Source organism: Vicia villosa, linkage group LG2, assembly GCF_029867415.1.
Source record: "Vicia villosa cultivar HV-30 ecotype Madison, WI linkage group LG2, Vvil1.0, whole genome shotgun sequence".
NCBI classification, from domain to species: domain Eukaryota; kingdom Viridiplantae; phylum Streptophyta; class Magnoliopsida; order Fabales; family Fabaceae; genus Vicia; species Vicia villosa.
Window position 1 is genome coordinate 205,307,071 of NC_081181.1, and position 63,797 is coordinate 205,370,867.

Below are 63,797 nucleotides of genomic sequence, written 5' to 3' on the forward strand. Positions count from 1 at the left end.
AACAAAGAGATAAACAATAAACCGATTTTGTCGATCCTTTGAATCTTCTTCCCCCTTAATCTTGAGCCAGATCAAGGTCTTCCAAGAGCTTCACTTTGATCCCTTTCTGCAGTGTCTTGAATTGCTTGAACCCTTATTCTTCAATCTTCACACTCAGCTGGATCCTTGATGAATCCTCTTGATAAAAACCCCCAAAATTCACCAATCTTGGAGGACAGAACCCGCAGATTTTATTCACCAAGAACCCCACAAATCTTCACCCACTAGGAATCTTCAATTCCGTTCCATGGACGTTATCGATCTTGAACGCTAACCCTCAACGCAAAAATGATTGTGTGTAGTTGTGTTGGAGTCGTGTCGATGATCGAAGATGAGAAGCCTTTGTGTATCTTTCAGTTGTTGGTGTTGGAAACTTCAATAATGAATATTAGATAATATATATGAGAGCTGGTCAGTTGGAGCATAGCAGATCAGCAATTTTGGCCTTTTTGATCAAATAGGTCGACCTCTTGTAGTGCTTAGGTCGACCTAACAGAACTGGATTTAATTTGGATGAAACTCTTTCCAGTTAGGTCGACCTGTTGAAGGTTTAGGTCGACCAGAATTCTGTTGAAACACGTTCTGAAGACTTATCTTCAGTTTAGGTCGACCTAGTTGTTATGTGAGTCGACCTAACAGTGAGGTGTGTAAATTTCATCATTTTAGGTCGACCTGGAGTGTGAGTAGGTCGACCTATCTGTGGCATTTCTGAATCTTCCTTGTTTTCCTTGTTTTGAGTCGACCTAGATGCAGAGCAGGTCGACTTGCTTTGTCTTGAATAGCCAAACTTGCTTTTCCTTGAGTTCTTTTGCTTGTGCCTTGTTGCTTGTTTTCTTATGAAATTTGCCATGGATCAAAAACTCCTTTGTGAGTGTGGGCTTGTATTCACACAAACAATTCTGAAGATCTTGAAGCTCGTTCACACCAACTCCAATCACCATCTGACCAATGTCCTTTGTCACCTACTGTAACTAGTTTGGCCTGCACACAACTCAACAATAAAGGAAATTACAAGCTCAAAGGAGCAGCTCCTATCCAGTTATGCTTCCAAAAATCAATGATTGAGCCATCTCTCAATTTGCATAATACATTGTTTCCGAACCAATTGTTGTCTTTACCCCCAAGAACCTATGTGTCATACCCTAATTTTTGCCTCTAAGATCTCATCCATAACATCATTTGCATTTCCTCATACATCATTCATTCATTTGAGTTCCTAAGACATGAGATCAATAGCTTTCTTGTAATTTTGGTTTTCCCTATTCAAAGGTGGATTCATTTGGTTCCTAAGAAGAGGTTTTAAATTCACATCATCATAAGCATAGCTAGCTGTCAAGGATCATCAAGTTACAATGTTACCTTCATCAAGGTTTCTCAAGGATCAAGTGCATAAACTGCTTATCATGATTTTCAATTGAGCAGGCGTTGGATTAGGGTTTTTGTCCTCTTCAACTTCTCAAGTCATTTCTTCATCAATGTGCATCTAAAAATTATGGTTAGGGATATCTTCCTATACTTCAAGTTTCATCTTCATCCAAGGATTCTTCAAGGCATTATTTTTTATTAAAGTTATCAATTAAAGAAAGACTTTGTCAAGACAAAGGACTTATGGATTGAATTGCAAAGACATGAACCATGGCATAAGATGTTGAACTTAAGGATTCATTGTGTTTAAGGCATCATCATTCTTTCAATTGCTTGTTGCTTATCATACAAGTTTGGTTTGGATTGATGAATTAAGTTGAGCTAGGGTTTCCTTGAATTAAAGAATGGTACAAGTAATTACATGGTTAAAAATTAGATTAAAATATCAAAGGGAGTTAGTTGGATCAAATGTAGTAAACATGCAAAGTTGAAAGATTTTTTTAGGTGGATTTCTTGGCAAGCAAGTTACTTAAGTTTAAGGCATTCATTTTGGTTTCAAGTCCATCAATTCATCATCATTTTGATTCAATTTTCAACTGTCCAAGTTACAAATATCATCACCATTCATCAGTTTCAAATGTTCATTTTTACAAAGTCATGTCCATAAGTCCTAAGTTCTACATGCTATCAAATAACTCCATTTTTATCCAAAATCCATATGCCAAATACTTATTTCAAGATCCACCAAGTCTGTCTAAAACCTATCCACATCTTGATTAAAAAAAAATCATCAAAATCATGTTCAAAATTGATACAAATTATGTCCAAACATAAGCCCAAAACTAGTGCAAAACTTGAATTGAAGGCAACCCAAACATATCCAAATCAATGCTCATAATCCCTTGTACAACTTATCTTACCCGATCAAATCAATTCCAAAATTTTCCCAAAATGGACAAACACACGCACCTACTACCATGACTAAAAGCTTGTTATTACCAAAAACAGAAGAAAAAAAAGGAATTTGATATGCAAACTAACTCAACACGATTCATCAATGCCATCTTATTTTTCATATATCAACAAACTTAAACCAAGCAAAAAATACAAGCCTGCAACCAGACCTGATATGTTAATGCAAATGGAGTTGTAACAGATTCCAAACCAAGACATAACTAACTCTTTGCCTAATCATTGGTCCAGACCTTATTCCAAGCCAGAGAATGCTCCAAACCTACTTGCTATATAAGCTGATTCACTCCATTTTCATCATTCACCTTCAATTTGCAGAAAATTTCTCAAACTTTCTCTCTCAAATTTTACATTCGAATCTCAAATTCTCTTGAATTTATATAAGATTTTTCTCCATAATCTTCATCTACACTTCATTGCTAAGCTTATGTATGCATTAATAAAGCTTTAACACTCTCATTTTACTCTGTTCAAGTTTGAATTATTCATGATGCATATGGACTTGTTTGGAAAGATATATAAGGTTTCAAGCTAAAGTGATCATATATTCTTATTCCTGACACTTCCGGGAAGCTTAATCCATTGTTTTCTTATCTTAATTGCTGCTTAAAAGAGGCATCGAACCTACTTCGATAGGTGCAGTTTCAGGCCCTTCGAACTTTACCATTTTATCATCAATTTACATGTTTCTTGATATGAATCAATTGTTGGTGATGAATGGAGCTGAAGTCTTAAGAAATTAGGCATTGATTGATGATATATGTGATTTAATTTCAATTTGAAATTCCTAGGGTTTTTTGTGATTTACATGATTACTTGAGTTTGAGTGAGAATCTGGAAAAATTAATTAGATATTTGAGATCAACATGAAAAATTGAGTTGATTGATGTTCTTGTTTTTGATTTCTGGAAATGAAGCCACTCTCGCTGCTGCGACATGGCGATTGGCGCGGTGGTTGTTCATTTGAGAAGATGAAGATGGATTTGGCGCCTTTTTTTTTAATGTTGTTTGAAAATATGAGGTGTCACCTTTTCATTGCTTGATTCATTTGTTTTTTATTTTAATAATAATAATAATAATTGGATAATTGAAATTAATCAGAAAAATGTGAAATGGTTTGGTTTTATTTAGGCTTTGCCGCGGTACGACCCTCCGAGGCCCAATGCACCACTTTTTTTTTTGCCTATGCATGTTATTTGATATTTTGTTTTTGCCTATTTTTTGTTTTAATTTTTTTTCTTTTAATAAATGTTTGGTTTTAATTTTCTTTTTGATTTTTTTTTGGTTTAGCACCACCGGTATAGTCCGGTTCGGGGGTCAGTTCTAGCATCAAGTGGTTTCATCACCCTCCCGATCGTAGCTGCGGGGGATCGAACCGTGATCATCTCTACCAAGTTCAGCACCTATTATCATTGAACCAACTAACGATTGATTATTTTCTTTTTGATTTTATTAATTGAAAATGGATTAAAAATATGGAAATTTGCATGATTTTGATTTCCTTATTTTGTTTCAATTTCTTCTTTCTTTAAATAGCTGTTTGATTTTTAATTTTTTTATTGTTTTTTTATTATTTGAAAAAATGATAAACATAGAATGGCGTGATATATTTGAGTACTTTTATTTTAAAATTTAATTGTCTTTTTGTTGATTTAATTGATTCATGTTATGTTGAACTTTGATCCATATTTTTGCCATGTTCTTGATAAAATTTCTTGATGACTTGTGATGATGTTTGTGATGCTTGAGATATTTGTTGCTTGCTTGTATATTTCACATGCTTCCTTAGGATCTATTAATTTAAATCAATCTTTGATTAAATTGAATTAAGGTAGACATTAAGGTTTCTAATCCAAGCATGATATCATAGCTAAGGTTTTCCATCAATCTTGAAACCATCAATGCATGACAACAACTAGGGTTTGAAGTTCCCTCTTGCTTTTGTTTCCTTTACATTGCATTTCTTTTCTTTGATAAAACTAAAATCTGTTCTTAATCAAATACAAAAACATTTAATAATTAAGATGTGAATCGTACGTCATTGAGCCTTAAGTAATGGAAAAGGATGTGGCGTTGTATTCCTAACATTGTTCTCTTTTCATTCATATACTTTAGTGCGATTCAATTCACAAACAATTTTAAAATCCAAGGTGGAGCAATAGATAAATGCACTGCATTGGAAGTCATTTACTATTATCCCCAACAAAATACTTCAACACATTCAAACCTTTTGTGCGCTTTTGTTGAAGCGGCAAGCAACAAAAGTTTTGGAAGTATTTATCCGGGAATTTATCGTCTCCACAGGGATTAGTGCTACTGAATTGTCGTTTGACCGATTCTTAGTTCTTGAGTTCAGGTTAAATGAGTTTTAAGTAAAAACGGAAAATATAACATATGAACATAAAATGAATACATTCTTGATAGAGAATAACTTATATGGTTTGAATCTAAACTACTCCTCACAAACTTAGATTTATCACTCCGCCGCACTCAATCTACAATACTCATCAGAATCACCACATACCTCTCACATCAATGTTCATTTCTGCAACACCGACGAGAGTTCAATCATATTGCTCTTTCGACGATGTCTCAACCGAACGAACAACACAAAGGCATTAAACTTCAATATTATATGGATATTAACCCCAAACCCTATGTCTAGAATCTAAACTAACAGGTATTCTCCTAATCAAGATTCATGAAGCATATTTCTATAACAACATAAATCTGAAGCGATTAAGCAAAAAGATCAGAAAAAAACTAATTAAGATTTGTAAAACAAACTTTATACAACTAGTAGAAAGAGTAACAAACATCCATGGGTTTAGAGTAATTTACATACAAACTCAACAAAAGAGAAATACAAAGAGAAGAGAAGAAGTTGAACCAGACATTTCTGGGTTTGTCAACACTAATTGATGAGAAATTCAACCTCCGATCATCAAGATGTAACCCCAATTGATGTTTCTAAGCCCTCCCTACTCAAAAATGGTTGTCATGAATTCGGAAACAAATACCCCAAAGCATCACTAAAAAATATGATTTCTCAGTCTGTGCGTCGCGCGCTAAGCCTGCTTAGCGCGCTACACTAGAACTTGAAATCTTATTTTGGGCATAACTTGAGAACAGTAACTCCGATTTGCGTCCGGTTCGAAGCGTTGGAAAGCTTATTCAATTTCCTATCTAATAATGAATAAATATCAACAAAATTGATGGATTTTCTCATAATTGTTTTGAGCCTTATCCGTTGACGAGCTGCTAAAAAATGCGCGTTTGAAGCCGTGTCTTCGACACTTTCTTGCTCGTGCTCCAAATACGCATCAATAGCTACAAAAAGACACAAAAACTATCATACAGTATAAAATTATATGAAAACACAACTATTCACAAAGTATACGGATTTACAAACAAAACAGAGAATTATTCAAATGGTATTAACAAAAAATATCGATAAGTGTAACAAATTATATACACAAAATAACGATATTTTTGCACTTATCAAACTCTCCCTAACTTAAACCTGTTTGTCCTCAAACAAGGCCAAACACTCAAAGAATCAAAAGTAAAAATCCAAAGAATCAAGAATCAACAAAGTTTGGAAAAACGAAAAATTGCACGATTCAAACAAAAACGCACAAACAAAGTAAAAACTTACCACAATCCTACAACGACACATGAAAATGAAATGAATCCTAAGTACAAAAATCATACAAAACATTCTAAACAAAACATGCTCAATCATGAATCACGTCTAGCAAAAACTCATCGGTAGATGAAAAACACCAAAAGGTGAGGACTTTGAATTACACCCAACAATCTTGCAAACAATAGACAAAATTATGCGTTCATCCAAAAATAGTATTGAAAATGCAACAACACGAATCACAAGGGCTTTCAAGGTTGTAATGTGGCTTGGTTAACAAACAAGAGATAAGTCCTAAATCTAATCGAAATAAAAACTTGCCTAAACCTAAGGGAGTGATCAATCCACAAGGTTTCACGCACCAAAATCTCGATCAAACTTCTTCTTTATCACAAATTGTCAAACCAAGACATACTACTTATTAGCACAATTATTACATACTCTTTTTGTTTTTCAAAACTTTTTCTCTATTTTCTTTCTTTTTCACATTTTTTCTTTCTTTTTCTTTTATTTCCACAACCTCATACCAATCACAACATAAGTAGGTAAACATCATCTCCCCAACTTGAATACAACCATCATCATAATATGAATACTTCCTAATTTCTAAGGCAAGGCAAAAATTAAAACTATAAATCATAGTTGAGGGTTCAAGAAAACAAAGAATCAAACATCCATACACAATTGAGAACTAAACGCTCATAGACAAGCATTAAGAAAAAATAATATGGATGTTGACAAAAAGGCTCAAAAGGGGTTACTAATGGTCACACACTCACAAGGTGAATTGATATTTGGCTATGGTAGTTGTGCTCAAAATCAAACAAGCGTCTTGATCACTTTCGTGCATTCACAAAATCAATACAAACGAAAGATTAAACATAATAACATCCAGTTAAAACAAGAAATGTCGGTCTCTCACATATATACACTATGGAAAGCCACCTCACATTTATGGTAAAACGGGAAACTAATTGTGATTCAAGTCATGAGCAAGTTATGCAAAAAGAATGAGTAATATGAAATTTGTACAAATGAAAAGTCTCATATACATGTTATGCTATAGAAAGCAATAAACGAGTACCTTGCTACGTACAAATTTGAACAATCATTACCGCACAACCGGCATGTTGAATCTATCACAATCGAAGAATTACCAATTGGGACTCCAAGTAATCGGGCCAAAATTTGAGTCTAAACAAAAACAAAAGAATTAAAAAATAAAACTATAAAATACTATACTATAAATCCTTGGTGTAAGTGGGAAAAAGGCGAGCCGAGTGAACCATTAAAAAGAGTTCACTGGCCAAAAGTTACGGGGTGCGCTATACCAGTTGGAAAAAAACCAGTATAGCAGCAATGCAGTCCCAACCACTCTCCACTCCTCACCCACACAACTTATTTACAGAAAAATTAAACAGAAAAATACAACCGTTGGGGTGCCTCCCAACAAGCGCTTGTTTTACGTCGTTAACTCGACGCCTTTATTGTGCACGAGTAGTAACTTCCTCCATGGCACGCCAACGCTTTCGCTCCAACGTGGACCTAAAGAAAGTGTCCTAACCACACACAAACAAACATTACGAAACAAGAGAATATACAACAATACGTAAATAACATGTATTAACAAACACGTAACGATAAGAAAAAACACGATTTTTACAAAAGTTTGGTGAAATTAACTAAACAAGTTGAAAAGTGAAGATTTGAAACTAAAGAACTATCTGAGTTCAACTTGTTTAATAAGTCCACCAGACAAAATTAAAACATGTATCTATACAATTCACTATACAAAAGTATACAAGTATTAGGGAATTCACAAATATACGATATTCATAAAACTCAAAAACAAAGAAACTATCACAATGCGAATTCAATAAAAACACCAATCTCCGGCAACGACGCCATTTTGTTGAAGCGGTAAAGCGGCAAGCAACAAAAGTTTTGGAAGTATTTATCTGGGAATTTATCGTCTCCACAGGGACTAGTGCTACTAAATTGTCGTTCGACGGATTCTTAGTTCTTGAGTTCGGGTTAAATGGGTTTTAAGTAAAAACGAAAAAATATAACATATGAACATAAAAAGAATACATTCTTGATAGAGAATAACTTATATGGTTTGAATCTAAACTACTCCTCACAAACTTAGATTTATCACTCCGCCGCACTCAATCTACAATACTCATCAGAATCACCACATACATCTCACATCAATGTCCATTTCTAAAACACCGACGAGAGTTCAATCATATTGCTCTTTCGACGGTGTCTCAATCGATCGAACAACACAATGGCATTAAACTTCGATATTATGTGGATGTTAACCCTAAACCCCATGTCTAAAATCTAGAACTAACAGGTATTCTCCTAATCAAAATTCACGAAGCATATTTCTATAACAACATAAATCTGAAGCGATTAAGCAAAAAGTTCAGAAAAACACCGGTTAAGATTTGTAAAGCAAACTTTATACAACTAGTAGAAAGAGTAACAAATATCCATAGATTTAGAGTATTTTACATACAAACTCAACAAAAGATAAATACAAAGAGAACTGAAGAAGAGGAACCAAACATTCCTTGGTTTGTCAACACCACTTGATGAAAAATTCGACCTTCGATCCTCAAGATGCAACCCCAATTGATGTTTCTAAGCCCTCCCTACTCAAAAATGATTGTGACGACTTTGGGAACAAATACCCCAAAGCATCACTAAAAAAATCAGATTTTTTCCTATTTAATGACTTTTCAAACCGCCTAGGCCGCGCGTCGCGCGCTAAGGCAACTTAGCGAGCTACACTAGAACTTGAAATCTTATTTTAGGCATAACTTGAGAACCGTAACTCCGATTTGCGCCCGGTTCGAAGCGTTGGAAACCTTATTCAATTTCCTATATAATAATGAATAAATATCAATAAAATTGATGAATTTTATCATAAATGTTTTGAGCCTTATCCGTTGACGAGCTGCTCAAAATAGCTATTTTGCTTGGTGGAAAATATCGTGTTGAAAAGACGTTCTTCAACTCTTCCCATGTGGTGACAAAGTTCAATGGCAAGGATTACAACCAAGCCCAATCTCTACCTCTCAATGGGAAAGGGAAAAGACGTAGTCTCATCGCATCAGGACCGACACCATTTGCTTTTACCGTGTTTGCATACTGCGCAAACTTTGGCAAATGTTCATTAGGGTCATCCGTAGGATTACCGGAAAATTTATTTTGTTGTACGGATGACAACAATGAAGGTTTCAACTTGAAATCGTTTCGGTTGATAGCAGGGGCAACAATGTTATTATGTAGTTCTTGTTGTGACGGGGTAGCATAGAACTTAAGAGGAAGATTACGTGGTCCTTCGGCCATGTCTGATCCTGGTTCAGGTTCTGATTTAGTTCAAGTTCTGATTAAGGAAAAGGAATATCATGTTTTAGACAATATTCTTTGATTCGTCGTCTTACGGTAAGAAGACAGTCAGGTTCGTCTGTTGGTTGTTCTAGGTTTTCTCTTTTTTAGCGAGTGCTTGGCATATAACTGGAAATTAAGAAGTAAGATTGTTTCCTTAGTCTATACCGCGCAACAAAGGATTCACAATATTGACTAAATTAGTCCTCGACAACGGCGCCAAAAACTTGATCGCGACTTTAACGTCTATCTGATTCACTGACTACAATTGCACAACCTATCACGTAGTTTTAAAAGATATTGAACCCATAAGGACTAATAATCAAACTAATGCTATCGGTTTGTTACTATGTTTAGCTAAGGCGATTGATTTCTAACAAAGAGAGAAAATAAGCTTTTTAAAGAAATAAGGTTAAGAAATTAAGAAATTAAGAAATTAAGAAGAGATCGGAGCTTGATTTTCGTACGTCTCTGGGAATCCGTAACTTCCTGACTTGTCTGGACTCATAAGATATTTTGTAGGAAATAACAGTCTAAAGGCCAAATCTCTCACTCTCGTGGTCTTAAATAAGGCCAAGTTCCCTAACCATGAGATTTTGCTCTCGCTCGCCCATTCTAATTAAGGATCGCATTTTGAAAACTAATTAAGACCTAATCGATACCTAAAGCACTCTCGCTCTCTTTAGGATCGATGCCTAGTTTTTACTATCTAGTTCGACCCCCACGCTCTCGCAGTGCCGGTTCAAACCTTTATGGATTTCCCACTCTCGTGACGAGATCGTGGTAGGTAACATCTCACTCTCATGACTAGGTTACCTAAATTTGAATTAAAAACTAAAATCAAAAACAAAATTTAAAATGACAATTAAAAAGTCAACATAATTACCGAGTCCCATCGAAACGACAGTCCTCACATACCAGACTCTAACATATTTAGTGGTACATGGTTTAAATTAAACTGATTTTAAAAATGATTGAAGTTAAAGAAGAATTCATGGGAGTAGAGATGAAGAGCATACAATAATATAATTAAAGAACATGCGATTAAAGAAATCTGAATTAAAAACTTGAGTTGATGTAAAGGTTTGATCTTGGTGTACAAATTTTGCCTCTATAATTCGCCAGAGCTTCGCTAATACGTTCAAAGATAATTCTAATTAAAAACCTAGTCCTATTTATAGTGTTATAGTGCAAAGCCAGTACAAAATCGTGTGCAACTGCCAAGAGAAAAATCAGGGAAGTGGGGGAGAATTGGTCTACTTCTAAAACATAAGCGTTTCTTTCAATTTCTGGTCTCGAAGTAAATGGCGACCGCCATTAGGCCAACGACGACCTCCACCTCAGTCTGGTGTGTATTTTATGCTTTTTTTTTCTTTGCTCTTTCTGCTCCTTTCTGCTTCTGATGCATTTTTCTTCACGATCTTACAAAGTGACTCAAACATAAAAGAAACATCAATAAAAGGTGATAAATATGAGAAAATAAAGTACAATAGCATGTAAATCGAGTCGCAAAATGTGATACGTTTTCAAGTTATCAGAAAGAAAGAAGGAGATCAAGTCGTCTCCATTATTACATGCAAGGTTTGGAAGTATAATTGAAAAGAGGTTTAAGTCAAGATGTAAACTTCAAATTTCAACATTCATCATCTTCTTCCCAATTGAAATCATAATTCATCACTTTGAGGTGAGTTTCATTAGTTAGAAACTTGGGTAGAGATTAACGGGAATAAGAAAATGCATGCTATCGGATTAGGGATTATCAATTTGAATGCATGTGTAGTTGAATTTATAGGTTATGTGATTCCTTTTTTAACATGTTGGTACATGAATATGATGATGCTCTGTTTGGATGAATGATGCATGTCTAATTTTGCTGAAGTTTGGAATTCACATGAATTCTTTCAATTGTCAAAATGAAGAATGCTTGTAAATCCTTGAATATAATGCATTTGATGTCTTTAAAAAATTTGTGATCATGGTTTTTTAATCTTGGGATGAACTTGTTGTGATGAGAACACAAATATATGAATGTTTATAGAATACCATTGTTTGAATATTGCTGGGATAATGATATGGGGTGTTCTAGCATGTTAGGTTTGGGTTTTCAGGAGGAAAATAAAGATTCTCAGCTTTGCAAAAAATTATTCGGGTCATGGTTTTAGCTTGATTCAGATCAAGGTAAAATTTTAGTAGAAATCGCCTTTTTCCAGGCATGATTCGGATAAAGGTAAAATTTTAGTAGAAACCGCCTTTTTCCAAGCATGATTCGAATCAAGAATATAATAAGATTCGAATCCCGCAAGGCAGATTTGTCTAAGACCTTGTTTTCTTCATAACTCGAGTCCCGTTACTCGAAATGATACGCATTTAAAAGCTTTGAATGAATGAATATCATGGTTGTGTGATAGTTTGTGATAGGTGATAAGCCCATGTTTGATTGCATGATTGGGAGGTTAAGATTGAAGTGCCTTGATAATATGTCAATGATATCACACATTGATGTTAGGATGATGCCATGGTAGTTCGCCTTGTTGTATAAATGATCCTTGCCTTATAAAATTATATGTTCTCCCAAAATGAGTGCAATTGGTGTATAACTAATTTCTACATTCCTTAGTAGAAAGCCCTAATTGAAAGGAGCAAGTCAAGTACTGCTTGAATATTTAGGTTTAATGACTAGAAAGACTCAATAACTCAAAGGGTAAGTATAAAATATTTCAATAGTTAGTTAATCATCCTAGGACATAAAGAAACCTCAGTGTTTAGCAAGAATGTTAGTCATTTCATTAATTCTCTCGGTTTTGTAAATCTCGATCAAATAAGTCCTAAAAGGGGGATTAAGAGTGAATATTATTCTTGATCATGGAAGAGAGTGACAATGCATCATAGTCCGCGTGATCAAAGAGTTTCATAGTCCCTCCTGAGAGTGGTTATCCCTGGAAGGAAGGGAGCTGATTCACAGGAGTACAAGTCCTCATAGTCTACATGATTAGGGAGTTCCATAGTCCTCCTGAGAGTGATAGTCTTAAAAGGAGGGGAGCTGATTCCCATAGTACTTATTCCTTGAGGGCATTGCATGGTGTTTTACTTAAGCATGTTGCAAGTATGAAACTTGGAGTTTCCATCGTTAGGTTTACTAAGGGTAAGTGGTGGTCCAACAATTACATTAAGGGGATGGTCCACGTGGACGGTCCAAATACTTAGGGCTTGGGAGATGGTCCAAGGGCACGGTCCAAGTATGTAGTTGGTTGAATACCCACTTGCAGTGAAGCTGTCAGGTTTCGGAATCCCGGTCTTCTATAAGACATTGGGGAACTAGAATATTAGACATAGTGGCCCTGTAGCCAAGTTAAGCCATAAGATAGGGGAACTCACTCAGATTTAGTAATCTCATCCCATGTTCTTAATTATTTTACAGGTTTGCAGTAGATGTTAGAGGATTCGTAAGAAGACTTAGACTATAAACTTTTGTGATCAAATGGCGTGAAGACCGTGCCTAATTTCCTTTCCGCAATGCATTTTCTTGTAGACATATATATTGTATAAACTTTTAAATGTAGTTTTTGTAATGTATACAATTTATAATATCATTATCAGCTTTTGTGTTTACTCAGTGTCAAAATTTAAAATCTTACTAACATGATTCGGGATACATATTAGTGGGATATTACAATATATATATATATATATATATATATATATATATATATATATATATATATATATATAATATTTAATTTTATTGCATGCTTTATTTATTTATTAATTTTTCATTTTCATGTATGAATAATAATTTATGATATAATTAATTTTATGAGAATGCTAACATGTGTCAGGTGTTAACAAACATATAAATAGAAAGTTTGTGTTGAAAAAAAATAATAAAAAGCAGTGCATAATTTTAAAAAAAAATTCTACATTTATTTTTTAATATACACTTAAGGAGAGATAATACATAATCCAATACCATCCAAAATACGTCTATTAAAAAACAACGAAACACTGATTATTAAAATACTTCATAACCTTCCATTACGACGGGTAGCTCTGAGTTTATTTCAATTATTAATTCTATTAAGTCATTACTATTAGATTTCCCCAACTTTGAGGTTAAGTTTATCAAGCGTCAAGCGAATATGACGGCTCATACCTTAACGAAGGCAGCCAATTTTTAATCCCGACGTTGTATATTTGATGTAATTTCTCCTTATACTACTTTTTATCTGATTAATTTTAAATTTGTTATTGTAAAAAAAATACTTCCTAACCTCCTCCCTCACCTCATTACCCTCTAATTTTATTATTTCTTCAATTTATGTGTGAATGCAGTATCAAATAAAATGAATATTTTTTAGCCATATATAGAATAAAAGATAAAGTATTTGAGGTGAATCTTCGAGATGTCAAAAAGTTGATATAGCCATATATAGAATAAAAGTTCATATGGCTCCACATTGAACCATTATTACTGACATTTCTTTCTCATCGGTCCAAGAGTTATGCTTATATGGCTCCACACTATTCCATTATTACTGACATTTCTATCTAGTGCTTCCTTGGATGCAAGCGTTTGTTTGTTTTATTTTAAAGATTGATTTGTGATCTTGCAGTCAATTAATTCAACATAAAAATTATTTATATCTACGAGACTCACAGATTCTAAAATTTTGAGAACAACACACTTTCAAGTTTCAAAATTAAACTCTTTACTAACAAATCAAATTTTTTTTTTAAATTTGAGTATTGCGCATGTGTAAATTAGACCAACGGTATTTCTAGTAAAAGAAACTGCATTCATGCATTTAAGTATATTTAGTCGTTAATGTTATGATTTAAAACTAATAATTTTAGAATGTGTAAAATTTTGTATTAATTAATTACATTCTCTTCCTCATAAAAATGATCTCATTCATATTTTTTTTTTCTGTTTTAAAATAAAATTTTCTTTACCATACTAATATAATATCTATTGTTTTCTCTACTGCTATAATTTATTTATTAACTTTTATTCTACTCAACTACTCTCCGTTAATTATAATTAATAAAAATATTTTGATAAAACATGGTGTTACTTGACATTATAAAGTGAATTTGATGAGGGAGATATGTCGATGTCGAATATCCCACAAGAAAGATTGGGAGACAATTTCTATGATTAACACAATATATTAAGATGACAAACTGTGTCATAAAATGCAAGCCAAAAACCCGATCAAACATTATCCCTACGTTACTCTTGATAAGAGACCTGGCCATTTTGAACAAGAGGAAATTAAAGTTGTCCGAACCTAGAATCTTATTACAATTTTTGTGGGCCACCACCTAATCAATCTTCATAAGAATAAACATAGAAGATAATACCTTCTATAGGATATTCATATCCGAAATATTTTACTATTTTATTTTCAAATTTTTTTGAATATGCATATCCGAATTAATCAATATTCTAATTTTTTTTAGTTTTATTTTAAAAAATATTTATTTATGCTATAGTTATACTATAATTAAAGTAAATTATTATTAATAATTAATAACCTAAATATAAATTGTTAAATAAAAATTAAAGAATAATTTAAAAAAATTAATATCATTTAAAATTAAGAGTAACTTATTTTATTTAAAGGAACAATTACATTTTTTTAAACATTTTGTGTTCTTTTTCTTAATATTAGTTTAAGAAAAATAAGCTATATATTAATTAGTATAGCGATAATTTTTCTAATTTCATGTACCTAAAATTAAAGAGGATTTTTTAATCTCATGTACCTAAAATTAAAGAGGTTGAATATATATACATGAAATTAATTTTATAGTATAATATATGTTTTTTTATATACAAAATTATGTTTGAAAATTAAGGGAAAATTCTAAAGAATTTTTTTTAATTAATAAAAATATTGAAATTTTTTTCTTAAATCACTTTTCTCTTGAAATACAATAATATAATCCATCCATTTTTCAAACTTTAGAAATATTTTATTTAAAGAAACAATTGCTTAAAAATTTTGCAGTTTCTTTTTTTAAAAACATTTCTTTCAATTTTAAAAATGGATTAATTAGTGACAAATAAATTTATGAGTAATAAATTATTACAAAATTAAAATTTAAAATAAAACTTAGAAAAATATTAATTTTTAATAAACATTAATTTTGAATAATATTATAAATTAAAATTTTATTTTGAAAATATTTTTCCTTACTATAATATATCTTTGACAAATAAATAAAGAATAGATTAAAAAAACATTAATTTTAAATGAAAAATTTAAAGAATAACTTAAATACCAATAGTTATAAATTGTTATATAATATACCATTAGTTATACTATTAATATAATTGATTCATCTTAATTTTAATTTTTTAATAAATATTGATTTATTTTGGAAATTCATCTCCGAAAAATTCCAACACCAAATATTGAGTTATTTTAAAAATGCGTATTCGAAATCACTAAAAACACCAAAAATTATAAATTTGTTGTGTTCAAAGATGCATCTCCGAATTCTAGAGGCAAAAAAGAAATTTCGTCAAAATTTATAAAAAAAATATATCGGTGTCTAAAGAGATTCTCAACTTAAAATATATCCCAAACTTGTCTAAGGAAGTGATAGTACATATGCAGCAGTGGGAGTTGGCAGTTATGAGTCGGAAGATGTGTCAACATTCTTTTTCACAGAATTTGATGATAAGTGGAAGGCCAAGGATATATTTGAGGTGTTTAAGAAGATGGACGACATAGATGAAGTCTATATACCAAATAAAAAAGATAAGAAAGGAAGGAGATGTGGATTTGTGAGATTTTTTAACGTCAATGATGTGAGGTTATTAGCTACAAAACTTGATAATGTGTTTCTGGAAGGCAGAAAAATCTTTGCTAATATACCTAGATTTCAAAGGAAAGGTAATAAAGAGGTTAGGGGAGGTGACCAACATCTTTTTAAAAATAGCAGGGATAGATATAAGGTGGTTAGCAAAGTACAAAGGAGTTTGGGGGCTGAAAGAAGAAATGGATTCTCTTTCGCTGACGCAACGATGAACAGGAATGGGGGTGGACCGAATCCTGTGAATAGAAACCTTGGAACGAATCGGATTCATCTGAGTTTTAAGGTGGAGGAAGAATCCTTGAAATTATGCGAGAAGTCTTTTGTTGGGATTGTCAAGGAAGCGGGTATGGCGTATAATATGAAGAAAATCTTTCATGAGGAAGATATTTTCTCTATTAGAATCACTACTCTTGGTGCTAATATGTGTGTTCTTGAGGACTTAATAGAAGGTGAGGTGGCTAGATTCTTAGAGGAGAGGAAGGGGTGGTGGGATGTCTGGTTTGAAGTGATTAGGCCGTGGGAGTCTAAAGATGTTGATATGGAGAGAATAGCATGGATAAAATGCTCATGGATTCCTTGTCATGCCTGGAGTAATAGTTTCTTTGAGACTCTGGCTTCTACGATGGGATCTTTTATTCATTGCGATGATAAAACCTTTTATAAACTGAGTATGGATGCTGCAAGGATCAGAATCAGAACTAAATGCCCAGCTGTTATCAATGAAGTTATCCCGGTTTTGATCAACGACTTGTCTTTTAGAATTGTAGTGGTTGAAGAAGTGTCTGAACAGTTGGTTCCTTCAATTTTCTTGAAGAAGGTGGCGCCTGAGGTAGAGTCTAGTGATTACTATGGAGAGTTAAGCTCCGACAGGGAGGACGGAGGTGAAAGTGTTAAGGGTCTCGAGGGAGGTGACCTTCCCGATAAAGTGCAATACATTAATGAATTGGTGCTAGCTGAGGCCTATGAAGGAGAAAGGTCCAATCTTAAGTTTCCTAGTCTTGAGGAAAAGCAGGTTGAAGCTATTTCTAGGGGAAAGGTATGTCTGGCAAGAAAAAGGCTATTTCAGCTTTACCTGTAGGATCTTCTCCTATTTTGATGAAAAGGAAGGCTAAAAACAATCTAAGCCTTGAACGATGTGAAGGGGAGTCGTCTGATGGTAGTGTTGTAGGGGAAACGAATGCTGATATTTTTTATTCTGGGTCTGCTAGCGGGGTAAGGAGAAAGACCAATTCTAGTGGGCCTTCAAGTGAATCTTCTTCTCACTTTAAATTTATTGGGCCTAATTTAGGCAAGGCTTTGGAGAAAGGCCCAATATCTTTTGACGAAGAATGCGCTAACGTTAGGAAAAAATTGACTAAGAGTAAAAAATCGAAAGAAGTTAGGAATCTAGGGATTGGGGTTAACATTGCACCTTCTTACTATGCATGCTTAATTCCTAACAAATTAGCGGAGCCTGAGGCCCAAGTCAGAGAGACAGTAGTCGGTAGTGAAGACATCTCTAGCGGTTCTTTCTCTAATCTCAACTGCATGACAGATTCGGAAATAATTCGCTGCAATGCTAGGATCAAGAGGAACGAGTTTTCTGAGGTGGGAAAGAAGATTTGGGGTTCAATTTCTCAGTTGGGGGTGAGAAGTAGAGTCGATAAGGGAGTTCTTATTAAGGAAGTGGAAGTTTTGGAGAGCTGTGATAAAGAGAGAAGAAGATCAAAGCAGGCGGAAACTATAGTGTCTTGATGAATATCTTATCTTTCAATATTAGGGGAGGAGAGAGCTCTTTGAAGAGGAGAAGGGTTAGTCACTTGATTAATTCAAGGAGTTTCGATATCTGTTTTTTGCAGGAGACTAAGATGGGAGCTTTTAATGACGCGATTGCTCATTCGTTTTGGGGTAATAAAGATGTTGAATGGTCTGCTTCTAATTCTCAGGGTGCTTCTGGAGGAATGGCTATTCTTTGGAGGAAAAACATTGATTCTATGTCTCTTAACTACAACTTTTCTGGTATTGGTTATATTGGTATTAATATAAGTTGGAAAGGAGGTTCATATAATCTGGTTAATGTTTATGCATCTTGCAATGCATCGATAAGACGTACATTATGGAACAATTTGTTGTTGAGGAAGCAAAGCCTTGATCGAGGGGAATGGTGCCTTGGTGGGGACTTCAACATAGTCAGTAACAGGGAGGAACATATTGGTGTGAGGGACAGTAGCAGCTTTAGAAACATGGTTGAATTCAGAAATTTCATTGCGAATATGGAGCTCGAAGATATCCAGTGTGTCGGAGGTAGGTTCACATGGTTCAAAGGTAACGGTTCGGCCATGAGTCGTCTTGACAGGTTCTTAATATCAAATAGGATGATTGAAGATTGGTGTATTTTGGACCAAAGAGTGGGAGAGAGTGATATTTCTGACCACTGTCACATTTGGCTCAACGTGGGTAAGATCGATTGGGGGCCAAAGCCATTTCGCTTTAACAATGCTTGGTTCCACAACGCTTCATTTATCCCGTTTCTGAAGGAGGAGTGGGAGAAAATTAAAGTTGAAGGGAGAGGTGATTATGTTCTCTACGAGAAGCTGAAAATTCTGAAACTTAAAATCAGGAAGTGGAATCGTGATGTGTTCGGCTGGATAGACCTTCGAGTGAGCGACAAAGTTGACAGTCTGAATGTGCTCGATAGAATGATAGTTGATCAACAAGGTGAAGATATTTCGGCTTTGGTTGAAGACAAATACAAAATAACAGAGGAATTTTGGGATACTTTAAAGATGAAGGAAAGCATGCTTAGACTCAAATCTAGACAGTTGTGGCTTAAAGACGGAGATAAAAACTCTAGCTTTTTCCATAACCATATGAAGAGTAGGAGAAGGAGCAATTCAATTACAGCATTGAGGGGTCGTGGTGGTTTGATTGAAGGGGTGGATTCTGTGAAGGAAGAGGTCAAGAGCCATTATGAGTATTTCTTTAGAGAAAAAAAATAGTAATAGGCCAGTTCCTGAGGAATTGCTCTTCAACCGATTAAGTGTGGAGGAGAGTTGTAGGTTGGATAGTCCGTTCACGGAGGCCGAAATCAAGGAGACAGTGTGGGCGTGCGACGGGAATAAAATTTCAGGGCCTGATGGATTCTCTCTAGCCTTCTTGAAGAACTGCTGGGAGTTTATCAAATATGACATTTTCAAGTTTGTTGCTGATTTCTACAAAGATGCTAGGCTCTTAAAGGCTGTTACCTCATCTTTTTTAACACTGGTTCCTAAGGTTTGTCATCCTCAAAACCTCCTGGATTTTAGACCTATCTGTTTAGTTGGAAGCTTGTATAAAATTCTGTCCAAGATGCTTGCAGCCAGATTAAAATGTGTGATAGGAAAGCTTGTTTCGTCCAACCAATCTGCCTTTATTCCTGGAAGATCTATGTTGGATAGTGTGTTGATAGTTAATGAAGTTCTGGACTTAGCGAAACGAAAAAAAAGAGAGTATATTGCTTTGAAGGTTGACTTCGAAAAAACCTACGACTGTGTCAACTGGGACTTTCTGCGATTTGTTTTAAATAGAATGGGTTATGGCTCTAATTGGCTCAAGTGGATGGAAAGCTGCGTCTTCACGAGTTATACATCCATTCTAATCAATGGTAGCTCTACTAAGGACTTTAAATTGGAAAAGGGCCTTAGGCAGGGAGATCCGATATCTCCAGTCCTTTTCGTGTTGGTTACGGAAGCGTTAGCAGGTTTGATGAGAAAGGCAGTGGAGCAAGGCATTTATAGAGGGTTTATGTGTAATGGTGTTGATGAAGTGAACTTAGTGCAATTTGCGGACGATACTATCTTAATAGCAGATGGTAACAGCGACAATTTCTGGGCGATGAAGATAATTTTGAGGGGTTTCGAACTCATGACCGGTTTAAAGATCAATTTTCTAAAGAGCAAGCTATATGGTTCTAATGTGAGTGATTGGCTTATGGAGGCAGGTTCAGATTTCTTGAATTGCGACAGAGATCAGTTTCCGTTCAAATACCTTGGCGTTAAGGTTGGAGATAGTCCTCGTAAAGTATCTATGTGAAGGGATTTAATTGTGCAAATAAAAAATAGGCTGGCTACTTGGAGAGGCAAGCACTTGAATATGGCGGGTCGGGTAACGATGATTAATGCTGTCTTGAATGCTATTCCTATCTTCTTGTTATCTTTCTATAGAGCTCCGGATAAAGTGATTAATGAAATACTGAAAATCCAAAGTAATTTTCTATGGCATAACTGTAAAGGCAGTCGATCAATCCATTGGGTTAGCTGGAAATCAGAGTGCAATCCGATTGTCAAAGGAGGTCTCGGTATCAAGGATATTAGGATTCTTAATACGGCTTTGCTGCAAAAGTGGAAGTGGCGTATCGTGAAGGAGAAGGATGCATGGTGGTGTAGAATGCTAAAAGGGAGATATGGAGAGACTGTTCTAAAAGTTCTTATAGGGAACAAATCGGTGTTAAGAAATAACGATTCTGTGTGGTGGCGTGACTTGGTTCTATCGGCTTCATCAAATGTGTCTAACCTTAATTTATTTTCAAGAGCTGTGTCTTCTAGAGTTTTCAATGGTTGTGATACTTCGTTTTGGCATTCAAAGTGGATGGGTAACCAAGCCATCTTGGAGGTTTATCCGGAAGCCTTCGATGCTGCCTCAAACCAGAATTGCAGCGTTGCAGATGTAGCTGGCTGGAACGGGCAGAACCATATTTGGAACTTGGAGGTTTGTTTGGAAGTTGCTGACCCTTGCTTCCAGTTGCTGTCAGCAGATATTAAGGATTGGTCAGAGGCTAGCGCTTTGCGTAGCGGTGAGGAGGACATCCATGATTGGATGTTATTGAAAGAAGGTAATTTTAGCGTTAAATCTTGTTATGACATGATGCTTAGAGGGTCTATGAGGGCTCCTACTTGTCAAGGGGATACGGCTAGAGCTGTGGCGTCTTTATGGAAGGCCGAAGCACCACCAAAATTGAAATTTTTTGGGTGGAGATTCTTGATCAACAGAATAGCTGCTAAGGACAACCTTATCAAGCGTAACATTAACGATGTAAGTAATGACCCTTCTTGTATTTTCAGTCAAACACCCGTTGAAAATCTCGACCATCTTTTCGGTTCTTGCCTCTTTGCGGATAGCATTTGGAATAAAATTTCAGTATGGCTGGATGTTACAGAGTTTATCTCAGTTGAGGAGCTTAAGCGTCTTTTCCTTTATACAGATAAGATCAAGAACAGGATGAAGAGGAAAATTGTAGAAGTAGTTTGGTTAGAGACTATTTGGAGTATTTGGTTAATTGGAACGATTTCATTTTTAACCAAGTTAATCCTTCTTTTGTTGAATGTATGTCCGCTATTGTTTTTAGATCGTGGATTTGGCTATCGTCTTGTAGTACGATTAGTCCGGGTTGTAACTTTGCTACTAGGAATACTCACCCTACTCTTTGTTTTGGGAGTTGAGGTTTTCCATCTTGTAATGTCGGCTGTGTAGCCCTTTTCTCTTTTAATATAAATCTTGCCTATTAAAAAAAAAAAACATAACTCAATACCATCCAAAGTAGGTCTATTAAAGAACAATAACCTCCTCCCTCACCTCATTAACTCTATCAACCAACTCATCTCCAACACAAAAGAACGACATTGTATTTATTCCCTTTTTCGTATTCTTAGGTTATGTTTAGGCTATGTTTGATAGTTTGGAGGGGAGTAGAGGAGAATGTTTTCGAAAACAAAATTTTAAAAAAATATATAAATTATTTGACATTTTTTTGAAAAAAATGATTTTATATAAAATGATAAAAGAGTGTATATCATTACTATATTTTTAATATTTTAAATATTATAACAACATAAAAGATATTTTAAAAATTACATAAGCCCTCCAAAATCTTTCAAAGTCCTTATTCGATATAAATTTTGAATTTTTCATATTAAAGAATTTTTAGTGTTACAAATAAAACCAAACCCTCTGAACCTCTCCTAACTAAAATCATTCAATCCTTCTATTTTTTTAAAGTCCTTTCCACTCTTCTCCTCTGTACTCCTAAACATAGCTAAAAGAATATGCGGGAATAACTTGCATTAGGGCCTTCTTCATTTAGCCATTAGCTTGGATGATCCGGTAATATCTAGACAGAAGAAGGGACCAAAGCTTCACCAAACTCGATATCTAAGGATGGCGTTTTCCCTCTGAATGACATCTTTCTTTGCCTCTTAACATCTTCTACTCGAGCCATATTTTCTAGCAGATAATAATTAAATCTAAAAGGGTTGTGACTTTAAATTTGGTCCTAATAAAAAAACACAAGGAGATAGCTAGCAAGATATTTCTTGGAAGTCTAATATGAAATTAATCTAAAGGTAGACTTTATTTTTTTAATAAATTTTAATAAAATATTTATTTATTTATTTATAAATACCAACAATTTATTTACATTATTAATAAATGTTGATGTAATGATTAAATTCTGGATCAATAGAATAAACTCATTAACCTAAAAAGTAAAGTATTATATTTATTTTAAAATAAATAGTAAATATTCATCTTCAAATCATTTTTAAGAGGTCCATATTAAATTGTCTTTGTTACCAATTTTATTTCTAAACTATTAAAATCAAATAAAATAACATTATTGTGTGTTTGGTTATGTGGTAGTTAAAATTTATTTTAAAATATTGATATGGTTAAAAGTAAAGTTATTTATATTTGGATGCAATTTAAGTAAAATTAAATTAATAGTAAATTTAAATGTAAAATTATATTTAAACTTAAAAGTTATAAATTTTAACTTATAAAATATTTTATATTAAAATATTATTTAATGATTATATTTTAATAATTAATATGTTGACATATATATTTCTGTTAACTATATTAGTTATCAAATTAAAAGATTTTGATTAAATAAAGTTAAAAAGATCAATTAAATTTTTATTTAATAATTAATTAGTTGGATATGAGTTCTAATATGAATAGATGTCAGCATAATCCATTTTAAAATAATGGGAACCCCAAAGTCATCAATCTATATATAGACTATGGTTCCAATATGCCATATTACAAATAAATTATCTATTCTCTCTATCATAAGAGTATTATTCAATGCATAAAGAGTACTGGTTGAAGAAGATCCACAAACTAATAAATATTAGTCACTTGTCTCTACACTTTTGCCTTTTGCCTTTTAGGATTATCACCGTCATTGTTAGTATGAGTTTTAACCATGAATCCAAATATTTATATAATCCTTTATAAACCAGTGTGTCGTAGATCATAAAATTATGTGTATGCATACCTTTATGTTTGTTTTGCTTATGCCTTAAATTATGATTATAGTTTTAATGTTTATATTGAACATGCTTTATATAATTAATTATTAAATTAATTATAATACTAACATCAAGGAGAATCAATTTTAAAGAAAAATGAATTTTATTTTAGAGCAACCAAACATATTAATTTTTTTTGAAAGACATATTAAAATCAATTCTAGACCTTCAGTCTGTTGATCAAAAATTGTCTAAAACATTTTATTTAGTATTTTAAGGACCTAATTGATAGAAAAAGCAAAAACTTATGGTCTATATTTAGTGATTGGAAATGGGGTACGGCGTCCCGTTTAAGTCTGACATGCAAAATTTATAAAAAAAATTAGTGGATCGGGCTGGATAAAATTGATGGTGCATGCCTAAAACTTTGTCTCATCATTCAAAAAAATTAGGGTAGGGGCAAAGATGTGGTCATTGCACTCCTAAAGACTAGAAGTTTCTAAAAATTCTTAATGCTAGTACCCACAAAAGTTCAAAAGAAAGATAAAAGATTAGATAGTCATATTAAAGGGTGCGACACTGAAATCTTTATCCGTTACCCAGAAAATGCGAGTAAAATAGCCATCGTTAGTCTCGATATTGATTTTGGTTGTATATTCTATTAAATTGAGTCTTATTTATATTATGAATGAAGTATTATTCAAAAAAGGATAAAATATAATTAACCCTAATATCTAATAAACCAATTAGTGGTTACTCGGTCCTCACTGGCCTATATATAAGTCATCCAACCCATAGTTTAAGTCTCACACATCTTTCTTTACTTTCCCTGCTTGACTGCAAGAATGAAACTTCAACACCTAATCATTTTCATCTCAGCTCTGTCTGTATGTTTTTAGTGCTCTAAAACTTTTTCATTTTAATGCCTCTAGTCATCACATAAAAACTTCCCGGTCTTTACTTTTCTGACCCATGTTTAATTAAGTTCTCTAGACCTAAAATCAACAACCTAAAATATGCCAATAAAATAATTACTATTAATTTGGTTAATAATATGATTACACATGTTGAGGAGGTTTAAATTAAATCTCCTTATTTATATATGTAGCTATTCATATATATAATAGTTATTAATGTTGTTGTGATATGCAGCTTGCACTAGCTGGAGAAAGCCATGCATCAGTGGTTCCTGAAGAAGAATATTGGGAAGCTGTTTGGCCTAACACTCCCATTCCCAATTCTCTCAGAGATCTTCTAAAGCCTGGCCCTCAGGGTGGTTGCAACAACTTTATATATTTTTAGTAAAAGAATTAAATGTTTTTATTTTTTTAAAAATTTTGAATAAATTAATTAATTATTTTAAACCGATTTATTATGGCACAGGTAATGAAATTGATGACCTCCCCATGGATATTGATGATACCCAATACCCAATGACATTTTTCTATGAACATGAATTTTATCCAGGAAAAACTATGAAAGTGCAATTCAGCAAAAGCCCATTTGCACAACCTTACGGTATTTTGTTTTACCTGGGTGACATTGTAAAGGAGAGATATACTTTTAATGATGTATGTGTAAAGAGTGGACCGATCACAGGAGAACAAAAGTTTTGTGCAAAATCCTTAGCAACATTAATAGGATTTGCAATTTCAAAACTTGGGAAAAACATTCAACCACTTTCAAGTTCCTTCATAACAAGCATGAACAATACACAATAGAGTCAATACAAAATCTTGGAGAGAAAGCAGTGATGTGTCACAGATTGAATTTCCAAAAGGTTGTATTTTATTGTCATGAAATTCATGGAACTAGGACTTTTATGGTTCCATTGGTTGCTAGTGATGGAACCAAAACTCAGGCACTAGCTGTTTGCCATAGTAATACTTCAGGCATGAATCATGAAATGCTGACCAAGATTATGAAAGGTGATCCTGGTAATAAGCCTGTGTGTCATTTCCTTGGAAATAAGGCTATTATGTGGGTGCCTAATTTAGTTGTGGACAATGCCTACAGTGGCCAATAATGTTGTTTAGATCTATCCATCATGGCCACTGTACGGGATTGTGTTACCTAAATAATTTGTCATGCACGTACCTTTTCTGGTTATAGAATGGGACGTGGGCTATCTATGTCTGTGTGTGTTTTATCCTAATGTCATTATTTGTTGTTTATGTAACTACTATGTTATGTTGTCATTTTCCAATAAAAAGTGGATGGTGAAGTCTTTTGTTAGAATATGGCGGTATTTATTTCTCATTGTTTATGTTTATGTTTATAGGTTAAATGACTTTCACCCCCTCCAATAGTAGCGAGATTTGATTTACCCCTTTTAAAAAAAAAAATTGGATTACCCCTGTAATATTTGGGCACCCCTAAGCGTGTAAAAACCAAGGGGAAAAATCAAAAAAATATATTTTACTGGGGATAATTTTTCCTCTTAGGAGGCAAAAGAATTACAATTTTAATATTATAGGGGATAATCTAATTTTTTTTTAAAAGGGGGTAAATCAAATCTCGCTACTTTTACAGGGGTGAAAGCCATTTAACCTTTGTTTATATTAACAATACACAGGTTAGCAAAATCTATCTACTTAATATAAATCCAAGGTTGTCATGATAACAACCTTGGACACTCCCCTAACCCTAATTCTTACATGGCATCATATTAGAATCTTAATGCTAATGTGGCATCATATTAAAATTTATAATTTTTATCTTATTTTAATTCTTCACACCAACTATTAATAATTAATAATGATATATTAATATTAAACCATCACTATTAATAATAATAAAATAATATCTAATTAATAATAATAGTAAAATAGTAATAATAATAATAATAATAATATAATAATCGGCCACCATAATTATAAATAATAATAATAATATATTTAATTAACACTATTATATCTTAGTTAATATCCTAATTTTCTTTCTTTTATATAAAAAAAATCTTTAATTCTTAAATTATAATAATATTAAACCACCACTATTAATAATAATAATATAATATCTAGCTAATACTAATAATAAAATAATAATAATAAATATGTATTTATTTTAAATATAAATATCAAATAATTTATGGTGATGTGACAATCTCACAATTGCTTCTCAATCTAAACCAAAATTAAAAATCTATATTTATTTTAAATATAATATAAATACATTTTGCTTTAAAAAATTGTCAAACAAATATATCTTAATTTGTTTATAATTTATATCATTATATATATATATATATATATATATATATATATATATATATATATATATATATATATATATATATATATATATATCAATCAAATAACTTTAATTATATTATTTATTTAATTAACATTATAATAATAATAATAATATGAATATTAAGTCAATGTTATAAAATAATAATAATAATAATAATAAGGTTTAAACTATACAAAATTATTTATATAAAAAATTTAATTTAATTTTATCACTTTAAATTAACACATTTATGTCACAAAAAAATTCTCACTATCTCCGATTATTGACTTTATTTTAAAATTTTATCTTATCCCGTTAATTCTCACATTTCTAACATCATTTCTTCTAATTATTTTTTTAATTTTTATTTATAGAGGTCTTTTTTTAGTACATTCTAATGTAAAATATTCTACCACATGTTTTTGCTTTTGTCAATTAAAAAGCGAAAAATTAAGATTTAAATATATTATGACAAAGACTTTTATAAATTTATGATATTTTTATAATATAATTTTCATAGCTAAATTTTGATATTATCATATAAAATTAAATATGATTATTAGAATTCTCTTATATTTCTTAATTGACATTCATTTTTTTTTAATTTTCTTCCTTAACTTTTCATTAAATTGCACGTTTCAAACTTCTTACATTTTTGGAAGAAAAATATCTCCTCTATCTCTTAATTGACATTCACTATTTTTTTCTTTAACTATTCATTTAATTGTCCGTTTCAAATTTTTATAACTTTAATTCTCACAAAATATTCAGTTTTATTTCTCATGTCATAAATAGAAAAATTGACATTCACTATTTTTTTTCTTTAACTATTCATTTAATTGTCCGTTTCAAATTTTTATAACTTTAATTCTCACAAAATATTCAATTTTATTTCTCATATCATAAATAGAAAATGACAGCTCATAACTTCTCATATCAAAAATAGAAAATGACAGCTCATAACATTAATGATAATATAATAAAACACTAATAAAATGCCACGTTTCTTTGTATTCCTCCACACATATATAACCTCACTTTCATATGCATTGTCTACTGCATATTTCACAGACTTACCATTTTATATGATTTTTTTTATCATGTATGCTACTGATACAACTTCAACAAGTAAGTTGTTTTTTGTTTTTTCCTAATGTTTTTTAAATTAGTGTGTTTTAAAGGTAAGTTTGTAAGTAAATTTATCTTATTATTAAATTTCATATTCAATTATTATATTTTCATCTAAAATAGATTATATGTTTTTGTTGATCAGATGTAAATGAGTTTATTATTGAAGTAAATCTAATTGAGAAGATCATAATACAAATGTTGATATCAAGTCCCTCAATATTTAAAGAATCAAAGACACATAGATTACAAATTGAGTAAGCTTAAACAATATTTGTCTACTTTTTATTCGGATACATCTCTTTGTCCAAATCGACTATTGGAGATCTAAGTGATGTTATGGGAGATTTAGAATAGTCGATCTAAGTGATGTTATGGGAGATTTAGATCATCAACCAGTAAAGAGTTGATAACAAAAGAAGAAGGATATTATGTATATTAATAATTTCTATTATACTATAATAAATTAATAGTAGTAAACATGCTTATATTATTAAATTATTTGAGAGTTTTTTATTCACTTTTTAAATTGATGTTATTGAACATGTGTCATATATTATGAAATTGTATTAAAAAACCTTTTACTCTAATTATAACTATTTTGAAAATATTGATTCAATATTACGTTATTTAAAAAAAAACATTAATTAAAAAAATCTCACAACCGTTTTTTTAATATTCTATACACTCTTATATTATTATTTACTTTATAGAAGAAAAATTATACGAACTTTTAAATTTATAATTTTGAAATTATTAAATGTATCTACTATGCTATTAAACAGAAAATAAATTTACTAATAATAATCATATATATTTAGTACCAATAGAGAGACTAAAAGTTATTTATTTGATATGATTTTTAATTGAATACACTTTTTTTATAAATAATATAATATATTTTATTTTAATAATATATAATAATAAAATATAATAATCAATTCCATTGAGTTAATTTTTAAATATTTTTTAATTGAGTTATATTTTATTTTAATATTTAATACTCAAACCATTTTTTCATTTTTTGAATAAAAATGATTGGTCATAAGATTAATACTATTACAGATTATAAATATAGATTATTTAGAAATACATTCGTCTCTTACAATTCTCCTATACATTTTTAACTATTATAATTGCATATTATAATAGACACTTTAATAATATAGTATCAGACATTTTTTAACACATTATTTTCTATAATCAAATAATTTTATATTTTAAATTTTAATTTTATGGTTGCCTAAATCAATTTAAATTCTCATAGCATTAGGAGAATTTTTGAGGTTGAGTGAAATATAAATTTCAAAAAAAACTTTTTAAATAAATTGTTTTTTTTCATATATCAATGAAAAATGAAAAAGAATGTTCTAATCATTATAATTTATATAAAAAAAATTAAAAAGTAATACATTTTAACATTACTATTTTTGTTTCCGCCTCTTATACCACTTTTGTTATCATTTATCCTCACTGTTTTAATATCGAATACAATTTTTTCTTCTTTTATTATAGAAGCAAGCAAATCTTTAATCATATACATGTAAAGCTATTTTAATCATAAAAAATATGGATGTTTTTCTCAAGCCATAATTTTTATTTTTATTTCTCCAACAAATAATAAAGTTAATTTTCATAATTATACATATCAAAATCATTATTTTATTATATATAATTATGTATAAACCATATACAATTATTTATATAAAAAAAAATATAAAAAATCAAGTAAACCAAAATAATTTAGTTTCCTATCATAAATTTTTTATTTAAATACATTCTAATTAATCCCGTGCAACGCACGGGTTTATTAGCTAGTTATAATTTAATAAAACAAAAGTATAAGACATTGCATTGACGCTTGTAACTTTTTCTATGCTAAGTTATTTTATAATGGAGGAAGTATAAAAACCAATTCACTTCATTAGATAAACTCAAACATGTGAATTTAAATTATTATAAAAATTAACAAACAGCATGTAAATTTTAGTATGGGTATATAATTTAAACAAATGAATTATAATATAAATAAACTTACAAAAACTTATGACAAAAAATATTATAATTATCTTAACCTTAAGAAGAAAATGAAATGGTTAAAGAATTAATAGCAGCAAAATTATAAATTAGAACTCTAAATGTTTACATAATCATATTCGTTAAACTAAATCTTAACTTAAAAACAACATACAGTTAATTCAACTTTGTTAGTAGCTACAAGCCTCCGATTATGAGTGGAATTTAAGCATGACAAATAAATTTGGCTCCGTCAGCCTCTTCAACGAATTTAATGGAGAAAATTCGATTTAATTGGCGACAAGGGCAGAGGCGAGAAAAACCCATTTTTTAATTATAGGATGGAAGCGGAAATGCTAGTACATGCCATTCATATGCCCGTCCCCATCTATTAAATTTAATTTATTATTCTTATTTTTATTAATTTTATTATTTATTTATATATACTTATTTAATGTTAACATTTCATTTTTATTATTTTTATATTTTTAAATACAAATTAAATAAAAATAATCAAGAATTATAATTATTTTAAAAATGATCAATTATTTAATATAATTATTAATTTTTATTACGGTTGAAAAATATGCATTTCAAAAAATAATTACAACTTATGCGAGTGGGGGCGGGCCAAGGTGGAGAATATTTTTTTTTTCAATTAACAAAAGTATACTTTTTAATTTTAGAAATACATTAGCTGCAGACTTATATGCAAATAAACCCACAGTTTTATAGTAGTAATAAAACATCAAATAGAATTCACGACAGTTTAAAACTATCACAATTAACCAGTTAAGGCAATTCAATAACTGTGAAAACTTATAACGGGTGGAGTGACAGTTTTACAAACTACTGTGTGTTAGGCTGGAGAAACACACTTTTGTGACAGTTAATAAATCGTTGCAATAGCAATAAAAAATTAGATGTTTACCTAATCATATTCGTTAAACTAAATCTTTAAAATAATTGTACAACTAAATCAACTTTGTTAGTAGCTACAGGCCACCGATTAGGAGTGAAATTTAGGCATGACAAATAAATTTGGCTCCGCCAATCTCTTCCACGAATTTAACGGAGAAAATCCGATTTAATTGGCAACAAGAGCAGAGGCGAGAAAAACCCAATTTTTAATTATAGAATGGGTCCAGGGATGCTAGTACATACCTTTCAGATGCCCCGTCTTCGACTAATAAATTTAAGGGTTAATACCTATTTCCACCCCTGTCATATGGGGTTGATTTGAAAAATCCACCTGCCAAAAGAAAAGTTGCAAGGATTCCCCTACAATTGAAGATTGTCTCGTTTTAAACCTTGTAAGAATTTTATTTTTAAAACCAACCTTGCCACTTGAAGGACTCTATCATTTTGAACCTTGTAAATTATTTTTATTAGTAAAACCAACCTTGCCCGTCATATTCCAAAGGGTTTAAAATGACATAATCTACAAGATTATAGGGTTTAAAATAATTGAATCTTCAAATGACAAGGTTGATTATAAAAACAAATTTTTTACAAGGTTTAAAACGATAGAATCTTCAAATGTTAGGGGAATTCTTGCAACTTTTTATTTGACATGGAAATTTTTCAAACCAACCCCATATGGCAGGGTTGAAAATAGGTATTAACCCTAAATTTAATTTATTATCCTTATTTTTAATATTTTTATTACTTATTTATACTTTTTTTAATGTTAACATTTCATGTTTATTAATGTTATTTTTTTAAATACAAATTAAATAAAAAATTATGATTACTTTTAAAATAATCAATTATTTAGTTTAATTATTAATTTTTATTATTGTTGAAAAATATGCATTTCAAAAAACAATTATAATTTATGCGAGTGGGGGTGGACCAAGGTGGAGAAACCGGTTCCTCGTTAGGGACCGGGGACGAGAGACCAATTATTAGTCCCTATCGGATTTGGGCGGGATCAGAGCTATCCTAGGAGGGGGGCAAGGGCGGGACTGATAAAGCTAAAACCCGCCCCATCTCGCCCTGTTGCCATGTCTAATTGTCATACCCCAAAATTTGCCCTCATATATTTACGAACGTAATTTTATTTCAAATAAATGAATTGGCATAGTTGGTAAGAATTTGAGCATGAAAGGCACAAGAGCGAGAGGTCTCGGGATCGGATCCTTTTTCTACGTTTTTTTCCATTTTATTTGTTTCTACTTTCAATTTTAACTTTATTTTTGTTTTAAACTTATATTCAAAAATCATAAAAAAAAATTGTTTTTTTAATATTTAAATACTATTTCGTATTTATTAATTATTATTTACTAAAAAAATAATTTTTTCACTTTATCCACATTTTATTCATAAAAATATCCAAAAAAAACCATAAAATAAAAAATCTTGGAAAATTTTGTTCTCCTTTTCTTTTTCTAGGTGGTAATTTCTATTTAAAGAAAGAATCCATATAATTGATTAGAATAATCATAAATTTAGATCAAATAATATTTAATTTTGAATTTCTAATTATTTTAATTGATTATTGATTTTATTCATCTTTAGTCTTTTAACCTAGTTTACTAATCTTATAAATAGGACTAACAATTCCTAATCTTGAGGGACCGGCACTACGTACAGAATTTCCACCCAATTAACCCTACTGATCTTTCCTCCACTTACACAAACGAACCCTATTCTCCAGCCTTCCTCACGTTTCCCTTGTGTTTTCAAACCAGAATTTACTTTTCTTTTACACCATGTAATTTACCATTCAACCTCACCAATACCACCACCTAATACAACTATACAACAACCATAAACCTGTACAAACATTCCAAACCAATACAAACTTGTTTGACTCAAAACAAACAGAAACCTTTCATTTGACACCAATACATTCACACAACAACTTCAAATTCGTACCCGGAAATGACAACGATAACTAACACAACAACTATATTTCATTTTTTGTTTTTTTTTCCAGAGAAAAATGAGAAGGAGAACAGAGGAACACGTTCGACGCCAAATCCGTTCGGCACCCAAACGGAAGCAACACCGACGTTCTCGATTCGGATCCGATCAGGTTCAAGCTTCATAGCCACCAGCTGGAATACAACTCACAGCCGACGACGTCACCGCCCTCGTGGTCAACGATCATCCATCATCAAGATCCGGCCGCTCTTCCCTCCGATCCGGCACGGTTCACCACCGGAAAGCCAAGACGTCAACACGTTGGCACCACCGGCCAGCCGCGGAGATCTCCAACCACCGTCGAACAAGCCCCGTCGAGGAACTGCATCATTGTCGACGGTATCACTTTTCATATTTCCTCGTTTGTTATGTAATTGCTCTTTATAATAGTTGTTTTTTCAGATTTGGAAAAAAGCTGACTTTGGTATTGCTTTTGCTGTGAGAAATTATGGAAAACTAGTGTTTTTGTTGAAGGAGGGCAACGCATATAAGAGATAAATAAATGGAAAATTCTTATCTATCCACTAATTATGTAGAAGCGAAGGAGGAGTTAGGTGTCGTTGTCTTAAATGTGAATGTAGACCAATAATTAGTGACCCATAGCAAATAACATCTCATTTGCATAGGAAATAATTATGCAAAATATTGGGTTTGGACGTTTAACGGTGAAGAACTGCCTAGTAACGTACCAGAGACTAGCAACGCGCATGCTTCAAGTAGTCGGCCGCCTATGGAATATGAGGAAAACTTTAATCTGATTGGTGACATGGTTGAGGATGCTTTTGGTGTGAACGTGACCTATGATCAACCTGAAGATTTTGATGGGGAAAAGTTGCTGAATGAGGAAGCGCAGAAATTTTATCAGTTGTTGAATGAGATGAATACACCGTTGTTTGATGGATCGTCTGACTCAAAGTTATCAATGTGTGTGAGATTGTTGGCCGCCAAGTCAAATTGGAATGTTCCTGATCAGTGTTTGGAATTCTTCGTAAAAATGATGTTGGACTCAACTGCAATGAAAGACAACTTGCCTACAACATTTTATGAAGCAAAGAAGTTGGTGTCGAAGTTGGGCTTAAGAGTAAGAAAGATTGATTGTTGCATTAATGGTTGTATGTTGTTTTACGACAATGAGTTTGGTACTCAAGATGGATTGTTGGAGGAATGTAAGTTTTGTATGAGTCCAAGATATAAAGTTCGCAGTAGAGCCGTTAACACTAATCAAGACCGTGTAGCAGTAAAGTCCATATTTTATCTTCTGATAATACCAAGGTTAAAAAGAATGTTTGCTTCAATGCACAGTGCAAGTCAAATGACATGACATCACACAAATAAAACAAGTCCAGGCACTATGCAACATCCATCTGATGGCGAGGCATGGAAGCACTTTGATCGAATACATCCTGATTTTACCGCAGAAACTAGAAATGTCAGGCTTGGATTATGCTCAAATGGTTTTACTCCTTATGTTCAAGCGTCAGGAAGTATGTATTCTTGTTGGCCAGTTATTGTAACCCCTTACAACCTCCCTCCTGAGATGTGCATGACAAAACCATACATTTTTTTGACGTGCGTCATTCCAGGACCTTCGAGTCCAAAAGCAGGAATTGATGTGTATTTACAACCTTTAATTGATGATTTGAAGAGATTATGGATTGGAGAATGGACTTATGATGTATCCCGTAAATAAAACTTTACAATGCGAGCTTCCTTGATGTGGACCATCAACGACTTTCCAGCATATGACATGTTGTCTGGTTGGGTTACGCATGGAAAAATGAGTTGTCCGCATTGCATGGGATACAACAAAGGGTTCACGTTGGCTGAAGGTGGGAAAAGCTCGTGGTTTGACTGTCACCGCAGATTCCTACCACGAAATCACTCCTATAGAAGAAACATGACAAACTTTAAAAAAGATGTACGAGTGAAAGATTTACCTCCGCCTCGATTGCCACCATGGGCTATATGGGAACAAGTTGGTGAGCTACCGAAATTTACAGATACTAGCAAATCATGCCGAATTGAAGGAATCATGCCGAATTGAAGGATACGGAGTCACGCACAATTGGACAAAAAGAAGTATATTTTGGGACCTCCCGTATTGGAAAGATAACTTATTGCGCCATAATCTAGATGTTATGCATATTGAGAAGAATTTTTTTGATAATGTATTTAACACAGTGATGGATGTGAAAGGCAAAACAAAAGATAATGAGAAGGCTAGACAAGACATGGAACAATGGTGTAACAGAAGACAGTTCGATTTGAAGCCTCTACCGAATGGAAAGTTATTAAAACCAAAGGCTTGTTTCAGTCTGACTTTCCAAGAAGCTAAAGCTGTTTGTCGATGGTTAAAAGATTTGAGAATGTCCGATGGGTATTCATCGAATTTATTAAGGTGTGCTGACCCTAACACTAGGAAGTTGCATGGAATGAAAAGTCACGATTGTCACATTTTTATGGAACAATTGCTACCAATTGCATTTGGCTCGCTACCCAAACATGTTCTTGATCTACTAACTGAAATTAGTCAGTTTTTTAGAGATATTTGTGCGTCAACTTTAAAAGTGGAAGACATCATGAAGTTGGACCAAAACATTGCAATCATTCTTCGTAAGTTGGAACAAGTACTTCCGCCTGGTTTCTTTGACTCCATGGAACATTTACCTGTGCATCTTGCATATGAAGCTTTTCTTGGTGGACCAGTTCAATATAGGTGGATGTATCCGTTTGAAAGGTTCATGGGTGATTCAAAGCGATCAGTGAAGAATAAAGCAAGAGTTGAAGGTTCTATATGTGCACATTACTTGCATTGAGAAACATCACATTTTTGCAGTCATTATTTCAATCACTTGATGTTAACTCCTAGAACCATATAGAATCCGGTAAATGTCAACCAGAGGAGTCAATTCATCTTATCAGTATCCGGTCTTCCAGGTCGACCTTCTGGAAAGAAGAGTGTGCATTGGTTGACCCAGAAAGAAATGCAATCCGCACATGTCCATGTCTTGGTCAACTGCGTTGAAGTTAAACAATATCTTGAGTAAGTTTACCCAAATTTTTTTACCTTTGTTGACAATTTCTGTATACCAAACTTATTAAACTTATGGTGTATATTTTGTAGGGAATTTAACAATGCCTATTTTCATAGTACCAGTGTACAGTCAACATCCGACGTTATTCATGCTCAATTTCCCTTATGGTTCAAGCAAAGATTGTCTAGCGTGTTTCCACTAACTCCAGAAATACTCCATTTGAGAAACTTGGCAGAAGGCCCTATCCAAAGCGCAAATGATTGGCACACATACTTCGTGAACGGATATAAGTTTCACACTGAGGCATGAACCGAAGGGAAAAAACCATAAACAGTGGTGTATTTGTAAAAGGAGTTACAGATGGCGGTGAAGACGACTTTTATGGAGTTATTAAACATATCTACGAGTTGGTATACAATTACTTGGATTCAGAAAATAAAGCTGTCTTGTTTTATTGTGAATGGTATGATCCAAGTAGAGGCACAAAAATAGACAAGTCATACGGTACTGTTGAGATTCAAATGAACCGGAAATACAAAGAGTACAACCCTTTCATAATGTCAAATATTGTTAGGCAAGTTTATTATGTACCTTATCCTTCATTTGTAACACGTAAAAGAGGATGATGTGTTGTAATAAAAACAAAACCGCAAGGTCATATTGAAAATGGCGATCAAGTAGAAGATGTTGCCTATCAAGTTGATGATGTTGATCAAATTAATGAAGTGGTTGCAGCTGAATACATTACAAGTTTGTCTGATACAACCGTTGAGGGATATCAAGTTGATGCATCTATATTGTTGGTTGAAAATAATGTGGAGTAAGAGAATGATGAAAAGTTTGAATCCGATGACAATAATGAAGAGAATGACGAAGAGAATGATGTAGAGTTTGAATCCGATGACAATAATGAAGAGAATGACGAAGAGAATGATGAAGAGAATGATATGGATAACGAAGATGAAGAATAACTAAACATTGAATGTAATATCTATTAAATATCTATTTATGTGTTAATGAATATCTATTTATGTGTTAATGAATATCTATTAAATTTATTAATGAATATATTGATCTTAATGAATTTATTATCTTTGTTGATGAATAATAAAATAGGTAAAATGCTACCTAAGAGTAAAGATAGTGGTAAGAAGAAGTTCCAACGTCCGAGGATAGTAGTATGTGACGCGCCTCACTCGGCCGTGTGCCCCCCCCCCCTCAGAGTCATGTTGATCCTATGTCTTTAGCCAGTACTCAAGCTTTTACCCCATTACTCTCCTCCCACACATTCTCGTCTGGGGTACCTGCATCTTTCCTGTACTCAGGATCCAGTTTGCCTTTCCCATCGACTCAGATGCCGTCATCCTTCCAGCATACTGGTGTGCCCTCGTCCTTCCAGCAGGCAGGAGGACCTAGCTTTCCATTCGCACATACTGGTGTGCCCTCGCCCAACTTTCCATTCGCCCATACTGGCCTGCCTTCATCCTTCCAGCAGACTGGAGGATCTGGTTTTTCATATCCCATCCAGATGACTTCATCCTTCCAGCAGACGGGAGGATCCAGCAGTACACTTCTGACACAGGCTGGACGATCTCCTAGTCCACGTCCGACACAGGCTGGACGATCTCCCCGTCCACGTCCGACACAGGCTGGAGGCTCACGCACCCCACATCCCACACATGTACCGGCACGTGAGGTTTATGAGGCAGTTGATGAGATAGATAGAGCTGATCTTCGTGGGAGGGATGATCCCGATGAGATTCATGTCGTTGACGGTAGATATTGGATTTGGCCCGAAGGAAGCAAGTAAGTTTCCTATTTAAAAACTTTTATAGTATGTATACATTTTCATTTTTTGTATAAATTTATATTTAACATTTTCATTTTTTGTTTTAGTTTTGCGCCGAGTCGGACTGCTGATAGGACTGTTAATTATATAATTCAGCAGATGTATAAATCATCTTTTAAGAGCTATGGCGAGGTCAAAAATAAAAATTAATGGTTTAAAATGTTTAAGGTATTGTTATTTATTTAAGTTGTGCATTTAATTTATTTTTTTAGTTATGGTTATTTAAATGAAATTCTCATTATAATTACTTAACATTTTATTTTAATGTCATACAACATTGTAGGGGAAATGTGTGTGGGATTCGTTGAATGAAAAAATGATTCAGAAAGTTTTCAATACCAGATGCTCTAAAAGAATGTCTGATATGCTGCGGCGAGTAAGGGAGAATTATGAGCTTCACGGCATCCGTCCTAGCTGGATAGGCGAGGAGGTTTTTCAGGAGCTTGTTACATATTAGAGGACTCCAGAATTTCTGGCTAAATCAGAAACTTTTAAGAAGATGAGGGCATCTGAAAATGGGGGTTGTGTCAATACAGTTGGAAGTACTAGTACCGCGGAGCATGCCCGACGATTGGTAAAAATTTTAAAATTTTTAAGTTACATCTTTATTCATAATATATTTTACTAATTATTTTTAATTATATTATTTAGGCCAAGGAGTTGGGGAGAAAACCATTGATGCCTGAGTTGCTTTCGAGGACCTGGACAAGGAGATCGGGAGGTTTTGTCGACCATGTCGCTGTAGAGCGTTTTTTTGTAGTGTAGTAAACAAAAACAATAAAATAACATATTAAAAACAACATAGCTGATAAATTATTATTTGAGATTTTTTAGAATGTATAAAAATATTTTTAAATAGTTGTGTCAGTAGTTATGTTAATAGCACAACCCATATTTTATTAAATATATATATATTTATATTTTTTAGTCAAGTACATATTTATTCAAAAAAATATACACATATCATAAAATTAAATAGTATAGATAAGGGCGATTTGGCATTTTTTTTTTATGTAATTTGTTTGCTAAAATTTATATAGAGATAGAGATATATAAATTGGCTAAAATTTATATAGAGATAGAGATATATAAATTGACGCGTCACCATATCATTTTCAATTCTCTTTCTCTCAAATCAACTTACAATACGCGCATTCTCATTCTTATTCTCTATTTTTTTCATAACTTAATCTATTTATTTATAATTAATTCTAATAAATTATAATTAAGTTCTTGAAGACCAGATGAAATTGTTTTTTTTTTCTTCTTTTATTATTCATTGTGTGACTCTTGGTTATTTTGTGGGTATTATGTAGCTCACGTGCCATATTTTGTACCATTATGTTATTTTGGAACATGAGAACTTATGTATGAATCAATACCAAATAACTTTTAATATGATATATTTCTCTAGACACATATTATATGTGGGTCTGCATTTTAGATTTGTGTTAATGAGGCTGGCCACATGCATTGTAAGAAAGAAAAAAAAGAAAAAGAGAAATTACTAAACAGCTCATCAAATATTTGTTTTCAATTTATTGTTTGTTTTGTTGTTTTAAGTGAAGTGATGTTTAAACTTTTAGCAACGTTTCCTATACCCAAGCATGGCCAAACCACCTTTTGTTATAACCATATGAATTCTCTGTCCATTTCATTAAAACCATAACAAACAATCTCTAAATTAAAATGGATACTTTGCCATATTTAATTTTTTTTATTGATCCTCGTATCACTATGGGGAACAAAAAATGAAGATTTCACATGTGGAACAACAACAAGCGAAGGTTTGGACTTCCAATTTGGTTCTCGTTTTCATTAAACTAATCAAATCAATTGTAGCAATAATACTACCACCACCTTTGGTGAAGTGAATGTTACTCATTCTTCCAACTTTTGAAACCTTTATTGTGAAACATACCTCCAAACAGTTTGGGTAACGATCCCAAAAAGTGTCTTCCCAAACGTTTAATATTTGACTATCAAGATTTAATTTTAAACCTTAAAGATTCACCGTTTCGGTTAAGTGATTATTACACTTTTGTTAATGTTTGATTCCTAAAATGTCCATTGAATTCAATTGTTTCATATATGGTTCTGCCCATGAGTTGTTTGAACTATAATTATTCGATGGTGGCTGTGAGGTTTGATCCTCCGTTTGATACTCCATGGCCATCTTTGTGTTAATTTATTATGTCTATTATGATACTAGTTAAAGATACAAATTAGGGAAGCTACTTTTGCAGATGTCCAAAAGGACTTAGGTCACTAAAGTCAGGCTCAAAAGAATCGGGATTCTGCAGAGTGAGCTTTGTAGCTTTTGCAATGATGCCCCTGAAGATTTTAACCATCTCTTAATTGAGTGTAGAATCTGCTCTGCTGTCTGGAAGAATGTGCTTCAATGGCTCCAAGTGAGGCATATACCTTGTAACTGGCTGGAGGAAATCACATGGCTAACTAGTAATACGCGTGGGAAGGGTTTTATGCAGAACATGCTTAAGCTCTCAATAGCTGAAACTGTTTATGGTTTGTGGATATACAGAAATACCAATATTTTTGATAGAGATAATGTTGATAATACTGATAGTGTTGCTAGGAAAATTGTTGATATGATAATTCAAAGAGGGTGGATGAAACCCAAACATAGGGACAAACTTGCTTTGCTCATGTTATAGTTGTTTTAGGTAAGGCAGGATCTTCTTGATCGCCTGGTTGTATTTGTTTTTTGAAATATATTATATACTCTTTTATTTCAAAAAAAAAAAGGACTTAGGGAGATGGAACGGTCATAAAACTACGAATTCGAAGTGTTTATGCATAATGGGCATTGAAGAAAAGAAATATCATAAAACTTAAACTACATTTCTTTGAACAAAATGGAAATTTGGTTTGCTGTTGCCTTCATCATGCCCAAACCCTATACAAACTCTTATCACCCTATGAAGCTCCAACACGGAAATTAGAAGGCGTATCTCTGCACCAGACACGTATTAGACACCGAGACACGTACAACACGTATTACACACATTGTTGAAGTGTCTAACGGAAAAAATAAATTGAAGTGCAATGGACACATATACGACAAACTATTTCAAATGTCGGACACACAGACCTCTCAAATTCTCATAATTAAAAAAAGTAACATTTTTCATCTTTCATATTCCACTTCCCCACTATCAAAACAACTCGTATTCTTTGTTTTTTTATCTTCTCTTTTTGTTTTAATCTTCTTTATTTATTTTCATCTTCGCCGCACGCCAATATTCCAACATAGTCACTGTTGGTATTTCACTATTTCTCTTCTGATACTTATTATTTTTCTTTCTTTATTATTTATCTCTATTTCTATTTTCCGTTGTTAATTACATATGTAATGACACTTCACTCATGTTATTATTTGTAAATTGTCGTTGTTTTGTTGTTTATGTTTCATGTTAATTACAAATATTACTACATGTGTTAATTAGATATGATATGTCTCTGTTTTACTCATATTATATGTTAATTACATATAACATAAAACTTATTTTTGGATGATACCGATTCTTTTAATGTGGAGTGACTATGATAGGATTTGTATAATTTTATTTTAGATAACTTTCCTTATTTAAAAGTACTCAATTTAAGTTTTTTTTAGTTGATGGAAAGTACTAAGCTCAAATAAACATTTGTTTTGATTCTCATTTTAGACTCTTCATAAATAATGCTCATAAATTGTATTATTTTATTAATATATTAAATATATAACCATATGCATATCCTATATTTTTTACATTAACAATGTCCTTGCGTCCGTATTTGTGATGTGTCCCCTGTCCGTGTCTGAATCCGAGCTTCGTAACTATCACCTATAACATCCAAAACAAAATAGAAATATTATTTAGTAATCCTACCAAAACTATTGGAACAAATCAATGTTGAAATACTCGTGGTGCCAACAGATGGTTTCTCCTTGGTTGCTTGCTGAATATAAAGAAAAATGTAATGCAAAAAAAGGTATTCGATGAAAATTCACAAAGAAATTTGATGCATATTAAAAAAATAAAAAAAATTTGGTTTTGTGACAAATTTAGAGACCTAAAAGAGAACATTAAAAGTTAACGTTTTCGTTGGCGTAGACGATCCAGTTGGCATATCCATATGACATCCATATCAGCTACACGTAGTCTATTTCGTTGTGTTTGATTAACAAATTAGACGGAAGTGACTAACATACATGATACGTTTTATAAAAAGTTGACGGACTAAAAAGATCTTTTTAAAAGTTAAGAGAATAAACTTGATCTTGACTTAACGATAATAGACGAAAAAAATTATTTACTTTAAATTAATATAAGTTGATTTAATTTTAAATAAAATTAATTTTTTAATCAAATTTTATTTTCTTGCTAGAGATTACATGTATATTATTGAGAAGTATGTTTGACATGTGAAAATCTTAATAAAAGTAGCTTTCAAACAATCCATTATTAATTGGAAAAGCTAATGCCTATCTCTCCCTCCGTAATTCTCCCATCTTAATTGGAAGAGTTAATCAATCAAATTAAGAGTTAAATTTTAACGAAAATAATAATTATTAATGAATTTAAATCACAAGTCATTTTCTTAATTTTAATAATATATTTAAGTTAATCTTATAATTAGGAATCAAAATAGTTTTATTAAAATAACTTGTTTGAAAAAAGAAAATGGTGATTTGGAGGTTAGGAGGTTGACGGAGTTTAACTTAGGGCCCGTTTGTTTTGGCTTTTTTTAAAAATGATTTTTATAGTGTTACAAAATTTAGTGAAAAAATTTTTTACAAAGAAACTTTTATAAAAAGTTCAAATGAAAATTTTGTTTGAATAGTTATTCTTAAAATGTGATTTTAGGTATTTCATCTATTTATGGGTAAAAAATTTGGATATCAAAATTTCAAAAAATCACTTAATTTTGAAGCTATTTTAAATAGATTTTCATAAAAATCATTTTTAAAATACAACTTTTTGAAAAAATTGCGATTTTGACAAAGTTTTGATCTTCAATAATCTATGTTTATGTTCTAGGATGTCAAAATTAGTGTTTCATTTTAGAAAAAACGAATATAAAAAAACTTGTAATATTTTGAAAAACGGTTTTGGAAAATCTATTTTCAAAATTACAAAAAAAAATTCATTTTTTTAAAGCTGAAACAAACAGGCTCTTAGCCTTACTTGAAAAATGGTGTTGGAGGATTTTTAAATGAAATAGAAAATCTTTAGTATAGAGTATTGAGTGATCGGTATGGTGAAGAAGGAAAGCGTTTATGTTTTGGTAGAGGAATTTGAAAAACATAAGAGAAGGCGTCGATTTGGTTAATGAAGGATAGTTGTTCATCATTGATCAGAAAATAGGAGATGAGATTTCTTCTTTGTTTTGGAAAGATCTTTGGTTTGATGGTATTCCTTAATTTGAAGGTAAGATTTACTAGGTTGTTTGATTTAGCAGGGATTAAGATGACATCAGTCGAAGAGATGAACGAGTTGGGAGTGGGGGAGAATGGTGTGGCGTGGAAGTGGCATATGAGGTTGCTTGTGTGGGAGGATGAGTTAGTTAGAGAGTGTATTGAGCGATTGACCTCAATTATTTTACAGGTGTATGTAAAAGACAGTGTCTCTTAAGGTTTCTATTTTTGTATGACAGTTGTTTTTTAATCATATTCCGATGAAGGACAATTTGACTAGGTGGCATATTCATGCTACGAACAATCAAAGATGTGTGGGAGAATTGTGGCGTGGATGAAGACAAAGATCATTTGTTTGTCAAATGTGATTTTTTTGGGTTAGATTGTGGCCTATTTTTTCAAATTGGCTAGGTTTCTCAACGAGTCAATTGCTTTTTAGTATTATTTGCCTCTTTATGATTTGAGTTATTTGGAAAGAACAAAACATCTGTACTTTACAGAATAAAGAGGAACATTTGCACATGTATCAGAAAGGGTAAAACTTCAATAATATTGGTGGTTAAAGTCGAAATTTGTTACTTTTGATTTTTGCTTACCAGGTTTGAAGGCTAAATCATTTATGTTATGTATTGTAGCCTGCTTTGTGTTGTTTTATTTTTAAAATTTTGTGTTGTAATTTTGATTTTTTTTGTCTTTTTTTATACATCTTATATTATATTAGAATGACTTATTTTATTTATTTTGGCTTTTTCAAAAAATAAAACATATGATCGTATACATTTATTACTATTAAAATAAAGCTTAATAAAAGAAGCCAACTAAACAATTTTAAAAGAAGCCAACCACTACCAAAATCTCCTAGAAATCTGGTTTTCTTATTTCTGGGACCCACCACAGCTCTATCTTTTTTTTCTTATGCAGTTTACTTCTATTTCTTTTTTAAATGCACACTTGCTATTTTTATTAACGATTAAAAAATTTATTTATCACACTCACGCAAAGCATATGGCATGACCCACTTATATTAAATTATACACTATTTCTACGGCCTTTTTTAAAATTTTTGTTTTTATTATTTAATTGTGTGGGGCTATTTAGGAATGACTCATCCAATAATTACAAAAATATCATTATTGATGGAGGTATCTAGAAGTTGTATTTCATATATTTTTTTTCAATTAGACCCATATCTTTTTGGCTAAATTACAGTTTTGGTCCCTCTGTTTTGGGTTTTCCACGATTTTAGTATCTCTATTTTCTTTTTAAACAGTTTTGGTCCCCCATCTCAATTTTGATGCAACTGTTCATGTACGGACATGTACTGTTCATAAATATAAATATTCAATAATATGTATAAATTTGACTTTAGGGGCTAAAAAGTTAGTATTTTGAAATGACAAGGTTGTTTTTCAAAAAAAAAAATTTACGGGAGGTAAACCAGAAATGACCTATATAGCAGGGGGTAAAATGGTAATAACCCAAAATTTAAATAGACTTGAAATTACGGAGGTTTTAAACCCCTTTAATCAAACCCACCCAAAAAAAAAAAAGAAAAATATTGGTTTTGAGCCTTTCTCAAACGCTTTGCGAGCAAGTTTTGCAACAAGATTATATCGCCCGAATTCAGCAATGGCATCCAATACCAATGTTGCACAATATGATTGAAAGGATTTAAAATTAATATATTTGAATGCTGAAAAAGACGTGAAAAATCTTGGATCTATCATATTATTACTTAATGACAGAAGCATCCAGTAAAGAGTGATAACGCCTCTGGTGGTTCCGAATAAAGAAATATACAATGGAGAAGATTTGTCTGAGAATTATTCCCATGCTAAATTTTTTTTTGTCATCAAATCCCATACTGAGGATGATGTTCATAAGTAAGAGCATAAAACAAAATGTTTGGGCAAGCACTCTCAACGGCAACAGAAGCTGGATGCAACATATCAAGAAGCCAAGGAAAAGCCTGGTGGTAGTCTCATATTTTTGTTATTTTCTATAAGCATCGTATGCATCATTCTCTTTGTAAACTCCCAGATTATATGTTATTTTTATTAAACGGCTTGTTTTCCTTATTTCATACAAACCAGGAGCGAATCATAAAAAAAACTCTTATTTTAATCTCTTATAGTTTATTTTCATATCTTTATTAAATTCATGTTTATTTAATTAAATCAACTAAAGTAGTAGTTAGTCGTGTAAAAACATCATATATAAGATATAAAGTGTAGGTACTAATCTGTAATATTTACTTGTTTATTTTTAAAGAGTGAATTTTATCTACTAGATTATTTGACAAAAAATCCACATTTCTTAAATAATTCCTTTATCAAACACACAAAGCTCATGGCATGACCCACCTACTAAATCATACACTATTTCCTTTTCTTTTTTTCTCATTATTTAATTGGTGTGGTGTGGGTCTATTTAGAAATGACTCATCCAATAATTACCAAAATACAATTATTTATGGATGGTATCTAGAAGTTGTATTTTATATTTCTCCAATTAGACCAACATGTTTCTAATCTTGGTAAGAAAAGGATCAAAAGTTAAAGTTAATTAAATTTAACATTTCAATTAACTTGACACGTCAAATTTATCATACAATCTTATAAATAACAATATATATTAAAATATATAAAAAAATTATTAAAAGAATTAGACTAAAATCTAAAGAATAAAAAAAACTATCTAGTTAAAAAACCTTATAAAACTTATTATTATTGAGATCAAACCGATAAAATAAATTAGTGTCGGTGTGTAGAAAACACTTGACACGGTGAATTTATATTTATACACTTCAAAATATATCTTTATGCTTACCAATAAGGTGAATTTAGATTTTATGCTTAGCCAAATGATAAATTTAATGGGGTAGTTGATATAGCCACGCCTTCTAATTTTTTTAGTCTTTAGAAAATGAACTCAATTCTCATTAAAAGTCGTGTACTTTTAGGCTAAATTGAGAATCATAACTCATTGAATGTCTTTTATAGATCTAACTTCAAATCCTATTTCTGCTCTATGAAAGAAAACTTTATGCCAAGAAATTGTCACAAGTTTTTTCTTCTCAAAATAACCGACTTAGATGAAATTTTTTATCCACGTATCCACAGGTTTGAGTAGAGAGGTATCCAATTGGGTTTCTTGGACAATTGTGTGTAAATTAAAATCTGATGGGGTTTAGTGCTTAAGCAATGTGACTCCTTCAACGTGGCTCTACTCAGTAAATCGACGTGGAAGCTCTCGATCATTCATTTATGTTTTCCCAATTGCATCTCGTGTGTGGATAATCACGCTGAATTGTACTGGTATTAGTCATATGCCGCTTCAAGAGGATGTTCAGTCTCATTTGATTACATTCGATAACTGCATGATAGGAAAGATAAAGAAAAGTTTTTGTCTCCTTCTTTGATTGTTTATCGTCTGGTTCATTAATTTGATTAGAAATGAACATAACAACAAATAATATTTTTTATGATGAAACTTTCGTAAAAAAAAAAATTAAAATAATATGCCAAGGCGCGTTATGTTTTATTTTTTTATAAAAATAAAAACATCATATCCTCTCGGTTTTTAATAAAACCGAGGAAAAAATAAATCAGAATAAACTTCGAATCCCAACTATTGCAGTTTATTTTTATATTTGTTTATAGCCGAACACTAAAGGATACATCCCTTCGATTTCTTTAAAAATCGAAGGATAACATAATGAGATTTTACTATAAAATCACTCGTTACACAAATTTTACCCTAGTCTTAACTTATATGTTGCCGCCTCAAACTAGTACCCATCATTATTTGGGATGGATTGCAAGACAAAAAATCTTCAATGCTCTTCTATCCTTGATCAAAATATTTTTCCGCCATTGTAATCTATCTCACTTTGATGTTGTATTTTTGGAACAACTCTCTGTTAAAGAATGTTAGAAAAGTTCCCTACGGTAGATTGCAAGTGAAAAAAATTATTCATACTTCCAGGTTAAACAAAGAAGGTTGTTCAACCTTTGATAAGATATATACAACAAAATTTAGAATTGTAGTGATAATGATGACTATGAATTTTTTTAATATTGTGTGTAAAGAATATAAGGATTAAAAAATAGATATTATTCACCTCGGTTTTATTATAAATCTGAGAGGCTTAGTTATTTTATTTTAAATAAAAAATATGTTTCCCTTCAGTTTTTTTAGAACCGAGAGAATATGTTACACAACCACAATAACAAATCTCTTTTCTACATTCTTAAAGGAACAACGCCCAAAATATTGTCAAGACATCAATCCACAACAAACTATATACATCCACGACCATATATCTTTTTTGTGAAAGTATTTGCCTTGATAATATTTACTCAAGATAATGAAAATTTAATTTGGAACTTAAAAAAGCTTAGAAAAGTTCCTAGTGAAGGATTACAAGAGCAACAACTACTATGATAACACTGTATTTATTGTAATAATGAAATTTAATATTCTGTATAAATAATGTAATGTTAAAAAAAAAAAAGCTTATACACCTTTTACCTTGGTTTATGTAAAAAATCGATGGTATTATTTAGGCGTGATAATTGAGAATTTTGATCATCGTCCTTAAACAAATATGTGTCGTCCATTTCATCAGTATCAACGCTCAAGACACATTCATTAGTGATCTGTGTGAAATCTAACAGACATCTATTAAAAGCATTCTGAATATCAATAATTGTGAATGAAACATATAACATGAAAACTTTGAAGTGTAAAAAACTCTGTAAAGTTCTCTTCGATGGATTGCAAGAGCAGAAAATAAATTGTGTTTAAGGTTTTTCTTCTTCAATAATTAATTTTTTACGGTGCTCTTTATTAATCATATATTCATTCATTTAACTAACCATTTTCTTGTTTTAAATGAGAAACAAATTAATGCGAAATAAATATGAAATTATTGCATCCAACATTTTATCTTCTCTGACATTTCAATGAAACAAGGATCCAACACCTGATTTTCGCCAATAGTGATGACGATGAATCGGATTCAAAATTTATTATAAATATATTTACAACAATATTTTGTGTATACAATGTAATATTATGGGTAAACAATTAATTTATAAATATTTTGTAGTTTGTAATGAATTAAAATAAATATCAATCTTATCCCTCGGTTTTATTGATTAACTTAGAAGTTTGATGTGCTAGTTTTGAAAATATTAAAAGTTTAGAAATTGAGGTTTGAACCCATGTGCATAAGTATTTTTCCTTTAAAAATTAAGAAGTAAAGTTGATACTTTTCATGACACCATTTGCTATCTCACTTCTGCCAATATTAAATGTATTTCGCGTCCGAAATAAAATGTATAATTTCTTGTAATAGCGGAGATTTTTGTCAAAAGTGGACATAAAAGGTGAATCTGATATTGTAATGTTAACTAAGATTCTTGCTTGAAAATGAATTGGCGCTAAGCTTTTTGGAGCCTATTGATTTCGATTTAGAGGATTGGTACCGAAACCAATATTTTAAAACCCGAACCGATGATTAATCCGGTAAAGCTATTGGATCACTGGGTTACAGGTCGGATCAGTGGGTCACTGGTCAGACCGCATGGCTTTTGACCCGATTTCTATAAAAATAAACAAAACAAAAAATATCATTACATAATATTTGTAATTATAACTTTTTAAAAATAAAATATCTTATGCAACAATATAATAATATAGAAAATTATAAATTCAAATAATTTAGAATAAACAACAAAATTGACATCATCATGATTCATTCTTGTATTTATAAATTCTAATAATTTGAAGTCACAAATATTATTTATATAATGACAATAAAAAAAATAGTATATCATGATTCACATGCCTACTGTAAAATATATAAATAATATGATAGGCTATATATTTAATTATTTAAAGAAAAAATCTATACAGAGCAAAATGACAAACAATATAGTAATAAACAATAAAAACTTTGCTTTTCTAACATAGTTTTAAAACCTAATTTCAACCTTCATACAAAGCTTCGTTACGGCAATACATAGTGTTTTCAACAAATGATATATAAGTTAATTCATACAACTTCTATCTCTATTTGTTAAATTAAAAAACCCAAATTTGCATAAAATAATCAAATTTAATCATTTATTTGCTATATCAATTAATCAATAAAATGAGACAATCATATTTATATTGAAAAAATTCAATGCAAATCAGACGAAATAAAAAAGAAATAACTTGTTCTTGATGTTTTGATGAAGTTTTGATAGCAAAGAAGAAATATCAAATAACAGCAGCAAGTGAGAGTGTTGATGGTGACGCCATGAATCCATGGTGAAAGCAATGAAGGTAGTGAAGTGCAACAGCAACAACAAGTTGGGGAAGAAACGCATAACAGAATTCTGTTATGGATAATATTCATATTCTTCTTCTTAGATTTTCCATATGTTACAATTGGTTTATATATCTTATCTACAAATGATGACGTGGCAAATATGTACATAAGCTACTCTACAATACAACTAATATGTACAAATACAAAGAGTGAGGTATACTATACTAACAGCCCCCCTCAAGTTGGACTTTGGAGAGTGCAAAGGCCTAACTTGAGCAAAGAGTGTCTTAGAGCTGGAGAATGCAGAGGCTTGGTTAACATGTCTGCAAGTTGGTCACGAGTGGAAATAGGTAGCAAACGAATAAGTTTGGATTGAAGACGCTCTCGAACAACATGACAGTCCAACTCAATATGTTTGCTTCTTTCGTGAAATGTTGGATTATGAGCCAGATAGACGGCTGACTTGCTATCACAGAAGACATTAGCTGGCTGATGAAATTCGACAGTTAGGTCCTTAAAGAGATACTGCAGCCATTGGATTTCACAAGTAAGGGATGCCAAAGCCCTATATTCAGCCTCAGTAGATGATCTAGAAACTGTATGCTGTTTCTTTGATTTCCAGCATAGAAGTGAAGAACCTAAGAGCACACAATAGCCAGTAATTGACTTTCTAGTGTCAGGGCATCTTGCCCAGTCAGAGTCAGAAAATCCAAGCAACTTCAGTTCACTTGAAGCAGAGAAAAGAATCCCAGTGGTGGGAACAGACTTCAAGTACCTGAGAACACGAATGGCAGCTTGAAAATGTGGTTGTCTCGGCTGTGACATGAACTGACTAAGATGTTGTACTGCATAAGAAATGTCAGGCCTAGAATTTGTCAAGTAGATAAGTCTACCAATCAGTCTCCTAAAGGAAGAAGGATCTTCCAGCAAATCACCTTCATGAACTGACAATTTCAGAGTGGGATCAAATGGAACTGCTGAAGGTTTAGCTGCCAATACTCTAGCATCTTGTAACAATTCAAGAGTGTATTTTCTTTGGTTTAAGAAAATGCCTTCAGTAGACCTGGCAATTTCCAAACCCAAAAAATACCTGAGCTGGCCAAGATCCTTTATTTGGAACTGATTATGTAATAAAGACTTAACTTGTTTGATCTCAGTCAATGAGTTACCTGCCAGCACAACATCATCAACATATACAAGGAGTGCAGTAAAATGAGCGGAATCAGTTTTAACATATAGTGAATAGTCTGCCTGGGATTGTCTATAGCCAAGAGAGATCAAGAAATGAGATAACTTTGAATACCACTGTCTGCTGGCCTGTTTTAGGCCATATAATGACTTTTGCAATTTGCAGACTTTGGAGGAGTCATAACCAGATAATCCAGGAGGAAGATGCATATAAACTTCTTCATTTAAATCCCCATGTAGGAAAGCATTGTTGACATCTAACTGTTCTAAATACCAACCTTTGATGGCTGCAATGGATAATAATACTCTAACAGTAGTGAGCTTAGCCACAGGGGAAAATGTATCAAAGTAATCAATGCCTTCTAGCTGAGTGTAGCCTTTGGCTACTAGTCTGGCCTTATATCTCTCAATAGACCCATCAGCTTTATGTTTGACTTTGTAAACCCAACGACAGCCAATAGGTATCTTACCAGGTGGCAAATCCACAACAGTCCATGTCTGATTTTCTGCAAGAGCCTTAAGTTCCATATCCATAGCTTTAATCCAACAGTCATGTTGTATGGCTTGTTTATATGTGGTTGGTTCAGTTGTGGAAGATATAGCACAACAAAAAGTTTTATATGGCAAGGAACATTTATCATATGAGAGAAAAGATGATAAAGGATATGGGACATTAGGGGAATATAAATGAGAAGGAGGATTGGAATGTTTGGCAAGATAACAATGATATTCTGATAAGTAACTTGGAGGGTTTGAAACTCTAGTGGAATGTCTAATGGTAGGAATGAGGCTATTTTCTTGAGATGTAATATGAGGGTTAACTGGACTATTATGAATAGAATAAGGAGAATTGATGGGACTAGTGTTATCAGAAGAGCTAGGTTCAGAGGTCTGAAAATGACCCGAGGGCACAAGAGAAGTTAAAGGACTGACTGGATGTGCAGGGGTGACTGGCTGGGAGGGCAGAATAGATGCTCTCTCTGTCACTGAGTTGTCACTATCAGAGGGAGCAGGATTATTAAAAGAAAGCTGTGGAGCTGAGTTGTCATTTTCACTAATGCTAGGACTATGGCTAGTAGGCTGTGGTTGGTGTAGGCTATGGGAGGAAGTGGTGTCATCAAAAAACTGAGACATGTCAGTAGAATTGGGATTTTGATGTGGTAAAATATGATCTTCATATGTAGGAAAACGATTGAAATTAGGGGGGGAGGGAGATTTGGCAGAAGAAGATGTGACAGAATTAAAGGGATAAACATTTTCATAAAATATCACATGTCTTGAAACAAATATATTGTTGGATTGTAGATCATATAAGATATAGCCTTTAGTACCATCCTTAAAGCCTAAAAACACAGTTTTTCTAGCTTTTTGATCAAATTTTGTTTTGTGAGTGAGGTTAGACACAGCATAGCTCAAGCAACCAAAGACTTTAAGATGAATAAGAGTGGGCGGTTGTTGGTGTAACATCTCATAAGGGCTTTTGAGGTTGAGTAAAGGAGAGGGAAGTCTATTTATGAGGTGGACAGCATGTTGTATGCAGAAGTTCCACATGTTAAGAGGAATTTTTGAATGGAAATACAAGGATCTAGCAACATTTAGTATGTGCTGGTGCTTCCTTTCAACCACCCCATTCTGTTGGGGTGTATATGGACAAGACTTTTGATGTACTATGCCTTTGGATAAAAAAAATGTAGATAATGAAAGAAATTCTGTTCCATTATCAGACCTAAAACATTTTAAGGTTGTGTTGAACTGATTTTCAAGGTAGGCTATGAATTGAATTATACTTTGCTTTGTTTGGTCCTTGGTTTTTAAGAAAATGACCCAAGTAAACCTACTATGGTCATCCACAAGAGTTAGAAAGTATCTATGGCCTAACATTGAAATGGTGGAGAAGGGCCCCCATAAATCAGCATGTAACAACTCAAAAGGAGAATTACTTATGGTATTACTGTGAGGAAATGAAAGTTTTCTTTGTCTACTAAAATGACATGGATCACATGGAAATTTATTGCTATACTTTGAAGGAATAAAAGGAAACATTTTTGATACATTTTGTAATCCTATAGAAGAAATATGTCCTAATCTTAAATGCCAAAGTAAAGAAGGGTCTTGTATGGAAGCATTACAAGCATGGCTAAGATGAGAAGATTCAAGCACATATAGACCTCTGTGTAGTTTAGCTGAACCAATCGTTTCCTTGGAATGGTTCTGCAGAATTGTACATGAGTTATTAGTGAAATGTACAATACAGTCATTAGTTTGAACAAGTTTGGCAATAGAGATTAGATTGACATGGAAACTAGGAATGTATAAGACATTATGTAAAACTAGGGCAGAAGATATGGGAACAGTTCCAGAGATAGATGCAATAACATGTGATCCATTAGGTAGGTTAACATGAATAGGAACAATGGTTTTGTGTGAAGTGAAATTAGCAAGATCAAAGGATATGTGATCAGTGGCACCAGTATCAAAAATCCACAGAGATTTGTTCTTACCAGTTTCATGAGTGGAATGAGTGTTTAAGGCAAAGGGTGAAGTAGATACTGAATTGGCTTTGACACTAGGATTTGACTGTTGAATTAACTCCAGGATACTTTGATACTGCTCTTGAGTAAAACCAAAGTTGGATTGAGTGGATTGCTGCCCAGAAGATGCCTGACCTGTTTCAACAGATGCTACAGACTGAGAGGAAACATGAGAATTGGGAAATTTTCCCTTACCTTTGAAGCCAGTTGGATAACCATGTTTGAGAAAACATGTCTCAACTGTGTGGTTGGTTCTCCCACAGTGAGTGCAGACTCTATTGTGACCTTTATTTCCTCCATAACCATTGCTTTTGCCTTTGTAGGAATTGCTGCCAGCCTTGGGATGATTGCTACCTGATGCTGCATTCAAGTGGAGAGCTACTGACTCATCAGTTCCAGTACTGGCAGAAATGGTGGATTGAGAGCTATTGAGTTCTCGTTCCTGTTGAATTATCAGGGCAAAGGCTTGATCAATACTAGGTAAAGGTTGCATCATCATGATCTGAGTCTTGGCCTGTGAGAATTTCTCACTCAAACCTTTCAGAAATCTGATCACATAGTCTTGATCCCTATACATTCTAACAGAACCAAGGGCACCACATGAACAAGGAATAGCACATGAACATGTAGTGATTGGTCGATATGCTTCAAGTTCGTCCCACATGACCTTCATTTGAGTGAAATAGTTGGAAACATCAAGGTTTCCTTGGCGGAATTTGTACAAGTCTTCTTGTATATCAGAAATACGAAATATGTCACCTTGTGAAAATCTAGTTTGTAGATTTCTCCACACATCAACGGCTGTCTCAATCCAAAGAACAGATTTGACTATGGACTCAGAGATAGAGCGGTGAATCCATGCCAATACCATTGTGTTGCAACGAACCCAAGGAGCATAGAGAACATCCGATACAGGGGGCTTTGGGAGTGTACCATCAATAAATCTTTCCTTGTTCTTTGAGATCAATGCAATGTGCATTGATCGAGCCCATGTATGATAGTTCTTATCATCCAGAAGAGGAGTGACCAGAACAAGAGACGGATTCTCGTTGGGATGCAAGTAGTAAGGATTGGAGGAATTGGTGGAAAAATCCGTGAAACTCTGGTATGCCATCAAAAGAAAGAAAACACAACAATGGTGGAAACAAGATATCCGATTCACAAAAGAAAGAAGTTTGCAGAGAAACGCAGAGAGCGTAGACGATCGAGAAAGATCCGATTTACAAAGTAAGGAAGATTGCAGAGGAACGCAGAGAGCGTAATTGATCGAGAAGAGAATGGAATAACGATTCGATCGAAAACATTAAAATCCAAGAATCGATTGCAAAGAAAGAAAATTAAGAATCGAAGCAAGCGAAGAGGATTAAAAGCAATCAAGAAGGAAATCGGAAGAAACCTGAGAAAACGATGGCTACCAGAGCTTGTTAAGCTCTGATACCATGTTAAGAAGTGTGGTTGGGCCTAACTCATCCCTACAAAACCGGCTTATAGGGTGAGGATTGCCCCCACTTATAAGGACATGTTTAGGCCATATATTGTCCGATGTGGGACTCTTAACACACCCCCTCACGCCCAGGACTAGACAACTGGAGCGTGGAAATAAATGGTGGGTGGCCCAATAGCGGAAACCATAGAAGGTGGCCCACCGGATCTTAAACCAGGCTCTGATACCATGTTGATGGTGACGCCATGAATCCATGGTGAAAGCAATGAAGGTAGTGAAGTGCAACAGCAACAACAAGTTGGGGAAGAAACGCATAACAGAATTCTGTTATGGATAATATTCATATTCTTCTTCTTAGATTTTCCATATGTTACAATTGGTTTATATATCTTATCTACAAATGATGACGTGGCAAATATGTACATAAGCTACTCTACAATACAACTAATATGTACAAATACAAAGAGTGAGGTATACTATACTAACAGAGAGTTTTGGTTGGTAGAAAAAAATTGTAGAATATGATTTCAATTAGGAAGAGAAAAGACTGAATAAACAAAATAAAACCTTTCAAATGTCCGGGAAGAGGAAAAAACATTCAAGAAGCAAAGTGTTTCAGTTTTTTTTTAAACTTTAAAAAATGAAAATAAATACTCTAATCCGCCCGGTCAATCAAAATCGCCAGTTCACTGGTTTAACCGGTAATCCGGCCGGTTCACACCGATTTCAACCGGTCTAAGTGCATTTCTGATTTTACACCCTAATCAAACTGTCTAGTCCATCGGTTCCCGATCAGACCCGTCCGGACCGGGTTTTAAAACATTGACCGGGACCCTATTCATTGTTTTCCTTAAGTTTCTTGTTGTTTTTGGTCGTTTTCTTCTCTTATTGTAGTTAAGGTTGAGTATTCCTAGCTATAGCACTCAATATTAATATAATTCCTTGCTTTAAAATAAACTGATTCCTTGCTTATAAAATAAATGAACAAGTCTAACAATAGACTTTGTTATTTTTAATGAATTTCGTTACGCTTTTATATTTGTTTTACGGTAAATGGTAAATGTACATCTTCAAATCATTTTTAAGAGTTCCATATTAAATTGTCTTTCCTACCAATTTTATTTTTAAAATATTAAAATCAAGTATACAATTTGAATCTCTCTACTAATTATTCTCGTGGGATAAACTAGTTGAATGAGAAAACTGTTTGAAAACATTTGTTAATTTTAACATTTTAAGGACCTACTTGATGAAAGAGTGATGATTTATGGACAATATTGATAATGATAGTATATTCTATTGAATTGATTTTTATATATATTATGAAGTATTATTCACAAAAGGATAAAATATAATTAAACCTAACTCTAATAATTCACCAAATAATGGTTACTCGGTCCTCCCTGGCCTATATATAATTCATGCAACCCATAGTTAAGTCTCACACTTCTTTCCTTACTTTGCCTTAGTTGACTGCAAATATGGAACTTCAACACCTTGTCATTTTCATCTCAGTTCTATCTGTATGTTTTTATGCTCTAATTTGAATCTCTCTAATAATTATGTAACTATTCACTATATGTATTTATTAACTTGTTGTGAATATGCAGCTTGCACTATCAGGAGAAAGCCATGCATCAGTGGTTCCTGAAGAAGAATATTGGGAAGCTGTTTGGCCTAACACTCCCATTCCCAATTCTCTCCGAGAACTTCTAAAACCCGGCCCACAGGGTTGGTTGCATCAATTTTATGTTTTTAGATCTAAATTTAACCATATCAAAATTAAATTATTTAAGAGTTTAACATGTTAGGAATCCCTATAAATATAAGACTATGTACTTTTAGTCCTTACAAAAATTTTCTTTTATGAATGTTTCTTCTAAAACTTTTATGAATGCAGTTTTAGTCCATGTTATTTTCTAAATTTTTAAAAGCTATTTAATTATCCTTTAATTTTAAAATTTTTGGATAATTTTTTTTATACATGTTTAAAATACTGGAAAATATTTATTTATCAAATTTTATAATTTTTTAAAATGCGAAGAATTAAATATGAATTTTTCAAATTTTAAAAAATAATAATAAAAGTAATGAAAATATCGACTTAAAAAATAAATTTTGAGTTTTTTTTCGAATGAACTTTTTAAAACGTTCTAAACATGTCTGCAAAAAAAAATTATTAAAAAAATATATTAATTTTATTGTAGGGACTAAAATTACGTGCATTATAATTTTTGTAGGAACTAAAACATATGTCGTTTATTTTTATAGGGAGCAAAACAAAATTTACTATTTTATAAGATCTAAAAACGTATTTAATTTATTATTTAATCATTTATTATTTATGACACATTTTATAGGATTTAAAAACCTATTTAATCCATTATTTAATCATTTATTATTTATGACACAGGGGTTGATATTACTGACCTTCCTATGGCGGTTGACGATACCCAATATCCAAAGACTTTTTTCTATGAACATGAACTTTATCCAGGAAAAACAATGAACGTACAGTTCAGTAAAGTTCCCTTTGCACAACCTTTTGGTGTTTATACATGGATGCGTGAAATTAAAGACATTGAAAAAGAAGGATATACTTTTAATGATGTATGTGTAAAGAAAGAAGCAGCCAAAGGAGAACAAAAGTTTTGTGCAAAATCCTTAAAAACATTAATTGGATTTGTAATTTCAAAACTTGGGAAAAACATTCAACCACTATCAAGTTCCTTCATAGGCAAGCAAGAACAATACACAATTGAGTCGGTACAAAACCTTGGAGAGAAAGCAGTGATGTGCCATAGATTGAATTTCCAAAAGGTTGTGTTTTATTGTCATGAAATTCATGGAACTACAGCTTTTATGGTTCCTTTGGTTGCTAATGATGGAACCAAAACTCAGGCACTAGCTGTTTGCCATACTGATACTTCAGGCATGAATCATGAAATGCTTCATCAGATTATGAGAGAGGATCCTGGAAGTAAGCCTGTGTGTCATTTCCTTGGAAATAAGGCTACTTTGTGGATTCCTAATTTAGTTGTGGACTATGGCTATGGTGCTAATGATGTTGTTTAGTACTCTTCATCATGGACACACTATGGGATTATGTAACATAAATAATTTGTGTTCTGAAATGTATGTAATGCTCGTACCTTTTCTAGCTATAGCTATAGAATTGGACTTGAGCTAAGTTTGTGTACTTGTACTGTGTTTTATCCTAAAGGGGTATGTTATTTATGTACTTTGATCATGTTATAATGTAATGAAAAATGAAGTGTGCCTCATTGTATATTATTTTCCTTTAAGGGTAACTTAATTATTACTAGTACATTAGTTGTTAGATAGGTGCTTATTAAAAAAAAAAGTTGTTAGATAGGTTAGTCTTTTATTTTGTTTTGTTAAATAATGATCTATATTATAAAAAAAAGTTTACAAAATTTAGAGTAGTGCGTGATCCAACGGGTCAAGAAAAGAAAAATAATAGAAAAGGACAAAAGCTTGTTAAAATGATAAAAGAAAGGTAAAAAAAAAATCTAAAAGTAGGAAAACTAATAATAAGTGACATTAGGGTTAATAATAGCTAGTTTGTCTGGCTACATCTTTCCATGATGATATTTTAGCACGAAATCATAGGTCATTAAATACTCCATCCATCTTCTTTGCTGCGTATTCAATTTATTCTTATTAATTAAGAGATATTTTACACTCTTATGATTGATGAACATCTCAAAGTGCATGTTACACAAGCAATGTCATAACACCTTGAGTGCAAAGATGATTGTAGCTAGCTCGAGATCATGCATTGACTAATTCTCTTAATGAACCTTTAGCTGCCGAGACGTATAGACTACAACCTGACTGTTTTGTATGAGAGCATTTTCTAAACTTTTTTTTGAAGCATCACAAAATTCCTTATAAGGCTGACTAGGATCGGGGATCATCAGAACCATAATGGTAGTTAATTTCTCTTTTAGCTTGAGAAAACTACGTTCACACTTAGAATCCCAACATAATAGAACTTCATTTCGAGTGAGTCTAGTCATTGAAAATGCTAACTGAGCTAATCCTTTAATGAACCTCCAATAGTATCCAGCTAGTCCTCAAAAGCTTATAACCTCTGACTAATTCTTAGGTCTTTCCAAATTAATCACAACTTCCATATTTGGAGAATTCACAGCTACACTTCCTTGAGATATGACATGGCCAAGGAACTTCCCTTCTGACATCCAGAACTCATAATTCTTATGAATAAATCTTCTCAAACAGTACAAAGTTTCTCGTCGACTCAAGATTTGGTGCAGATGTACTCCCATTGGTAGAAGATTCCTCTAGAATGTAGGCTAGGGAAAATAGGAGGGACATGTTTCCCTCCATCCGCCTCCGTAAACCTTGGGTGGTTATTTCAATCATGATTATGTTATATTCGTATTAGGATTTCTTCTTGGAAGGCTTTGTTGAAGATTTCTTCCGCTCGAATGTACCATTTGGATTTGAGGTAAAGAGAAGAAAATGTCGTTAAAGTGTTTCCCACAAGCGACATCAATGATCTCATGTGGATCTAAAGTGTTCATAATTGATTTGATGGATTCCAATTTGATGGCTTACTCTAAGTTGTGGTTGAAGTACAAAAAATTTGATCCAATATCGAGGTGGGAGGGAAGGGCGTAAGGGCGTATAAGCAAATAATCTGTTCCCCGAGCCAGTGTGGCTAACAAAAGTGAGAGTTATTTTGAGCTTAGGAAAGGTGTACCTGAATTTTGTGGTTCGCGTTAAGATTTAACACAATAACATAGACGCCGTTAATTAATTAATAGTAAAATTATAATATAAACAATTAGAGTTCTATTAAGAACAGGGACAAAGCAAGCAAATTTAGAATGTGGAGACGGTATATATTTTTTATGTAAAATCAATTCAATTGATAGTTGTGCATAAAATAAAATCGTTTTAATTTTTGGAGAGCCAATGTATATTAGCCACATATTAACCATGGCAAAACAAATAGAGGACTTGTTAAATATACAATTCAACAAATAGAGGACTTGTTTCCTTTTAATGGATTGTACTAATAATGTACTAAACAAATTATACATTCTCTATGATAGCGGATTGTTCTATGGCAGAACCTTTGCTTTTTATTTATTTCAAATAAAAAATTTACGGAGCATAACAATTGCATATAAGTCTCTCAAAATACTATAACATAATATTTGAGAATGGATGAAAAATTAGTGGGGGCACTTGCCCCATAATAGAATGAATAGCTCCTTCCCTTATTAAGAAGTCAATATCACAAATTATTAAAGATATATTAATGAGTAGCTAGTAAAAATAATTGAGCTGAAGCATAAGTTAGCAAAAATAATTAGTTAACAAGTGGTAGTTGAAGCACAAATTATTTCATTAATCAAGATAAAGATAGCAAAGTTAAGTAATTAACATAGTTAAGATATCAAAGTTAAGTAACAAAGAAAGTTTAAAGCCAAATAATGGAACTCAAATAGTTTCCATTTGCATGACAGTGTCATCATTTTCATCATCACAACCAACTAAACCACTCTCAGAATCAGAAACCAAAGTGATCAAAAAATCGAAAACATCAGTAGCAATAACAGCAGAAGCAACATCTTCTTTATTCAAAGTTCTTCTTTTACCATCAATCGCCATAATCCAAGACCTCCTAGTAATTTCTTCAATGAAAAGCTCACAAGCCTTAGAGAAAACAATTGGAGCTACACCTGATATCATCTTCACGTCTTCGCTAGAGTTTTTCATTATCTTCTTTATTCTTGCTAATGGTAATGAATGTGGACCTGTTCTTCCTGATATTCCTCCACTTAGTAAACTTGAATATGCACCTGCTTGTCTCATATTGTTTTTCCTGTGTTTTTGAAGTTAACTTTAGTTGTGTTGTTATAGAGTGGTTTGTTTCTTGAGTTGGATTTATTAGTGTTGATTTCAGTGATATATATGCAAATTAATTATCAGTGTGTTAAACTTGAAGCTTTCTCTCTTCTTAAATTGCCGGCAAAGCCTGCTTTTGCTGGCTAAATGAAATAGACATTATGCATTGATATGAGTATATTAGAGAATATGTGTTTTCTGAATATGACTTGTTGACTGAGTCAAAATAAAAGTTAGACTGGTTCTTTCCAAGACTTTTATTGAGTATTTATAAATTAATTTAATGGTTTTGTAAAGAAACATGAGGATTTATTAATGAACTAAAAAGTGCGAATGATAATTTGTTGATTGAGTATTTTAACTTTTTGTGATAACATGAAGTAAAGCGGAAAGAACTATTTTTTAATCCATAGAACTATATGATAACATGAGTGAAATTGCCTCGGCTCACAACACGGCTATTCATGCACACACTTAATATATGTAACCAGGGCCGGCCCAAACAATTTGGAGGCCCTGTTCAAGTCATAAAAAATGTCTCAAAAAATAAAAAGAAAAATTTTAAAAAAATTATTTTTATTTAAATTGTAAATAACAATAAAAATTAAAAAAATATTAATAAATACTCCTATTAGAATTTAACAGGTATAAATATTATTTTGGTATTTTTTTCTACAGAATTTGTCTATTAATAAATTTTTACGTGTGTTAGTTCACTAATGGATAAATTATTATATTTACAATTTTAAATTTTAAAAATAGTTTTACAATTATGAGACTCAAAATATTAAGACACTATGTTAATGTTTGAATGTACTTATGTACATAGAGACTTTGATAATCACTCTTAATAATATATATTTTTAATAATATATTAATATTTCTCATTTAAAAAATACTTATGAATTTTAGTAAAAGTTAAAATAATAACACGAAAGAAAGCTAAGCCAGTGAAAAATATTATAAAACTTTATTAATAATAAGTTAGACATGATTAATTTAGATTGTTAAAAAGTCATCTTGATAATTTAATTGTAATGATTTAATTAAAAATAAGAATACTTTTCTAACTTTTAAACATATTATTATAGAAGGAATAAAATAATTTATTTTTAGAAAAATAATCTATTTCTATAAAAATCATATAATAAATAATATATTTCTATAAAAATCATATAATAAATAAGTTAACTTTATGACACACATTTACATATTTAACTATAATTTAAAAAATATTATCTATAGTTTAAAAAATAATAATAATAACAAAGATTAATCTCAAAGACGTAATATGATGGATAGATAAAAATTTTATGTCATAATCTCTACTGATAAAAATAAATCATTCAAATATATTAAAAAAAATATATGTGATGTATGGAAAACTGTTTTTATTAAGTGACATAAAAATTAACTACGTAAAGTATAATTAAAAGGTGCTGGTAGGGATAGAACAGACAACCTACTTTCAGAAAGTTTTCCAGCTTTTGTTAAACTACACATTTACATTACCTTTAACAAATATATATAAGATTCAAATATTAAAAAAAAAATGGGACCCTATAATTATTGAATCCCTGTGTTGTGGCACTGCTTGCACAGCCACAGGGTCGGGCCTGTATGTAACTGGACTTGTTATTTATATCAAGACCAAGAGCAACTTCATGTACTACATGAGAATCAAATGTCGTGTGATTTGTTGCATTTGATTCAAGGATTCAAGCAATCTTAGATCCTGTATCAGTAGTTTTAGAGGCAGGAGGGAAGAACAAATATCAACCATTAGATGCATCAAAAAAACTAATTAATAACCACATTAATGTATTAACATTCTCTCTCTTAATGAATCAAATGGTTGATATTTGTTCCTCTCATCTCTCGTTATAAAATGTTATCACTTGATATTTCTTCAATCTTTTAAATTAAAAGGTGTGATTACATTCTTAGTTTATCAAAACATAATCGAATCACTTTTCCTTTGAGTCTTGTTGAAAGTGTTAAATAATATGATCTTACCACTACTACAAAAAAGACATTTAACCACGGTTGGGAGAAGGATATTACCACGGTAAAGTGTAGAATGTGATAGTACGTGCCCTCTTTACCACCACATATGGTAGTCGTGGTAAAGACATAGTAACATGTAACATATCGCCATGGTTGCTTATTTCAACCGTAGTAAAAGATATAAGTTAGAGGTTCGATACCCAGCACTAGCATTTTGACAAACTTCTGTAACCATTAGAACTTGTTTCAATATTTCTTATTCTTCAACCAATATTTCTTTTTCTACTAGTTCATTATGCAAAATGTTGTTGATGGAGATTATATCCCGAAAAAGAAGTAGAACCAAATCCATAATCTCATAGGCTTATGTAAGTATTTGACTATTTTTTTTTTTATAGTTCACATATATCATAAAAAGCGTGCCTTGTATTACAAGAAAATTTTAATTTTTGTATTATCAGGCAAGGAAATTGTGGAAAGAAGGAAGACCAATAAAATTGATAGATAAAAGAATAGGGGAATCTTATTTTATATCTCAAATATTGCATTGTATTCATGTTAGTCTCTGGTGTGCTCAACAAAATCCATAAGATAGACCACTAATGTCATGTGTGATCCTAATGTTGGTAAGTGAGTTTGATTTGGCTGAACCTAAACAGCCAGGATTCTTTATGAAAGATTCAAGTGAAGCAGACTCCTCCACAAATTAACATTTGTTGAGTTCTACAAATGAAGTAACCATGACACTATTGGAAGCTAGATTATGATTCTTATTATAGCATATTATTGTTGTATATTTTGAGAATTTTGTGGTGGAAATTAAGATGTAATGTAAGCTTAAGTGACTACTATTATAGCATATACCTTTTTGTCTAAACAAAATCAATTATGTTTGAAATACATTCACGACTAGCAAGGAATAGGGGTGACATTGACACATTGGATTTGGGAAGATTCAAATTGAACCAAACCAATGATGTTAAAAACTCCTTAATAATACAAACATATGCAGTTGGTCTCACTGGCAAGGGACTGAATCAAACACCTTAATTCAGAAATTAGATTATATATACAAGACATTAGGATGAGATATTTGTTTCTGAAGCATTGTGAAACTGGGAGATACGAGTTCAATGTGAGGGCATACTTACTTAAACTAATAAGATAAGATGTATGATTCTAAAATTTAAGAGGTGTACGATGATTTTTGCGAATTTTTTCCTTCAATGCCACAGCCATGAAAACAATTTCTCTCAGTACCAAGGTTTGGAAAAAAAT

At 32.1% G+C, this 63,797-nt stretch overlaps 2 protein-coding genes, 1 long non-coding RNA gene and 1 pseudogene across 3 annotated transcripts; 3 read left to right on the top strand and 1 right to left on the bottom strand.

Moving 5' to 3' along the window:
* The first annotated feature begins 24,293 nt into the window (after nucleotides 1–24,293).
* Nucleotides 24,294–25,749, top strand: LOC131648027 (embryonic abundant protein USP92-like; annotated as a pseudogene).
* Nucleotides 25,750–32,453: 6,704 nt separating this feature from the next.
* LOC131653681 (uncharacterized) lies at nucleotides 32,454–38,619 on the top strand. Its single transcript, XR_009299129.1, has 5 exons — nucleotides 32,454–33,156; nucleotides 36,969–37,658; nucleotides 37,749–37,869; nucleotides 37,985–38,275; nucleotides 38,353–38,619. It is a non-coding gene; the product is annotated as an uncharacterized LOC131653681 (long non-coding RNA).
* Nucleotides 38,620–55,982: 17,363 nt separating this feature from the next.
* Nucleotides 55,983–57,897, top strand: LOC131648029 (embryonic abundant protein USP92-like). The gene is made up of 3 exons (XM_058917827.1): nucleotides 55,983–56,131; nucleotides 56,219–56,339; nucleotides 57,022–57,897. Exons 1-3 carry the CDS (start codon nucleotides 56,090–56,092, stop codon nucleotides 57,681–57,683), a joined length of 825 nt encoding a protein of 274 aa, XP_058773810.1. The 5' UTR covers nucleotides 55,983–56,089; the 3' UTR covers nucleotides 57,684–57,897.
* A 2,207-nt stretch (nucleotides 57,898–60,104) lies between these two features.
* LOC131651140 (nuclear transcription factor Y subunit C-1-like) lies at nucleotides 60,105–60,479 on the bottom strand. The gene has a single exon (XM_058920805.1). It carries the CDS (start codon nucleotides 60,477–60,479, stop codon nucleotides 60,105–60,107), a length of 375 nt encoding a protein of 124 aa, XP_058776788.1.
* Nucleotides 60,480–63,797: the final 3,318 nt, after the last annotated feature.

Coding starts and splice junctions, on each gene's coding strand:
- LOC131648029 (XM_058917827.1), top strand. CDS start 56,090: ATGGAACTTCAACACCTTGTCATTTTCATCTCAGTTCTATCT. Junction 56,132..56,218: donor TTTTCATCTCAGTTCTATCT/GTATGTTTTTAT, acceptor GTGAATATGCAG/CTTGCACTATCAGGAGAAAG. Junction 56,340..57,021: donor TCTAAAACCCGGCCCACAGG/GTTGGTTGCATC, acceptor TTTATGACACAG/GGGTTGATATTACTGACCTT.
- LOC131651140 (XM_058920805.1), bottom strand. CDS start 60,479: ATGAGACAAGCAGGTGCATATTCAAGTTTACTAAGTGGAGGAATATCA.